The sequence below is a fragment of the Lytechinus pictus genome, chromosome 9 (assembly GCF_037042905.1).
Source record: "Lytechinus pictus isolate F3 Inbred chromosome 9, Lp3.0, whole genome shotgun sequence".
Classification (NCBI taxonomy): Eukaryota; Metazoa; Echinodermata; class Echinoidea; order Temnopleuroida; family Toxopneustidae; genus Lytechinus; species Lytechinus pictus.
In genome coordinates, this window is record NC_087253.1 from 5,853,576 (window position 1) to 5,925,664 (window position 72,089).

General features: G+C 35.5%; 1 protein-coding gene and 3 non-coding genes across 4 annotated transcripts; all 4 read left to right on the forward strand.

Moving 5' to 3' along the window:
• Positions 1-13,882: 13,882 nt before the first annotated feature.
• On the forward strand, positions 13,883-31,323 carry LOC129284026 (purine nucleoside phosphorylase-like). The gene is made up of 6 exons (XM_064104555.1): positions 13,883-14,606; positions 18,268-18,437; positions 21,559-21,662; positions 23,661-23,836; positions 28,166-28,356; positions 29,842-31,323. Exons 1-6 carry the CDS (start codon positions 14,581-14,583, stop codon positions 30,048-30,050), a joined length of 876 nt encoding a protein of 291 aa, XP_063960625.1. The 5' UTR covers positions 13,883-14,580; the 3' UTR covers positions 30,051-31,323.
• On the forward strand, positions 27,581-27,653 carry TRNAK-UUU (transfer RNA lysine (anticodon UUU)). The gene has a single exon. It is a non-coding gene; the product is annotated as a tRNA-Lys (tRNA).
• Positions 31,324-38,828: 7,505 nt separating the features above from the next.
• Positions 38,829-38,901, forward strand: TRNAM-CAU (transfer RNA methionine (anticodon CAU)). The gene has a single exon. It is a non-coding gene; the product is annotated as a tRNA-Met (tRNA).
• A 13,470-nt stretch (positions 38,902-52,371) lies between these two features.
• On the forward strand, positions 52,372-52,444 carry TRNAM-CAU (transfer RNA methionine (anticodon CAU)). The gene has a single exon. It is a non-coding gene; the product is annotated as a tRNA-Met (tRNA).
• Positions 52,445-72,089: the final 19,645 nt, after the last annotated feature.

Consider the following 72,089-nt stretch of genomic DNA (forward strand, 5'->3'; position numbering starts at 1 on the left):
ATGCAGTTGAGTTGTTACATTAAAGTTTTTAATCTAACAAAGGAACTGCAGTGCTCGAGTCTATTTACTCTGGACTAGGTCTAGTGAAGATCTATAGTAGATGTAGACCTAGTCTAGGCGTAGTAGATAAAAAAATCAAAGTCCAAGTCCAGAGCTTACCTATCAAGACAGCCAGTGATTCAATTAAGATTACTTTATAAATGCAAACAGAAGAAATGATGATTCAAAGTGCTTTGACCTGTGTCCTCACAAGCAATAATGGATCTACATCTACATGTACAAATATCAGATTTGCTGCATGCATGGACCTAGTAGGTCCATGCTGCATGTAACCCACCTGTGTTTGGTGTGTGGTGATTTTCATGAGTTCATCTAGCTATTACTATGTTCAAGTTCAGGGCCTATACTGACAGTATACTCACGATCGTACCTTTATTCACTCATAGAGTACGTTAGCTTTCTGTGATTAATTCAATATGTGTTAACGTACATATATGCTTTGACCTTATAACTATGACAACAACACTTGCTTGGACTGATGACGAATATGGCACAGGTCTAATAGTCACATTATGGATTATCTGCTGGTAATTGTACTTGCTCACTAATTTTGTTATCATAATTGCATGTGCTTTCAAAGGTCATGCAATTAAGGTAATGACTTCAGTGGCTACAAGTTTTAAGCATCAACTTTGGAAACGACTAGCTGAACAGAGTCCCTGAAACAGAGTTTATTCATTTAAAAGTGGTTTCTGATAAGTCATAGACTGTAATAAATAATTATCATTGTTTTTTGGGGTTGCCACGCGTTCAAGCTTAGCTTAAAGGGGCAACCCCTGCAACCTAATAATCATATTTGGTTTATTTGAAGATTTATGTCATTTGTATTTTCTGATGTTATGTTTTATTTATTGTAATTATTGTATTATGAATTTTTTGGACAAATGAATAAATGAAATGAAATAAATGAAATGAAAAATATAAATATGTATTAATATAACATGCAATTTGTTCAATGTTTTGCTTGTCAGTTATTTGTATATTATTATTGTGTTTTCTTTGTTAATGTGTTTATGAAAAAGTGTTGCAGAAACCAATAAATGAAATGAAATATCTCAGCTGATAATGTTTTAAAACAATTTATCAAGGAATGAATGTTAACACAATCAGAACCTAATGCAAGATCGAACTTAAGTAAAATATATGTTCATTCCCCTTTTGTAATAATTGTGCAATTTTGAAAGAATGAACAACTTTATATTGAAATCAATTTTATGTATAATTGTTTTTTTATTTTCTTAAATTTGTCGTTATGGTATTTTCCTTTTTTTCCACAAATGCATCATGTCATTGGGACTATTGTATTACATTTTCAATAAAATTTCCTTGTCATCACCTTATGTTGCAGGATGTACATTTTTATTTTCATATACCCATCTTTTTTAGGTTATATCAAAATGCATTTCCATATAGTGTCTGTTATTCAAATTTTAAATTCATTAATACAAAATATAGTTTATTTAAAATCGATTCAACAGCCTGAATGTCTAATTCACTGCATGTGATAATGTAAATGGGAAAATTGAAAAAATAAATTGTTCACCTTTATTCTTTTCACCAAGATGTGATTTTCCAATTGAAATTTATTTTCATTTTTATTGTCATTCTAAATAGGCTTATATATAGGATGTGCACGCGCAAATCAAAGTTATTTATGATTATAATCAGTTGAGCTTTAGTGGATGTGAAGGAGGGAGTGGCATAACACAATATTACAAACAAAGTATTGTTTGGATCCACCTTCTTGTGCATAGAGAAATGTATTTCTTACATGGAAATCACTTATGATATCTTATTGTTTTATCTTTCAGATAAATCCTATGAGGTTATGCAGTCTAGTTATTTTGTCTCTCATTTTCAATATTCGTCCTTGATTTTGTTAAAATCTATAAGCTTTCCATCTTAAATTTACATTACAAGCGTTTAATTAGTTGAGACTCTGTTTTTCTTTTTTTTTCTTTTTTCCATTACACAGTGTTACACCACACAATAGAAAGGAAGAGGGAAATCGGAGAACAGAAGAGAGAGAGACCCAGAGATGAGAGGGGCAAAGAGAGTGATAGATAAAGGGAGGGGTGTATTCACAACTAAAAGATTATTGACAGTTTCCACCATTTGCCAGAATTGTCAGATTAAATCAATCAGAGGAAATGGAAAGAACGTTTTTGTTATGAGACAACTATTGCCAATCAGCAAATTCATAATCAAGTGAAATCACGATTACTATAGGAAAATAAAAAAATGCCGAAAATACACTGTAAAAAATAATGAGTAAAATTTTACCATTATGATGGTAATTATGTGTCCAACCTATTTTGGAAAGTATTTTACCATGTTTACCCAATGCGGGAAGCATATTGTCCAGTGAAGTTAAAAAATAATCAGCAATTACTTTAGAATGGGCAAAAAAAATCATCACACTGGATAAATAAAAATGCCCCAAAGAAATGCCAGATGTTAGATGGACACATAATTACCCTCCCACATGGCTTACTTGTCACCAAATTTTTCTATAGAGTGTTAGAGTGTAAGAGTTTATTATATAGATAATAATTTCAGAATGAGCCAAGATGATTTCACTTAGAATAAAAACATAGGATATGAACAACTATGGATTACATTTCTTCAGATATTTACAAGATATTATGATAATGATGATCGGGCGCCACTGGTTGATCGCCCCTACTTTTTATTTATTTTTTATTTTTATTTATTTTATTTCCAGGCAAAAGACAATAAGAATATATACAAGAGGAATAAATTACCACCGACTAGTGCCTGAGGATGACTAAAAGAAAAACTAGTTTCTGTTATGAAGCTCTCCTCACTAGTCGGGGTTTACAAATATACAAAATAAAATCAGATAAAATGGCAATATATGTTTAGATGCATTACTTAATAAAACAAAGAACCTAATAATAAAGAGTGTTTGTTTCCATGTGCAATTATAATATCCAGTCAATATGAAGTGTTGATGTATTTAAATAAACAACTTAATGTTATTATCAGATAGTCAAGCCTATGGAGATGGAGTTGCATATATTGTGAGAACTTCAATGTTACATAAGCAGAGAATAAGCAATATAGTCGAACGTGACAACAATGATCATGCTACAAAGTAACACAACAGTAAAATATAGTATCAAAATAATTGTCATATGCATGTATACAATACAATACTCAGAGAGAGAGAAAGAGAGAGAAGTGGGGAGGGAGAGAGAAGAAGAACGAAAAGAAGAAGAGGAAGAGAAAGAAGAGGAGGGGAAGGAGGATGGGGAACAAAGAGTTTAGATAACTGGGGTAGAATGAAAAGAAAGAGAGGCAATAAAAGAGACGAAGCATGACGTACAAAAATGCAAATTCTACTACCATGAATACAGTTGATAACCTAACATACAGGAATAAACATTATGAACAGTACAAGAGCAAATAACTGCATAACAGTACGGTAATTAACAAAATGCATAACAAAGGGCACAATATTTAAGCTAAGAATATAAGGCTAAATACATGGCCATTTAGCCTGCACAGAGTGAGAAAAACAGAGAAAAGTAAGACGAATGAAGAAGGGGAAAGAGAGAGAAATTAGAGGTCTAAACGGAGACAAGACGAAAACAATACTCTGCATGTCTCATTAAAACGCATTTTCAATTGGAGGCATGGAGAATAAGTGTTCACGTAGAGCATTAAGGAAAGGAGTGACAGATATACCAAGGCAAAGATCTCTGATCTCTGAAGGGATAGATTCCCAGAATCTGGGGAAAGAAAAGAAACAAGAAAATTTCAGGGCATTACATCGTGCAAATTCATGGATGAAGAGTAACTTGTGAGAGTTCCGAGTTCTTGGCCTGGGTAAGATATGAGTAGGTATGTCGTAAGTTCTAAACAACGATTTTACAACAAAGGCGGTAGATAGGTAGACCAGTCTGTTATACAATGGTGGGAGTTCTAAGCTGTGTAATCTTTCATCATAATATAGTGAATTTGCCCGATCATAAGGAAAGCAGAAACGTGTGAATCGACGTTGAACTGCTTCAAGAGAGGATATGTGGTTTTTTTGATGGGGTAGCCAGACTGGTATACCGTATTCAATTATAGGCCGACAAAGTGAACAGAACAAACGTTTCAAAATGAAAGGATTTCGTGAATTCACGATCCTGCGGATGAATCCTGACAGTTTGGAACATTTGGATACAACAAGATTCACATGCTTTGACCAAGTCAAATCATGCGAAAAGACCAAGCCAAGGTATTTGTAAGAATCAACAACATCGAGAGCATGGTTACCAGCAAAGTATTGAACTGTAACAACCTTTCGAGATCTAGTGATGTGCATTATCTTACATTTCAACGCATTCAGTTCCATGGAATTATTATTGCACCAGAGGATTATGGAGTCAAGGTCAGATTGGAGAACTTCAGTGTCATTCTGGGTACATATTGTACGATACAGCACTGTGTCGTCAGCATATTGGGGCAAGCAAGTACCTGCAGATATTAAGTTGGGTAGGTCTGCAGTAAACAAATCAAAAAGAATTAAAATAGTTCAAACAAAGAAGAGAAATTAAGTAATTGTACCCCTTATTTTTCGATTGATAAAAAGTTTATATAACGCTTGGGTCCTTTGTCCCCTATTAAAAAAAAGAAAGTTTCAAGTTTCAAAATGTATTGATTAGAATCCACACATATTGGATCATTCTCAATATTACAAATAATACTTTTGATAGTGATGATTAGGGGGGGGGGGGGCAACAACTGCCTCAACTTTTTTTAGTTAAAAAAGAAGAGAGAGAAAGAAAGCAGGATATTCGCCACCCTGATGATGGTAATTATAACGATAACAATGATCATAACAAAAAATATTGATTTCAATGATAATAATTAATAGTGACAATATTGATCGTCATACTAAATAGTAATGAAAACAACAATAAAACAAAATAATAATTTACCAGTAACATTCCCCTTTTCATTATACAAAACATCAAGATAAATGTTTAATTTTGATGTGACATAAAAAAGGGTAAGGTTGGTTAAATTTTTGCATAAAAATATTCGGACTGTTGAAATTATTCGAGATCATGAAATTCGATCTGAGTACAATGTTCCCATTTCCATTATTGATTGACAGTCAGACTCAGTGCAGTGAAAATAGTGTAAGCTAGGAGTTGCCACCTGGGCCCGTCCCCCTAAATCACCACAGATCAATAGCCCATTTCGTCAGGGGACTATATTAAATTATGCTCTAACTTTTAATAAAACATATCATTTGAAAAGTCAAAATATATGCTTTTCCTTTATATTTTGAGATCACTGTTACTAATTTTGCTCCTTAATTGTTTATTTTCCACGTACGATACCGGTGGTGTGATTACAAAATTTCAATGCAGTGATTCAGAAGAAAAAAACTGCCCCCAGGCCGGGTGACCAGACGTCCCGTATTTCCCGGGATGGTCCCATATGTTGCTCCTCTGTCCGACAAACCGCTCCCGGGACGTCTTTTGTCCCGTATTTCAGTATATTGAACAAAATGTAGTTAATACATTTAAAAGTGACGAATGTTCATGAAATAACCAACAGATAATCGATTACTAAACTTTTGCAAGTTTTTTTTTAGTTTTTAAAATTTTTTAATATATTAAAAACACACCATATATAATTATTATTTTTGTCATATGGTTGTTTTTGTTTGCTGGAAGTCCTGAATTTTTTCCTCTTTCTTTCTTTTATATCCTTCTTCATTATTCTATCCTTCGCGCTGCTGACACTTTTGTTCCATCTATCTTTCTTTCATGATCCTTTCTCTCGCTGTGTGTTTATTTTTCTTTCGTTCCTTCTTTCTCTTATTTGCATTCTTTATCAAATTTCCTTTTTATCATTTCCTTCTTTCTTTCTTTAAACTGTTCTTTGCTTCCTTCTCCATTTCTCTCCTTTTTTCTTTTCGTTCTTTTTCTCCTTCCATTATTTTCTCTTTTTTTATTCTTTCCTCCCTCTCTTTTCTCTCTAATTCTTTCATTCTTTATTTTTTCCCCTTCTAATTCCTTTCCCTTATTCTTTCTTTCCCTTCCATCCTTCTTCCTTCCTTCCCTAGCTTGCCGATCCATTCCTGTTTTTCTTTTATTGTTTCTTTCTTTCAAAGAATGAAGGAAAAATTTCTCTTTCCTTCAATCTTTCTTTCCGCTCTTTTTTCTTACTTTCTTTTTTCTTTCTCTCCTTTATTTCGTCTTTCACACATTTGTTCATCTTCCCTTCCTTTCTTTTTCTTTCTTTCTATATTCATTTAAAAGAATGACGGAAACCCTTTTTTCTCTTTTATTCTCTTTTATTCTTTTTTATCCTTTTATTCTAACTTTTTTATTTTTTCCTTAGTTCATTTTCCCCTTCATTTTTTATTTCTTTATTCTCAATATCTTTTCTTTCTCTCCTTCATTCTTTCGTTCACCCTTCCTTCCCATTCTTTATATTTTTCACAAGTCTGTAACACTGTGTAGCCTTCTATGTTGATTTTTTGTCGATTGTCCCGTATTTCATTTTGTGAAATCTGGTCACCCTGCTGCCCCCTTCCCCCGAGTATTCCAGTCCATTATGTCTTCAGCATCACCTTGTTAATTTTTCGTGTTCCCATATTCCTTATTTTCCTCTTTATTTCCATTTTTCATTCATCGAGTAAATCAAGTCTCTATAATTCATCACATTAATTTTCAATAAAAAAGTGGAATTCATCTTGAATAATATTAATGATAATGCAAATGCCAGACAGATAGGCTAGTTTGTCGAAAATCAATTATGATAATAGTGATGATTGCCAAATCATTGCATGTGCGCGCAGAGGGAACTAATCAGCCCCCCATGGCTGACCTTTGACCGCGCGTATCCTGTTTTCAGTGCGCGTGTCGCCACTCTGTCTATTGATAACTCTGACAAGCGTCAAGGCCCTATATAAACAAGGTTGCGACACCGGAAGTTGCCGTCATTTGCTCATGGAGCTTTTGAATAGTTCCAAACTCACCGAAGTTTGTGTACAAAGTCAATGGGGGAGATTTTTCGACAGCAAATTTCAGGTAATTACAATTGTTATTAAGAAAAACAAATTGATAGTTTTTAACGAGAATTTTATGTGCTTCATTTCTATGTGATCGGTTTGCAATAATTTTGAATTTTAACATGCTTTTTTACTAATTTTTAATAGTTCCAAGGCGTAAACATGACAGTAAAGATACGGTATGGGACTGTCAACCGTAGCCGGCAGTGCGGCTGGCTCAGTAGGCCGATATACGCTGTGACTGGTTGTGTTTCCTGACGGGCTGACGGGTTGGTCGTCCGGACACATGAGTTTTTCCTTTCGATTTTGAAAAGTTTACAAGCAATGTCTTTGATTTTTTTAGCACGGAATGTAAGAAAATATTATAAAGAACAAATAATGATGGTGATAAGCATTATTCAAGCTATATTTTTTGCTTTATTTTCCTGAGAAGTGAGATAAAAATAAAAAAACAAGTGAAAAAAAAAAAAATTTATATGAATTTAATAGTTGTGATCATCTTCTATTTTGTTCTCTGTAATATATTTCCTAACATTTTGTACTAAAAATTGATGAAACTTCGCTTGTAAATTTTTCCAGACGACTTTCTAAAATTGATCGTCCGGACACACAAGTAACAACTGGGTATACAAGGCTTCATTTTTCAGTGTCCAGACACCCAACCCCTCATCGATGTCTCCATAGATCCAAAACAAATTTCCTGAAAATGAATCCCAAATTTTCTGAAATTCATAGACAATTCCTGGAATTTTTAATTTTGATTTTCAACGAAAATCTGGCAATAATAAATAATAATTAATACAGTGAGCTTAAATTTGGTCCAAAAAGTGACCAAAATCAAGAAATTTAACATTTTTTGTTCATCATGTCCTCTTGAAAAATAGGAACAAAATTAGGAAATAACGAGTGCAGAAAATTATGAGCTGCGATGATGGAGCCTACGCCTGGATCCGGAAGAAGATCTAATGTTAGATCTAAATCTTTATAAAATATTACATGAATATTTTAAAGTTGCTACGGTTAATTGTTGTTTAATTGTAATCATGGGCGGATCCAGTATTTTCCAAAACGGGAGGCACATTTTTCTGAGGAAAAATTTAACACGCTAAAAGAAAAGGGTCTTCACTTTCAAGGGGGGGGGGGGGGGGGCAGGGGCACACTTCTGCATTTCTACATTACAATTTTTAGTTTTGCTTCTCAAGGGGTCTGGGGGGGGGCACAAGCTGGCTTTGCCACCCCTCCCCCTTGCAATTTTTGGATTTCCTGAATTTCCTGGAATTTTTTTCATTTCTGGAACCTTTCCTGGAAAAAGTAAAAATTTCTCAAATTTCAGGAAGAGTGGAAGCACCCCATCCACTTGCACTCTTCAACCACCCTGTCTGTCTTGAGTCAATGCAACATACATGTACAATGCACACTCAAAAAGTCTTTAAAATATCACTTTTTTTTACATAAAAAAAACTCAGATCCATTCAGTTATTTGTTTTCATTCTAAACTTAGAATTTTTTTTTTATTCACCAGAGCGCTCAAAAACTTTTAATTTTGAGCATATTTTTGTGAGGCCTTCTGAGATTGATGCAGATCTTCATCTCCACAGACTCTCTTTTTAATCCCTTTTTGATTAGAAAAAAAATAATAATTTCAAGAATTCAATTTAGTTTTGTGCCAAGGCATTTTTTTATGATGATGAATTCACTGTATAGTCAAAATTGACTGTTCCAAAATATCAAGTATTCATCCAGTCTAGATCAAGAGAAAATCAACAATCTTGTTTACAATCTTGTTCACCACACAGGTTACTAACTGCAGACAAGGACAGGTTATCACAACCTTGTGATAAAAGTGGTGTTAGCTTAGGACTGCATTTTTTAAAAGTGGTGTTAGACCACATAGATGTTATCACAACCTTGTAATATTATATATACCACTAGTTGCATGTCCGGACAGGTTGGGTATCTAGACCGAAAATTTCTTCCACTAGGCCAAGTAATTTGAAATGGTTTGGAATTAAAATCAATTCTTTGTAGTTTTTCAAAGAAACTTTTAGAATTTAAAGGCCTAATGTACATGTAGACCTCTACTCTGTTGATATGTATGGTGTGATAAGTAATTACAAAAGCCAATGACAATACATGCTTAGTTGACTAGATAATCATTGATGCACGATCATGCACCAAACTTATCTAAGTTAGATCTAAATGTAGATTTTTTTTTTCAATTTGATTGTGGACAATAAAATAGGCCCTAATTGCTGCCGATTGATCTGTTTTGGATGAGAGGAACTACTGGATAAGCCTGTAAGCTGTGAAAGTATGATTGTTTGATTTCCATCATTATAGTAATAAGATGTGATTATATTACATACAATACATGTGGGGCTACATTGTGCAATCAATCTTTATTTCCTTTAAATCTTCTCCTTTAAATCTTGCATCATGTATCAGTCCGCCTGTCTTCTGACCGCATTTTGTGCAATGTTGGATGAGTTCGACTCTCATGAAGTTCCAAATTTAAATTCAGAACTTTCATTGGTGGCAACAGCATAAAATGAGGGTCAATCTCTCACTCTCTACCTCTTGTTTCTTTTATTTTATATTTAGTGTACATGTAATGATAATATAGTTGGATCATGCATTAATTTAGATAGCTGTAAAGAGGTTGTTTTATTAAGCAAATACATTTTAATGCCAATATGAACTTTATATGGCATTGGATGGGTGAGGATGTGCCATGGCCGCATTAGTCTGCAGGCACAGACCGAATGAAACTTGTTCTAAGTGTGGCTCCAAGGAAGATACATGGTGACCATGAAGGCATGAAACCTACTACACTATCTCAGATGTTGTTCTGCTACACTATTCTTCTTCGCCATGGAAAATTCCAGAAGTTACAACATCTGAGATGGTACAGAGATTGAAGCTTTTTGGTCTAGAAAATGGGCAAAATATTGGCAGTGCAGAAATGAAAGTACTAATTTTAAAAAAGGAAGCTACATGCAAACCAACTGGATTACTAAACTCATTTGTCCATGTACTGGCACCATGAAAGCATTTAGGGTTATCATAGACCTAGTGGTCAATGATGTTCGAATATGCCTCGTGAGAATTGAACTCACCCAGTACACAAAAAAAAAAGTTTATAGCCAAATTGGTACAAGGCTAGACAGGAATAACCGTCGTTTCTGGGGGTTTATTTAATAATTTCTTTAATTTTACTAAGTGAGAGAAGCCAACGCAGTTCAGCGAAACAACCAAATGCAGAGACTGATGCTTTTGGTCTAGTACTAGGCCTACTTGGGTATTTCGCTTGCCTTCGGAATAGTTTTACATCACAGTGGCAACTATAAGGAAAACCCTGGCCTGTATCATATATGAAAATAAAATAAGGCATGTTAATCTCGAGAGCACCAAGGTACATCATATGTAAGGCATGATTATAATGTAAGTGGTATAAAATCCAAAGAACACCATGGTATGTTTTTACAGGGCATAAAGGGTAGAAATATTAAGAACGCTATAAAAAAATCTGTAGCGATAGGAATATAAGGAGGAAACTTGCTCTAGCCTTTTGTAATTCTGGTGACAACTGACAAGACCACTTATCCAATGTAATACTATAGGTTATAATATAACCTAACCTTATGCTCAGTTAGTAACCCCTGTGCTGTGTGGTGATTGAAATGAATAAGTATTTATTTACTTTCTTTTATATGTAATGTGTACAGTCCTGGTTGTAAATTCATCTTATGCCTTAATGGCCCCAAAATTAATTGAATTCCTGAAATTAATTTTGTTCTAATTAAAAATAAAGTTTGTGGAAGTGAATATCTGCATTCTGCACAGCACTTATCTCACTTTCCACCAATTATTAATAGGCAATATATGTTTCATCTTCAAAATCTAAATAAATAAAAAATGATTCAAATCAAATTGCCAAAGTTGATTATCAAATGAACGTAATTCCTAAGGATACCGATAACCTTTCTTATAACATGTTTGCATACACTTTTTTGCCTGTACATTTTGTCATGTTTATATTAATATAACTCACTGCATGATGTAGTCGATATCTAGATCTATTTCTTGTAGTTGTTCTTACTCTTAGACTTGCCTATATTGGCCCTAGTATTAGATCTAGTACTTTTAGTAGTAATATTTTTTGCTGTTCTTTTTTTGTTAATAGGGCCAGGGCCACATGGAAGACCACCAAGTTGATGATATGTGCCGCCTGTTATCAGAAATTGAAAAAAAATAAATAAGGGCCCACTCAGTCAAAGTCAAAGACAAAGGGTCGACAAAGGCAAAGCACAAAGACAAAGTCTCAATTTCAAAGATGCTCAAAGTCAAATCAATTCATGTTTTTGAGCGCTCTGGTAAAAGAGATATCAAAATCAGCTAAATTTACAACGGCACAAATCTACAATAAGAATTTAGGATACGAAACTAGTAATTTATGGCACCACATACATCTCACCTCTCGGTCTCCTAACGACCCGTGGGGGACCAGCAGAACCTTACATCCAGCCCGACAGTTCCGGGGGAAATAAGTGCAGCGTCCCGCTCGCTACCAGCAGCAGTGAGCATTTACGGCTTGCGACGAACTCGGTTGCCATTTTTCAAATCAACGATATTACACGTATTTTGTTATAAGATCGTACAAATTTGATAAATTTAGGTGGTCGCTAATATATTGATATGAATGTGTAGCGTAAAAATAAATTTCTAACGTCAATTTCCAATATATTTATAAAAAATGATTCAAAATTTTGCACGCATTTCCAATGGTAGCAGTCGACAAAAAGGCCCGGTTGGAACTATTCGAGATCCTTCAAATTTGACCTTTGACCCCTGTTGTCGCAACCTTGTTTATATAGGGCCTTGACAAGCGTGTTGCTCTAAGGAAGGTCAACTCAATACGCGCATGCAGCTGAGGTACGCGCATATTTTATCATTTATGCCAACGAAATCATACGCCGATCCAATACAACAACAAATTAGTAGCGATCACGAAAACAATATGAAAGAATATGACTACAACGATATCAAAGATAACATTAAAAAATTATGTTGGAGAATATACATACATTTAAAAACATACGTTGATATTTAAAACTTTACAAATATAAGTTTTAGAAACTAAATCATTACCAAATCGGTGATTGTTGTTATCAGCGATTTCACCAGACGGCTGTATTAGGTGATTTGCGTCGAGACGATTTTGTGACCACTCGCAAAGCATTTCGGGATTGAATATGACCACCTTATTTTCTCTGAGCTCTTCGCTGAACCCATCATCACAGTGCAGCTGCAGCGCAGCGCGCAGCCAATGCAATGCATCCGATGCGTGGGTTGTTTTTTTCGCCGTCCATGCCATGGTCTCGGACTCGGAGTTGAAATTTAGACCCGGATTTCGGTGATACAGCGCCTTTATTTCAGATTTATAGACTTAAAAGTCAAATGACATTTAAAATTTGAAATCTAACCTTGAACAATCATCGTTGATAAACATCAGCCCTGAAGCAATTGCACTTCAAATCAGACTAGGCAAATTGGACGTCATTGTCTATGTTGCTAGAAGGTCTATGATGAGTCGCCTGAAGCCCCAGCGCATCATCAACGTCACTAGCTAGCTGCGCGACCGGCCCAGACTCGGCGCACCCAGGCCAGAAAAATGACCTCGATTATTACGGTGGTTGTCTATGCATTTATTAGTGGTGCAGCGAAATTCAGCAGAAGAAAATAAGAGATATGAGGTATCCTCGTCATAGACTTAATATTCCAGAATGAGGAAAAATGTCAAAATCATGATTATTTAAGCTAAATATTTTTTTTTTAAATTAAAGTAATAATTGTTCATTAAAAAATATTTGAAATTAACAAATAAAAAAAAATCAACTCGACAAATTTCCCAAAACCCCACCTTATTTTTTAGAGTGGTCACAAAATTCGAGCGGAGTTGACCTTCCTTAGAGCAACACGCTTGTGTGTTGCTGCCCTCTACGTTCGTTGGTGTAAACGTACATACCCTGTTTACACTTAATCGGCATTTGAATCGGCTCGCGGTTCAGAACCGCGAGCCGATGCAGCATCGGCTTTTTCATAGCGTGTAAACGCGAGTAACTTGAATCGGCTCGCGGTTCAGAACCGACAATTTGCACCACCACAGTAGTAGGTTCTGAACCGCGAGCCGATGCAGAATCGGCTTTTTTACTAGGTGTAAACAGAAAGCCGATTCTGCATCGGCAATTTGTGCGCATTTCATTTACTTTACCATTGTGACGTAATTGTTAGCGCACTGATCCAGCGTTGTCTTTATTATGAAGTATATTGTTGGTGTGCGTATCATTTCAGGTTTTTGCATCGGCTCGCGGTTCTGAACCGCGAGCCTTAACAACGTGTAAACTCAAACCAAAAGCCGATTCTGCATCGGCTTTTGGTTCTGAACCAAATGCCGATTAAGTGTAAACACGGTAGTAGTTAACTTTTCCCACCGGAAAAAATGGACTATATGTGAGGTCAGCAAGGAAAATTTAATGAGAACGTTGTCCCTATATTATTCGTTTTCTCCTTAATTGCGTACGCTTTCAATGTAACAATCCTAAGCAAAGGATGTGAATGTATGAATATACATATAAATATAGGCCTATGTATTATAAGACAGTATAATAGTGTCATAACATAACATTCACAAAATATATGTAGAAAATGTCTGCAAGTCTTAGACTACGTGACAAACTGTTGACAGTGATGTCAAAAGCGACTTGAACTTTAAACCCCTCCACCGTAATATGATGATAAGCCAAACTCCTAACCGTTGTATATATATTTGCCAACGACTGCATGGCCTGGGGTTCCGGAACGAAATTCGTTAACTAAAAGTATTATTGAAGCCTATAATTGGACTACAACCGTTTGCTATCATCATACGAGGTAGATAAACGCTGCGACAATTCTTCATTATAATTCAATCTGCAGAAATAGCTATAGGGCCATGCTAGGACCGTCCTGAAAACCACTATGAAAGTAATGGAGTGCATTTACCAGCAGCGTCATTGAACTGATAGAGGTGTATCGTTAGAGGTTGAACTACACCGTGTCAAAACTTCGAGATCGAAACGACGTAAAAATCATCAAATAACCGGTTAGGAATCCTAGGTTTCTTCAAGTGTAGAACTGACGGAATCTCGAGAAGCGAAGGTTATTCACAGTTGTTGCGGGTCAATGAACTCTGTATCCATATCGTCTGGCGTACACTGGATCCTTTTTTCACAAAAATATCTCCATAAGTTCTAGTATGTAAGCTGCTTTTTCTTAAAATCATATTTTGACAAGAGGCCGGACAACTTTGAAGGGAGGCTTGCATGGCCTATTTAGTTTAACTCATTCGTAATTCAAGCTGTTTTCGAGCAGTAGGTCTCTCTATACACAGAGGTGGTCATTACATCTGTTGATTGGAGTCTGATTTGGGACGAGTGAATATGACGAATAACAACGTGGAAAACATGTAAGTTCATTGCTCTATTTAATTTTGGTTTCATTTCGGATATACCTGAATGATAATGAAGGCATATGAAGTTACTGCTAACAATAGAGCTACCCTACCAGTGTGAGGGGGGGGGGGGGGGGGGGGGGCGCGGGATTGCCAATTTTGTCTACTGCTGGCTCGTCCACTCACATGCCATTCCGTCCATCAAAATTTCGTGTAACAACCATTTGGTCAAAAGATCACTTCGTCTAGTTACAATTTCGTCTCATAACCAGTTGGTTTAATACTCATTTCATTTTCATTCATTTACACAATTAACACTTAGTCCAACAAACTGGTTATTCGACGAACTGGCGAGTGGACGAATTGGTAGTTGGACCATGTGGATAGTGGACAAACTGATGGTAGGCCAAATGATAGTAGACGAGTTGGCATTAGACGAATTGGAAATAAACCCTAATGCGGAGATACTGGTAGTTGATAGGTCCATGCTCATATGACTGTACCCTACAACAAAATGAGAAAGATAGAGAGAACGTTGTGTGTGGAGGAGGGGGTGTAGGGGTGAGGGTGTGTGGGGTGTGTGTGACAGAGAGATTGAGAGAAAGGAGGAGAGGGACATACAGAAAAAAAAAACCGTATAGAGTGAGGGAGAGAGAAAAAAGAGAGATATGGAGAGAAAGAGAGGGAAAAGGTCAATTCATTTACAAAAGGTTTATTAAAATACTTTCATTGTTGCAAAAGCCGAATTGCAAATATTTACAATACAAACGCATCATCAATATGTAGCAAAGTATATCATGGATACATTTAAATCTCAAATGGAAAAATATGCAAAATACATGTAAATATACCAGTGTGTTGCCATGTACAATAATGAGAGGGAGAGAAAGGAAGAGAGGATGAGAAAGGGGTGGTGGTATAAATACATTAGCGGGAAATGCACGAAATCAAATTCGTGCAAGTTCTACTGTTTTGCCAATGCAACAACATCATTGAATTTTCCATTCTAATGAATTGGTTAATATGAGCTGTGCTTACTGCAAAACTCAGGTGTTGATTTAACACCAGCCGGAATCTTTATATGTCCACACCAGAGAAGTATTGAAACAACACCAGTTTAGAATCAAACCAATGCTGTTTTAATACTAATAGGTGTTGTATAAACACCTATCTGGTGCTAGACCAAAACAAAACTGGTGTAGTGTTACACTTCTCTGGTTTGGACCAGGGACCTGGGAAGCGGGGGTGCTGGGGGTGCTGCGTGTATTATTTTCCATAGACAGCACCCCCACGAAATCAGGTTCCCCCCTGTATTTGTTTAAATATGTTATAATGTACATACTTATCACATCCGACAATCGCAAATCATTTACATAGTCTTTCACATATTCCAATAACATCCCTCCTATAACGCGACTCAATCCGGGACTCAATCAAGTTCCATTTTCCATAAGGAAGCGCACCTCCTGGAAATCTAGTGGTAGGTATGATAAATGACAGAAATTTAATAAAAATGAACGACGTTTTGTAGACCCCCCCCCCCTTCAGAATTTTCCGACACATTACTTGAAATAGTGTTTAAATTCACCCTCTTTCAGATCGGAATATCAAATATTTTCTGCTCGCGCTTCGCGCTCGCATTATTGATTTGTGTAATAAAAAAATGTATTTAGAATGCCCAGATGCTAGGTCTAACTCTAAATACGCGCACTCATGTTTATTCAGATATGCAGCTTGATTTTGGGGGGATACTCCGGGCTGAAAATATTTATATCAAATACATTTTATCAAAATAAATAAATTTTATCAAAATCTGATAACGATTAGTTAAGTTATTTAATTCTAAAGTTTAGTAATATTTTATGAAAATGGTGATATGCATGTCGTCATGAATAATTAATAGGTGGGCTGATGCTGTCACATCCCCACTATTCTAGCTGTTGATTGATTGATTGACAACGAATTTATTCATTCCAAAATTTCAACAAAGTTACAAAGTAAAGCAAAATATAATATAACATTTTGAAATGAAATAGGAACCTTCTGGAAAGCAAAGCTTGTTATTGAAGGTTTCCTTTAATAAATAAGACTTAATTGATTCCTTGTGGAATCAAAATTGTTTCATTTTTTTCATACCAGAATGAATGATATGTCTCCCTGATAATGAAATAAGTTGCAACAAAGAATATTTAATGGACTAAATCAGTTGTCAATTCAACTGTTTTGGTTCTTGAAAAGAAAATATTGAATAAACCTAATTTTATATAATAAAATACAAAAGAACAAGTGGGGAATAATGCTAATCTTTAAAATGTAATAACTGTGATATTCCTTGTCTGATTTTGATCAAATCTTTATTCTTATGTTCGTCTGAGTTTTCTTTATCTGTTCAAACCATGTTACATTCAGTGTGGAGTTTCAGATCAGAATATAAAACAATTTCTGCACGCGCTTCGCGCTCACATTATTAATTTAAGAATTTATCCAATTACCCATAATTTTCTTGATTTACAAAACATGAATAGAATGTCCCGTTTTCAGGTCTGAAATCTCAACTTTGTTTCCGCTCGCGCTTTGCGCTCGCATCAATTGTATAGTTATATACCTATCCTGTTCATGATTAGAAAAGTGCATAAGATGTCTCGTTTTTAGGTTTGAAATCTCATTTTTATTTCTGCTCGCGCTTCGCGCTCGCATCAATTGTATAGTTTTATACCTATCCTCATCATGATCAGAAAAGTACTTAGAATCTCTCGTTTTTTGGTCTAAAATCTCAATTTTGTTTCCGCTCGCGCTTCGCGCTCGCATCAATTGTATATATACCTATCCTGTTCATAATTTAAAAAACGTGCTTAGAATGTCCAGTATTTAGGTCGGAATGTCAAATTTTTCAGCTCGCGCTTCGCGCTCGCATTATTTGATTGCTGATATATGTATCGTCTTCATGGGTAACTGCAAACAGTCCTTAGAACACGTCCATTTCGATCAGGCCAGAGCGTATATAAAAAATATCTGCTCGCGCTGATCGCGCTCACAATTATTATTACATAAATTGTTACATACGCATCTTGGACCACAAACATTGCTCAAAATGTTCAATTTTCAGGACAAAATACATGAAATTTCTACAAAAAAATAGCTCGCACTTCGCGCTCGAATTATCTTATTATATATTCATGTTCTTTTTTAAGAAGAAAGCTAAGAAGTGACTGTCAATTATATGTATATATATATATAGCATATATATATATATATATATATATATATATATATATATATATAACGATATTACACAAACACACATATATATATATATGTGTGTGTGTGGGTGTGTGTGTGTGGTTAATGTGTGTGTGTGTGTGTAATTATGGAAAACTCAATTGTGTCTGTCCCCCCCCCCCCCCACCTCTGAGGAGAGATTTCAGCACCCCCACTGAAAAAATCGTTCCCAGGTCCCTGGTGTGGACATATATAGCTTCCGGGCTGGTGTTAAATCATGGAGCTAGCTCTATGGTTAAATCAACACCGGTGTTTTTCCAGTGTATATTTATGATATTTCTTTAAAGTACACCGTGGGCAATATAGTACATTTTAATATATTCATCATCATGAATCATGAGTTTATAATCTTATCTATTATTCTCTCTTTAAAAAAAATTACTGATGATTTTGTCAGGTTTACTTACGAAGACTACGAGGGGATGGCCGAGTGTCTGTTGTCAAGGCAACCACACCGTCCGAGTATTGGTATCATATGCGGGTCTGGCTTGATTGATCTTGCCAACAAGCTGGAGGAACGCTACAACGTCCCATTTGAGAAGGTGCCAAAGTTTCCAGCCTGTACAGGTGAATATATAATAGTGATTAACCTATAAATGATGACGACGACGATAGTGATGACGATAATGATTAGGTTTCTCAGTAATATCTCTGTCACTCGTTATGCTAAACTGATATTATCCTGTCAAAACTTTACTAAACTTTTATTACTTGCTCTACTCACTACTACTAACCATGCTAACTGGCTACTACTACTACTGCTACTACTACTACCACCACCACTACTACTACCACCACCACCACCACTACTACTACCATAGGCGGATCCAGGGGGGCCCGGGCCCCCCTATTGGCGGAGCGTAAAAAATAAAAAAAAGGGGAAGGAAAAAAAAAGAAGGGAAAAGTGAGAAGAAAAAAAAGAAGGGGAAACATAAGCGGAGGAAGACGAGTGAATAAAATAAGATGAGGGGAACACTTGGAAAATGATTTTAACAATCTTTTATATCGGGATATAAAATTTTTGCTCGCGCTTCGCGCTCGCATTGCATTTTATGTGATTTACATATTTTGCTCAATATGGATCTTAAAATATCAAATTTTAAAGTCAATATACAAAACATGTTTCAGCTCGGAAATTGAACTTTCATTATTTGTTTGATTTACAAATTTATTTTTAAAAAGTGCTCTGTAAAAATTTCCGTTTTATGGTCTGAATATTAACATTTTCTGCTCGCGCTCGCAAAATTTGATTTGTTCGGTACCTATTATTTTCCTGTATTCCATAAAGTTATCAAAATATCCCTATTCAGGTCAGATTGTCAAAACGTATCAGCTAACGCTGCACGCTCGCATTTTGATTGGTGAGTTATGTATATCTTAATATTAATTCTAAAACAAACTACTTAAAATCCCCATTTCATGAAAGTTTATGAAAAATTTCCGCTCGCGATTTGCGCTCGCATTGATTGTTGAAAGATATTAACTCATGCATCTTATTCATAATTACAAAAGTGCTTTAAGTGCAGTTTTCAGGCCATGATATTAACAGATTTCGCGCCCTCATGCTTTGGAAGAGAATAGGAAAATAGTCATCATTTTCATATGATGACATAATGTCCTTAGATGACATAATGTCCTTATCCCAGTCCTATGTCAAAACTCAAAGTAATAATAATGAAACATATCAGCTCTTTTTTAACTGTGATCCATATCTACCTCGCAATTTCAGATCAGAATATCATGTATTTTTAGCTCGCGCTTTGCGCTCGCTTATTTGATTTTCATGATTAGAAAGGTATTTAGGATACCCAAATTCTAGGTCGAAAACTGAAACACACGGGCGCATGTTTATTCAGATACGCAGCTTGTTCTCTATTTAAATCATCCAGTTTCAGATCATGATATCAAAAATTGTCTGATCGTGCTTTGCGTTCGCATTATTAATGTAGGAAAATTTCCAATTACTCATCCTTTTCATGAATTACAAAACATGAATAGAGTGTCCAGAATTTTTCTGCTCGCGCTTCGCGCTCGCATCAATTGTTTAGTTATATACTGATCTAATTTCCATTCTTCAGGTAGAAATGTCAACATTTTCAGCATTTTTTATCAGATCAAAACGTATATTAAAAATGTATTAAAAAAATTTCTGCTCGCGCTTTGCGCTCGCATTATTAATGTAGGAAGATTTCCAATTACTCATCCTTTTCATGATTTACAAAATATGAATAGACTGTCCCATTTTTAGGCTTAAATCTCATTTTTTTCGCTCGCGCTTCGCACTCATTTCAATTATTTCAATTATATACTTATAATTTTCCATTCTTCAGGAAAAAATTCGATTTTTTCAGCTCGCGCTTCGCGCTCGCATTATTTGATAGTTGAGTATGTAACGTCTTCAAAGCCAACAAGCTGCCGTTAACAGATCCCTTTTTATCAGATCAAAACGTATATTAAAAATTCCTGCTCGCGCTTCGCGCTCGCAGTAATTATTTAGTTGGATACACATCTCGTTTAGGATCATAAACATTGCCCAAAATGTTTAAATTTGAAGACAAAATACATAAAATAAACAAAAAGCTCGCGCTTCGCGCTCGCACTTTTTTAATAAGGCTTATGATATTATATATATATATATATATATTATAAAGCTTAAAAGTAACTATTAGGACGACCCCTTCAAAGAAACAAACAAAAATCAACTTCGAGCGGCCGATCGGGGAAAATGTGGCTGAAAAAAAATTCCGGCCCCCCCCCCATTGGCGAAGGCTGGATCCGCCCCTGACTACTACCACCACCACCACCACCACCACCACTACTACTACCACTACTAGTACTACTACTACTTTTACTACTGCTACTAGTGCTGCTGCTTCTGCTACTACTACTTCTCCTAAATACCTCTACTAAGTACTAACTACACTATAGAACATACTTCTTCTTATTCTACTTCTATTACAGTAGTGGCAGCAGTAGTGGTGATGGTTGTGGCGTAGTAGTAGTAGAAGTAGTACTGGCAGTAGAGAAAACAGAAGAAGAATGCGAAGAAGAAGAAGGAAAAAGAACATAAGAAAAAAAAGAAGAATAAGAAAAAATAGAAAGATGAAGAAGAAGAAGAGGACGAAGAAAAAACAGAATAAAAAAAGAAGTAATATCAGAAAAGGATGAAAGAGAATACGAAGAAATGAAATGAAAAGAAGTGGATTTAGAAAGAAGAGGAGGGATAGACATGAACTAACTTAAAGTGATTGATAAAAAATCTGAGCTAGAAGGTCACACTTGTCACCTGTGTCTGTGATATGTTACAAAAATGAAGCCCAGAAAAAATTGCGTTCAAAAATAATTATTTAGTGCTTCAAAAATTGAAATATAAAGTGACCGAAAACACCATCTTAATTTCATCCCATACACTTATGTGTACTATTTAGGCGTCTATAAGACGCCTATTTACAAAATCGGGGTTTGCCTTGTAGTTTTAGCTTTTCATTCTCAATAATGGTTGTTTTCAGGGTTTATTAGTTCTAATATATGCACTTGTACACATGTTTCATCTTGGTTTGAGAATTTTTTTAATCGGCTGCTCACAAAGTTAAACAATACCTTTAAAGTGTATGGTATGAATAAAATAAAATGTAAAATGGACATTGATCACTTGATACTCTTTCTCTCTCCTTTCTCACCTTCAAAGTCGAAGAGCAAAAGGGTGAGTTTTGCTTTGGAACTCTAAAAGGAAAGACAGTGGTGATGATGCGAGGACCATTCCATTTATACGAGGGGTGTCCAGCATGGAAGGTGAGAGGGGAATTCAGTTCCTAATGTTGTCTTTCTTCGACGCATGATTGATAAAATGTTTAAACCCAATTCAAAATACCGGCTACAAACTATCGTATACCGCGTCACTTAAAAATAAAGCAATACGATTAATTATTCTGGAATTAGTTTCTCGACAATGCATTTGGTATATGATCTAGTTTTTTTAGATAATATTTCTCATGCAAAAAAGGGCGAGTTGACTCATTCAGCTCATAAAATCGTACTTAATTCTCGAATTTCAAACGTGTTAAATATTTATTTCCATTCAGTACTTCAGTACAATCATTCATGCACTTGATCATTCATTCATTCATCAATTCATTCATCCATCCATCAATTCGTTCGTTCATTAATTTATTTATTTCATTCATTCATTCCTATATCCATAATGAGGTGAGTACGTCCCTCATTCCCCCATCCACCATATTCTCACTCACTCACTCATCCATCCACCTACTCACTCATTCACTCTCTCACTCTCTCACTCATTTACTCACCACTCACTGATGCTCACTCAATATCTCACTTCCTCATCCACTCTCACACTATATCCGGATGACTCATCCATTCAAAACCCTACTAAATTCCACACTCACCCACCCACCTATCAACTCACCCTCTTACCCATCACGCCCTAACGAATCAATCGATCACTCACCAACTGCATCGCCCACTCATTCACTCACCGACTCAATCAATCACCCATCTACCCACCCAATTTCGCACTCAATTACTTTCTCATCCACTCATACTCACCCAATCACTCAGTTACTCATCAGCTAACCCGCCACCACAGTACCCACTCACCCAATCACATCCTCACCAACTCACTCTTTCACCCACACCCTCTCTCACGAATTCACTCATGCAATCAATCAATCACTCACCCACTTTCCCCTATCTTCAACCTATATTTTTTTGTTTTGAATACATGTTACCCACCCACTCACCCCCACCCACTCACATCAGCTAAACCGCCACCACATTCACCTAATCAATCAATCAATCAATCAATCCATCCATCAATCAATCAATCAGTCAGTCAATCAATCAATGAATCAGTCAATCAATCAATCAGTCAGTCAATCAATAAATCAGTCAATCAATCAATCAATCAGTCAGTCAATCAAATCAACCAATCAATCAATCAATCAATCAATCAATCAATCAATCAATCAATCAATCAATCAATCAGTCAATCAATCAGTCAATCAATCAGTCAGTCAATCAATCAATCAATCAATCAGTCAATCAGTCAGTCAATCAACCAATCAACCAATCAATCAATCGACCATCAATCAATCAATCAATCAATCAATCAATCAATCAATCAATCAATCAATCAATCAATCAATCAATCAATCCATCAATCAATTAATCAATTAGTCAATCAACCATCAATCAAACAATCAATCAATCAATTAAACAATCAATCAATCACATACTTACCAACTCACTCTATCACCCACACCCTCACTCACGAATTCACTTATGCAATAACTCACTCACCCACTATCCCCTATCTTCAACCTACATGTAACCCACCCTCTCACATCAGCTAAACCGGTTCCACATTCACATACCCACTTAATCAATCAATCAATCACATACTTACCAACTCACTCTATCACCCACACCCTCACTCACGAATTCACTCATGCAATAACTCACTCACCCACTATCCCCTATCTTCAACCTACATGTAACCCACCCTCTCACCCCCACCCACTCACATCAGCTAAACCGGTTCCACATTCACATACCCACTTAATCAATCAATCAATCAACCATCAATCAATCAATCACATACTCACCAACTCACTCTATCACCCACACCCTCACTCACGAATTCACTCATACAATCAATGCACCCACTCACTCTCACACGCTCCCCTGTTCTCCACCTACCCACTCACTCACCCCCACCCACTCACACACTCTGTCTTAATCTTTGTCTATCCATTCTCTCCTCACTAGGTTGCATCCCCTATCCGTGTCATGAAGGTGATGGGAGTTGATACGGTGATCGTGACGAGTGCGAGCGGTGCTCTCAACCCCGTGTTCAACCTCGGCGACATCATGGTCAACATCGACCACGTCGGCATCCCATCCCTCGCAGGGACAAACCCACTCGATGGCAAAAACGATGAAAGGTTGGTTAGGTTCTTCTTGTTCTTTTCTTTGTGCCTGTTTCATAAAGAGCCACAGGTATTTAACTCTACCAATTTGGCAAATAATATGGTAACATTCCTCAGCAGCCAATCCGAATGAAGGTTTTCACAGTAGTTACTGACAATGATGGTAAAATTAGTATAGTATATCTACGCGAAATGTCCCCTTGTGTTTTTGTTGTTTATCTTCTTCTTCCTGTTGTTGTTTGTCGTTTTCCTCCTTCTTTTTCCTTCGTCTTCTTCATCATCATCGTCACTATCTTCTTCCTCTTCTTCATGTTCTTTTTCGACTTTCTCCTCCTTCTTTTTTTTCCATTCTTCTTCATCATCATCATCATCTTCTTCTTATTCGTCTTTCTTCATCTACGTTTTTTCTCTACCTTCTACTTTTTCTTTTTCTTCTTCCTAAGATGGTGAAGATGGTGATAGTGATTATGATTATGCTAGGCCGAATCCGAAGGCATGATTGACTTACACTGTATTACACTTTTAATGTCATTGCTCGTGGCTTTTCAGACATTTCAACACTATCCGGATTAAATCCCACTTGTATTTCATTGATATCGAGATAAACGATTAATAGTCTGTTTCTACTATTCCTCCATGAATTAAATACCATTAATAATTAACATTATCATTAACATAATAAACAGGATGTGCAAATAACGGAAGATTTTCACCGTAACCATGTATTGCGTTTTTTGGTTGTTTATTCTCAGCCCGGTTAGCTCAGTCGGGCTTAGGAATATTTTTTATAATTTATTTATTCATTTATTTATTTATCTTTTATTCATTTTTCTATTTTTGATTTTTTATATACACACTTGAAATGTTGGGCAACATACTTTCCACTGTGTTGGGTAATGTAAGTTGGTAAAGATATTTTTCTGGGCAATCGATTTTAAGATCTTTGCAGAAAATGAAAGTACAAGTCCTACCCTATTTATAACTAAATTTATTTTACTTTCTGAAATATGAGAGGATTTTCACGGCGATGCCATACAAGTTTTTAATAAAATGCGCAAATCCCATTGGAAACGTGTACTGTAACAGAGCGATACGATGTTTTGACTGACCGCGATTTCAATGCGCGCGGTCAACCAAACCGTCGTATCGGCACTTGGCACTGCATTGACTTTGCACGTGAAAAGCAATACGACATTTTGACTGATCGCACGCATTGAAATCGCAGTCAGTCAAAACGTCGTATCGCTTTTACCCTATGGCGTTTTTGTACAGGGAAAATCAATGTCGCTCAAACTGAAATTACAAGCATGCAGCTCTTTTGCAATATTTTCTCGGATCCTTACTTTTGTGTAAAAATGAAGATACCAATGTCAAGCAATTTTCTTGATCTTTCCAACCATGTATTTTTCAAGCAATGTTGTATAGCTGGGGAACTAAAGTGTGAAAATTATAGTAACGTTTGAAGTCGATTTTCTCTGATTTGGGTTTGCACCGTCGTATGTGTGATACGACGGTTCGGATGACCTCCTACGATTTATTACCCGATTGAAAATCAAGCGTCCGATTACTCCCTAGCCTTTGTGTAAGGGGACCCAGGTTTTAAATTTGTAACCGGTATGATGCGAAAACGAAATCACAGTGCGTTTTAAACATGGTAAAATAAAGGTTTATCTGAATCTAGATGGCTACAAATTTTTTGAATGTTACAATTTTCATTTACCGGATTTAAAAAGAGCAAGTCCTTGTGGGTGCTTTAGCTATTCGTCTGTAACGAAAGACTGCACAAACGGCTGGTAACCATTTCTTGGAAACTAGATCAACCACCGGTGTAGACATGGTGTGTACCATTTACCGTAATAAATGGTCACCAGTCGCTCGTGAACTCGCTCGTAACTCACGAACAGCTTTATCGTGTTTACCGAACGCGCATCTGGCTCCGTAGCACAAGGGTTAGAGGTCAGTCGTACATTGCACTCAATGCAATCAATCGTAAAGATATCATCCTGCGATGATTGCTATCAAGCTTTGTGTTACGAGCCCATGATCTTTATATTGATACCTTGCATGTGCAACTAACACCATGCGTGGCTGAATGTATTTTTTGTGGGAAACAAGAGATAGGCCAATTGATTCTGTTTCCCCCCAAGTTTTGGTAACATGGGTGAAGTGAATTGAAACTTACACACTGCAAAACCTCCGGTGTTGATTTAACACCAGCCCGGAATCTATGTATGTCCACACCAGAAAAGTATTGAACACCAGTTTGGAATCAAACCGATGCTGTTTTAATACTATAATTGGTGTTGTATAAACACCTTTCTGGTGTTAGACCAAAACGATACTGGTGTTGTTTAACACTTCTCTGGTGTGGACATATATATATTCCGGGCTGGTGTTAAATCAACACCGGAGTTTTTGCAGTGCACCATGACGCGTTTCATACATAGGCCTACTGGCGTATTTTCATAACCACTATGCAGACACTTTATACAAAGCACCAATACGTTGGAAATGCAAGTCAAATCACAAAGGACAGCTGAGAGTTATTTTTTTTTCCATTTGGTCGTAAGTTCGACCAGGGCAGCAGATCGTCCGAAGATTCGGACCAGGCGAAAATTGCAAATTATGTCGTTTACCCAGAATTCCATACGAAACTGCTTTTTATGATCAGCGATTTTTGACAAAGGTTGATTAGGTGTGTTATAGGGCTTTTGAGGAAAAAAATAGATTATCTGCGTCATATAAAGCGTCTGCGAACTGATTGCGAAAACAACGCTAATAATACATGTAGGTTTGAACGCCCCTTTAGAAAAGAAAAACTGCGATCTTAAAAGCTTTTTGAATTTTTTTGTTTAATAAGCAAGTGCATATGTTGATGACACTTTCATTGGATCGAAGATCGAGTCATCGGATTAATTTCAAATTAAAATAAATAACAAAAAATGCTTTTTACTTTAAAAACATCATGGCGTAGCCCGGTTAGAGCATCAGACTTTTAATCTGAGGGCAAAGGGTTCAGGTCCCATACAAATAAAATAATATTCACGATGCTCCAAACACTGACACCTTCAAGAAGCGACTCAATACACACCTTTTCAAGACTCAGCACCTATAGTTGTGTTTTCAATTTCGTTTTCTTGTCAATTTGTACTTTATTTATGAATTATATGATTCTATTTGAATATTTCTTGTTTGTACTCAGCGCTTTTAAACATTTGTCTAAAGCGCTCTATAAGTATTAATAAAAAAATAATAATAATAGTGATATCTTATTGAGCGCGCACACCGTCCAGAGACGCTCATGGGGCTAGTGCATGCAGTTCCTATTATTATTGTTATTATTGTTGTTAGTGTTATTATTGTTATTATTATCATCACATACCTCCCTTTAATAGTCGCATCGTTCATCAAGTAAATTTATATTAGTAGTAAACCAAAGGCTATGGTTATAAATGAGAAGAAACGGGTGATTAGATGAATGAAAAAAAATGACAAAAAAATCTTAGTTCGCTGGGTTATGTAATATGAGTCAGATGCGTTGCTATGTCGGTTCATAACACAGACGTAAACTCGCACATCATTTCATGTTCATGATGAAATAGCTACCAAGCTTCATATTATTTCCAGTCGTGTCTTTTTCACGGAGCATAAAGCATTATTGAAATGATTTTTTATTCAAAATGAGTATGACATGTGACTGGAATGAATAATTTCTTCCTGAACAGTGAACAATCTTGTAATCAGAATGTTTTCCACGAAGCCCGGTTAGCTCAGTCGGTAGAGCATCAGACTTTTAATCTGATGGTCAAGGGTTCAAGTCCCTTATCGGGCTCACATTTCCTTTTCCCACTTCTATTCTCGATATATATATTTTTTTACTAAAAAGCAAATTGTTGGACAAGAACACTATAAGAAAATACAATTTCAATAAGAAGTTATTTGAAAATAGTTGAATCTACATGTGAATGCTACCTTAAATGCAGGTTGATGTTTTCTTTATAATTTTCCTCTTTTTGCCACTTAAAAGTGTCTTCTCGTACAAGGACATCACATTTAAGAAGCCGCTCTTCCTTCACCTACCATTTGCTTGTCATTGGCCCGAATTCACAAAGGTGGTTGTGGAAACCCACGGTTGAGTCCATGGTTTATGCAGATTTCCTGTATAAAATACGCTTAATTTAGTGCGTATCGGGTGCGTGTATAAAAAATGTCCAACGCTGATGCGCGCTTTTGTTACAGTGCGCCAAATTGACGCCTGTTGCCGTAGTAATCCACGCTATTTTATTAACGAGTCCACTGTTTTCATTCATGACTCCACTCTTCTTGTTTCCTTATCGTTTATAGGTTCGGTTCGCGGTTCGTCGATATGAACAAGGTCTACGATGAGAAGCTGCGCATGTCGGCTCTGAGGGTCGCCGAAGAGCTCCGCCTTGCCCCCTTCACCAAGCAGGGCGTTTACCTGATGGTCGGGGGCCCCTCCTACCCGACTCCTGCTGAGGCTCGTTTTCTTCGCTCTCTCGGAGGAGATGCCGTAGGTTAGTAAACAAAAAAAAGGGGGATGGAAAGGAAAAATGCCCGGAAAACGGGGTGGGGCTACTGAAAATGAAAAAAAAAAATATGCAGGAAAAGAGAAAGAAACTGGTAAAAAAGAGGAGAGAGAATGTACAAGGGTACGAACAAAAGAGTATGATGGTAGGCCCCAAGTCTGCGCACCTAACAATTTGAGTTAAGATTTAACATGAATTTCTTCTTATTTCACAAAATCTTTCAGTTAATAATGTTCCTTATATTATTAAGAGTAAGTGTACCAAATTTCTCATTAAAAAATGAAAGAAAATATAGGATTTTTTTGAAAAAACCTCGGGCTGTAATTTTCAGATTGAAAAAAAAATGATACTCCATGTCTGCGCACTCATTCACTTTGCACACGATTCGGGGATTTTGATGAGAAAGGCTGCATTTTGAGGCCGTCATATGAAATGCCCTGAATTCATTATTTTCCCACCATTTTGAGTCGGAATGTTTTATGAATACCTGTCTATGTATTGCATGTGTAAAGTTTGTGCTCGTTGCGTATCTTCTTTTACTAGAATCGCGCAGATACGCGTGTGCGCAGACAAGGGGGACTGCGCAGACTTGGGGGAACTTGCCATACGTATACTAAAAAGGGACTTCAGTACTTCAGGCTCGGATCCAGAACCAAATTTAAATTTTGCTTCTCAAGGGGGGGGGGGCGGCCCCCCCCCCCTTTGAGAAGCCAATTTTAAATTTGTAATGTAAAAATGCCATTAAAACAGAGGTGTACCCCTTTTTTTTTAAATTGAAGACTTTTTTTTTTTTTTTGGCTTGTCAAATTTTTTCGGTTACGAAATATCCTTAATTTGTGGTGGAAATCCTTTTTTGGGGGGCTTGTCAAAAGTTTCCTCCGAAAAATTTAGCCCCCCCCCCCTTTTTGGAAAATCCTGGATTCGCCCCTGGTAGGCTTGGTCATCTTACTAGATAATCCTGACCAAAAAAATTACGCAAACAAACCCTCACACAATAAAGGCAAATATATGTTTTTTCCCCGTATCCTATCAAAATAACAATTCGCTGATTACAGAGGGGCACAGTTCTAACATGAATCGTGAGAATATAAACAATGTACTAAAAACAATTATTTTACAATTGATTTTGAGTATCGTCCTAAGCGAAAGCTATCATTACTTTTACATTCCTTCTTCGAGTTCATTCAAAATATCACCATTCTTTTTAGGTTATAAACAAACCATTTTTACCAAGACGAACACGCATTATTCACGTTTTTTTTATTGGATCATTATAAGCTTGATAAGAGAATTTTGATATTTTTTTCTTTCGCGAGGAAGAATGGTTAATTACCAGAATATTAAAAAGTGGAGATATGCCATTTAATCTGTCTATACATAGTTACATACGTATTAGTGCTGCTCTGGTTGTTGTCATGATACTGTATAAACATGGTAAACCGTGATATAATGACCTTTTATTCCAACATTCAGGAATGAGCATAGTACCGGAAGTGGTGGCTGCAAGGCATTGTGGGATGCGAGCACTGGGGTTATCCTTGATCACGGATCTGCTGACCATGGATTACGGGGCTGCCGGCGTCGTCGCCCACGACGAGGACGTGTTGGAGACGGCGAAATGGCGGGCGATGGCCATGAATGATTTGGTGGTCGGCGTGGTAGAGAGACTGGATTGCGAATGACTAGATCATCGATTGCAGACTCTCACCAAAGCGAAAAGGATCGCGGTCGATCTCGTCCGTGTGCTCATTGTCCGCCTCGTTGTCAGACGTACTGAAACTTTCGTCAAACAATGGATGGTTGATCAAGGAATCGCTTAATGCAAGGACTTGTATGTTTTTTTTGGACCGTAATATATAATATTTTATCCGACAGTTACCCTAGAGGCTGTGCTTGTGAGCCAATCAAAAAGCAAGGAGGCCCAACAACTTGTCGGACAAAAATGTTAATGAAAAGTGGGGCGGGCCTGCCCCGTCGCAGAAGGAGCGAACTACCCCCGGGCAGTCATTTTCTTTTCTCTTGTTTTTAGCAAAATGTACAACATATTTTGAAGTATCAAAGGCATCTTTCAGTAAGCAAATATCACACCTTTCTAAAAAATACATTATAACTGCATACATGAATGCCTATTAAAAAATACAAGAAATTTGAAAAAAATTATATTTTAAACTATTAGATTTGATTTGACTTTATTTTACATATTTCACAAGTACACACAAAATTATGAAACAATATCAGAAAACTTATGAGAATACAAATCAGACAAGGCATAACAATTAATTCAAATTAAAGAAAATAGCGATTTGGAATTGAAGACAATTTAAAAGAGTGAAATATGAGGGAACCTGCATAAAAAGCAAGGCTTGTTAAGTCTGCAGGATCCAGAAAAAAAAAATCGGTCTTAATGAGGAGAGGACAGGTAAGTAAATTGATTATAACAAAGAATGCCAAAATGTGACGATTGTGTAAGGAATACAAAAAAAATAAAAAATGAAAATAAAAAAGAGTCCGCCACTCTATGACTATTATTTATTACTCATTACTCGGCCAGAGCGTATTAAAAAAGTACATGAATATAAAAGTTTACAAAAGGAAATTATAAGAATTGATAAGCATCGCTTTCAATTTACGTTTTAATATATTAAGTGAGGCACTATGTACCATATCATCGGGAAGATCGTTCCAAAACCTGGGCCCTTCGAAAGCAATTGTCCTTTGAGCAAGGAGAGTGCGAGTACGCGGAATGTGATAGGAGTCACTTAGCCGGGTGGGATATGTGTGGATTCGATTGTTCCTTTGAAATATAGAAACAAATGTATCAGGCAATTCACCTCTTGAAAGCTGAAACATAAATATACCAACTTGAAATGCATATATATCAGAAATTTTGAGTACTTTATTTTGGAAAAATAATGGGTTTGTATGGGAATAAAAACCAACTTGATTAACCACCCTAATTGCTCGTTTTTGTATCGTAAATATTTTATCAATTAAGGTTGTATTGCAATTACCCCAGGCCAATATTCCAATATTCCATAATTCATATGGAATAAAACAAGTGTAGAATATAATGTTTTTAATATGTGATCGGGAAAAAAATATTTTAGTTTATTCAAAATAAACTATGGCCTCGAAACGGACGAGTTGCCGTATTCTTCTGGAATTCCGAGCAGATGAGCTTTTGCCAAGGTATGTTGCTACCTTGGGTCAGGGTTACCATGGTAACATTTAATACATCATCAATAAAGCCTACATCCATCACAGAAAAGTGGAAATCACGTGGTGGGCGGACTTGCCCCGGGGGCGGATTAGCCCCGCTCTTCCCTATGTTCGCTATACAAATCCTATAGTATTATTATTATTATCTCTTGTCCACAACATGATGTTATGTTGGTATATTAAACAGCAACCGGACTTCTTCCAGAAATTTAGGGTTATTGTTCTATATTCTATCAAATGGGGCCTTTTTTCATTCACTTTTCTTTCCAATTCAAGTCCTTCCGTAGGATATGAGCTGTTCCTAGCAAGCTTGCCTTCTGTATCGTTTCAAAGGACACCTCGACTCCTAGAACAGCCAGAAAGCTTCTGTGTCTTGTCACAGTTCCTAAGGCTCCGATGACTATTGGTACCACCTTCGTCTTCACCTTCCATATCCTTCTCAGCTCCCATGCCAGATTGTTATACTTCTGTATCTTTTCCTCCTCTTTACGCCAAGCTCTGCAGTCTCCTGGAATCGAAATATCTACGATAAGACATTCCTTATCCTTCTTCTTTAAGAGAACGATGTCTGGTCGCCTAACTTAAATAATTATTGAATAATAATAATAATAATTATTATTATTCTGATATGTCGGTTTAACCCCAGACCACACTTCCATGGCATGCTGGGTTTCAAATTGGCCAAGGAATCACGCCATCTGTTGGCTCAACTGCTTAAAGGACAAGTCCACCCCAACAAAAAGTTTATTTGAAAAAAGGAGAAAAATCCAACAAGCAAAACACTGAAAATTTCATCAAAATCGGATGTAAAATAAGAAAGTTATGACATTTTAAAGTTTCGCTTAATTTCACAAAACAGTTATATGCACATCCTGGTCAGTATGCAAATGAGGAGACTGATGACATCACCCACTCACTATTTCTTTTGTATTTTATTATATGAAATATGAAATATTCTAATATTCTCCTCCTTGTCAAGTCAAACAAAGTTTTATTTCTCCCTGAACATGTGGAATTACCATTATTTTAACAGTTTATGGTTAATTTAAGTTGGTCCTTATTGTCAAATTTGTAAAAATTGAAATATTGTATTATTCAAACAATAAGAAACAAAAGAAATAGTGAGTGATGGACATCATTGACTCTCTCATTTGCATATCGCTGAATTGTGCATTTAACTCTTTTGTCAAAAATAAGCGAAACTTTAAAATGTCATAACTTTCTTATTTCACATCCGATTTCGATGAAATTTGCAGCGTTATGTTTGTTTGATTTTTCTCTATCGATTCAAATCAACAATTTTCTGGGGTGGACTTGACCTTTAATGAGTATAGCGAATTCTTGTACAGACTGGGGCCGATGGCACGAAAGGGTTTTTGCAAGGACAGTCTTTCGTGTCGCCCATTTTTTATGATGCGCCACGTGAAACGCGTTTCAAATAAATTATCTGGAAACATATTTCATTTGTCCGTTAAAATAAACGAAATATTTGTTTATAAAATGATGTATATCTCATGAAATTATATAAAATTTGATTTAAAAGCAAGCTTACGAATTTTATTTGTTTATCATAAATTTCAGAAACACCCCGCTTATAGCGCATCATAAAAGATGGGCGACACGAAAGACGGTCCTTGGAAAGACCCTTGAATCGTGCAATCGGCCCCAGAACTAGACCAGGCTCCGGTTTCACAAATGTTATGACAACTGCACAATTTATATGACAAATTTTCTTTCAGCCAATTAGATTGAATGATTTCAGTAGCTTTGAACTGTTATATAGCAAACTTGTTATAGTAAAAAGTTTTATCAAACGGGCACCAGCAGGTGTTGACGTGCACGGACTGTAAGTAATAGGTCCATTAACATTTTGTTAATATTTGTTCTATTATTATGAATATGAGTCCATTAACATTAATAGGTCCATGAACAGTTGTTTATGTATGTTCTATTATGATATACTTTAATGAAATGAGTACCATTCATTTTCTGTTGTTTTATTTTTGTATTATTATTTTTTCCTTTTTATTCGTTATATTTCCATTTGGTTTATCTTCTGAGACACCATACGTTTATGTACAGAATACAGAGTGCCATCATTGGATCTGATCGGAATGTATGTTTGATCATTTTCAATCGTAAGAATGAAAAAGAACGATACATATCCTTCCTTGCCATGTATATTCCGAAATTTTCGAAAGTACTACGGAGACACTCTCTACAACACACCAATTTCTTTGAAAATGCAAGTCAAAATCACAATGGAGAGCTAGCTGAGACCGGGAGAGCATCGGAATCTCTTGACTCTGGTCAACGACTTATTTAGCAAGTTTTCGTCTGGTGCAAATCTTCGGATGATCTGCTATTGCAGTCTATCAACTTAAAGCCTCTTGGCTCTCCATTGTGATTTTAATTTCATGTTCAAAGGAATCGATGCGTTGGAGAGAGTGTCTCTGTAGTAAATTCGAAAGCTTCCTATTGTTTCATTTATATAATTTTTGTAAAGGAACTTTTTTTTTTTTTTTGGGGGGGGGGGGGTTTAGTTCTGAATAATGTGAGTAGTGTGACCGTATTTCGGTATGAAAAAAACATATAATTGATCTCAATGATCTCCAAATGAAATGTACCAGATGATAAGATCTCAAATCATTATCAAGAAACACTAGTTCACTTCATTACGTACATATAGGTCATAATTTGTGCAATGTGCAATTCTTTGTTGTAATTTGGACAATAGTCTAGATGTTTTACATTGAAATAAAACTATTTGAATGATAAAGATGTGTGGAGCGTTGTGGCCCAATGGATAAGTCTTCAGACTTTGAAACAGAGGGTCACGGTGGGTTCGAATCCCAGCCATGGCGTAATATCCTTCAGCAAGAACTTTATCCACATTGTGCTGCACTCAACCCAGGTGAGGTGAATGGGTTAATTAATTCGTTGAATGCATGAGCGCTGAATGGCAGCTCGAGCTAAAGCCGGGGTAATAATAATAATAATAACAACGCGCCTCGGAATAGAATATTTCTAGATAGATGGCGCTATATAAATGGCTATTATTATTATTATCAAAAGAGTTCCCAATTTTATTCTGATATAATCACAATTTCAGGAAAACACGCAGCCTCATATTCCTTGATACTGTTATGTTTATATTTTATATTTATTTCGTGTTAATGTGATGAATTTGTAAACTTTTTTTTACATACAATTGTAAATACCACATAAACATGATTACAATATAGATTTTCATCCCAGATGTCGCCCATCTCTTATTCTTTGTCACTAACCTAGAACATAATGAAGATCAATTCTGAACATTGCAATTTCAGAGATAGTTCAAACCTATTAAAAGATAAATGAAATATTTACACAAGTCATGTGCAAAAATATTGGCATCAAAAGATAATTATATAAGCCTATATGTTTATTGAACTTTGAATTTGAATGTCTTGTGAAAGAAATGGATATATGAAAGGGGAAAAGGCTTAAAGAAATAAAGGAATATAGTCCAGTCAATATAGGGTTTGACCCACCACTACTTGCAACACGGACATTCCACTGCAATGCTTTCCAGGAAGGTCCCCTAAACCACATACTAAAAGTCCCAAGAAATCCAAACAGTGGACATTTATGAAATTTTTATATTATGCAAATTAGCCATTAAAAAGTTAGAAAAATAAGGAAAATAGCCCAAAGATTACAAATTGAGTATCCAAAACAATTTAATTTGAGCGAAAATTCATGATGAATAACTGTATTCAATGTTTTTGTCAAAAGTGCAAACAAATCTACCTCATTTGCATAATATGCAAATAAGCATCCTTATATCTGTATATGGAAAAATGTTAAGGTATTGTGATTTTTCTCTCATTAACTGCTTGAAAATTTCATTGATGTTGAAATTTACATGCTTCTATCAGTAAGGACGTTGAATATATTTGTATTCATCTTGGTATCTGTAGTGTAATTTGCATATTATGCAAATAAAGTATTCAACATGTTATAAATATTCAAGAAAACACACTGGTGATACATCCCTCAAAAATTGCAAGTAGATTATCTATTGAAATTGGAATATGGCAATACCTTACAAGAAGGTTTCCTAAACACCATATTAAAAGTCCTTAAATATTCAAGCATATTTTAGGAAAATCACAAAATTTGCATTTTATGCAAATTTGCCATATTAAATTACAAATAAGGAAAATAATCCAAATATTGGAAATCTAGTGGAGAAAACAATATGAATTGAACTGAAGCCCATGATAAGTTTTACAAATTTATTTAAAAAAAATAAAAACTCGTAAATAAATCTACCTCTTTTGCATATATATGAGCATCCTTATATGGAAAACAAATCCAGAAATTTTGATTTTTTTCTCACAAAAACATTTATGAAAACATTTCAGTCTAGATCAATATGATGTGATCACTACATTGATAATCAGCTTAATATCTGAAGTGTAATTTACATATTATGCAAAGAAGCATCCAATATGTTATAAATATTCAAAGCAACACATACGTGATACTTTCCTCTGAAATCTCATGTAGATTATGTGTATTAACCATGATTACCTTCCCTACAATTTTTGCTTGGTTGATATTGACTTTTTTTCATGAGTAATTACCCCACTCATATTTTACAATGATGGGTCCATTCTACATGAATCCCACTGCTTGAATGCTTCATTATTTCCATCCAAGTCTTGCTCTCTTCTTTACTTTGTAGAGACTTTACGTTTCTTCTGAGTATAGTCCACGCTAGCAAGCTCCTGGATTGCCAAGTGATCATAAATAAATATCACTGTATCACTGTATCACAAGATGTCACACCCAGTACAAATAAAAGCCAATTAGCTTCGAATATTTGGACATTGTAGCACACCACTTGTCTTGGTGGTGAATATGAGTACTTGCTTGGATCACAAGATCTCTGGGCATGGTTAATAAGAGTAACAATGGGCATTTGCCTATACGAGCGACATGAAAGCCATTCATAAATTCATGATGAAGGCTTAAAGTGCATTATAGACACCTTTCTCAGATGCAGGAATCGTGATTAGACATTCTTGCTGAATCTAGTTGCTGCTTCAGGATGAAGCATCCATTTTCTGTTTTTTCCTCTTTGCTAAATCTCCTAAAGATGGCAACCATCTCCAAATATTATAGCTATAGTTTCTAAGCAAATCGTATGCAAATAATATTAATTTCCTGATATTTATGGCAAACAGAAATTCCTCAGTGAGACAATGAACAAACCGGATGGAGGACTAAGCCAGATTATTGCCTTTCCAACAAGAGGACACATCATAATGGAACACCCTTAACATCACCATCAAATACCATCCAACATTGATTAGACAGTGTGTACCACTTGCAGGATTTATTTGTCACAATGTCTTACTCATGGGTATACTGTGAGGGTATACAGAGGAATAAACCTTTTAGTAATTATGGTACGACTGAGGATGTTCTCCTAGAGGAATGCTGACTTTAATAGTGTCATGCAGATGTACTTTGGACAAATATACAACTATCTGTACTGAAATCCGACAAGCCGAGCATAGGAGACTGGATGCCAATCAACAGATCAAGAGGACTTTAACAAGAACACAGCGTTACCCATGTCTTCTTCCGACACAAGTTGCCTCAATGAGACAATGGACATAAGTTGTGTCGAAAGATGTCAAGAGTTTCAGAGAAAGGCTAGGAAGGCTTGCGCATATTAGAGCTCCAAAAGCATCAGTAAGGTAAAGCTCAGAATTGCTACAATGCATTAAAGAGGACCATAAGCATGATAAGAGGGTTTGTAGACAAGCCTATAATACATAATTTGTTGACCGGATTGACAATGATCCAGGCTGTATCAATTAGCATGTTGGGAACCCTTAAAATCAATTGCTATGACTACATTGGAATAGCATTATTAAAGGAAGGCACATATTTTTTTAGTCTTCAGTAATATTCACCACTGATCATGATGATGATGACGCTGATCTACAAGTCCTGGGACCCAGTCCTGACCCAGGTATGACCAGATAACATATTGTTTAGTCAAGCAGGTGTAGCCAGCCTACTGAAGAAATTGTTAAAGAAAACAACCTGCATGAAGCTACTAGGCCAGACGGAATCTCTGCTACACTTCCTAATGAGACTACGTCTACTCATCAGATCTTACCTGCCATAAGTTTGCTTTTCCTGGCCTCCCTTTATACGGTGAAATTCCAAGAAAGTCTAAGTCGTTCCCATCCATATAAGAAAGGGCTGTCAGCTCTAACAAACTACACACCAATTCAAATACTGTGATTTGTTCTTGCCAATCCCATCATCTTGTCAGACTAACAACGCGGCTTAGGAAGCGAAGAACATAATTATTTCCAGTATTTTTCCTTGAATATAAATCATATTAGGGTAGATTTGAATGCTTAGTGATAGCAGCATATTAATTTGAAAAAACTGAAATTTTTTCACTGCATAAATGTGATAAAATTAAAAATTTCTTGACATTTTCCATATAAGGATACTTATTTGCATAATATGCAAATGAGGCAGATTTGCTAGCTTTTTTTAAATAAAGACATTGAACTTATTCATTCATCATGAACTTTTGTTCAAATTACTTGCTGTGGACATTTAATTTGCAATCTTTGGATTATTTTCTATTTTTTTAAATGGCTAATTTGCATAATATGTAAATTAATTTTCAGGCATTGGGATGAATTCTCATGCTTAGTGATATAGTAGCATATTAATGTCAACATTAAGGAAATGTTTTCAAGCAGTCTATATGAGAAAAATCACAATATCTTGACATTTTTTTCCATATAAGGATGCTTACTTGCATAATATGTAAATGAGGTATAGAATTTTTTGCATTTTTGATTAAAAACATTGAATTCAGTTATTCATCATAAATTTCCATTCAAATTAATTTTTTTTGGACATTTAATTTGTAATCTTTGGATTATTTCCCTTCTTTTTCTAAATTTTCATGGCTAATTTGCATTATATGCAAATTTCATAAATTTTCACAGCTTGGATTTATTGGGACTTTTAGTATGTTGTTTAGGGGACCTTCCTCAAAAGATTTTCAGTAGAATATCCCGTGTTGCAATTAGTGGTGGGTTACCCCCCTATTCTGGCTAGATTGACTGGACTAATCGTGAGCGGTGAGCGTAAGAGAGAGAGAGAGCGAGAGAGAAGACGGCTGCAATTTTACCTCTTGAAATTCAGCGGCCTCGTTAGCGCAGTAGGCAGCGCGTCAGTCTCATAATCTGAAGGTCGTGAGTTCGATCCTCACACGGGGCAGGCTGCTTCCTTTTTTTTTTATTATTATTTCTTGAAATTAAGAGCCTATTTGTCCTCGACTATTTTTTAAAATAATGTAGTTTATAAAAAAAATTGCGTTGTTTTAAAGGATGCAAAGAAGGAACAAATTATAGTCGGGAAACATGCAATCAAAGGTATAGCAAAGAGTATGACGCTTACCTCTGAAAAAACCAGAAAAGAACAACATGTCGCCTTTATTCTTCCAGCAGCTCGGATTTTTGAGGATGTGTTATAGCACGATCTAGCTACGGAATTCGCACGTGCTTATTAAGATCTCGTGAAACAGCCCAATCGCACCCTGGCAGTCAGGAGCAGCGCTACGGGGGCGTCACAGGGACGACCCCTATCATTTTTTTCCAGTAGTGAAAAGAAAAAAAGAAGGGAATGGAATCAGGAAAAAAAAGGGGGAAACGAGGGTTGGTTCTTTTAATTCATAAATCTTGTGAACTGACGTCTTAATCATATAGGTCGTCCCCCCATCAAATTATTCTGACGACGCCCCTACATGCGTTATTCTGTCAGCAAATGACAAAAAGGTACACCACAGGAATCCTCGCAGTCAAAATTAGGTATTGGCAGTCAATGGAGAGTCATGCACGATCAAGGACTAGCGCCCTTTACGTCAGATTTTTGTCGGGGGGGGGGTGGGTAGACGTCCTAGGGGGTACTTGTCCTAAGGGGGTGGATGTCCAGGGGGTAGATGTCCTGATACGGTTTTGTTCTGTCCTTGTGAATTTGCTCGTAATTTATTAGGTTGAAAATGAAAACATATCAAATAAAATTTCAATATATTTTACACGTGAACTGCATAACTCAATTAAAGTTATGGATGCCATTCTTTGCCTAATGATTACAAGGAGATTCGTCGAGTGGTTGTTCGTTCTTGCATTACAATTGGATTTTTTTTTTTTAAGGTAACTTAATATTGTTTCATTAATGTTATTGTGCCAGGGGCTCTTTCAGCATAATGTTGTTCCCCCCAAAAGGCCCTGAAACGCAAAATAAATAGGAAAAAACAAACATACGCATGGTTTACATAAGAAATCCAAGTAGTAGTAGTAGTAGTAGTATTTATTTCCGTATTGAAAGCACAATTATATACAATAAAATACGGTGGATAGCCCACATTCAGCGTGATTGGCACAGTCACGCTGGTCTTCCGTGGGGTCCATAACACGCAAATCAACATTCTTAATGCTAATTGTTCACTTTTCTATTATGTATCATTATTACACAACTTATGAGATATATATATATATTTTTTTTTTCTGCTCAAAACTTAATCTTCTATATTTTTTAAAAATTATTGTTTATATTGTGAATCGTTTTCTCTGTAATTTACATATGTTGCCCTGCATGTAATTTATAAGTTCATGACCTGGGCTAATTTCCTTTTTATTGTGTATTCACCTATGTTCCTTTGTTTGATTTTGAATATTGAATAAAGTGATGAAGGAAAAAAATGAATACAGTAAATGAATATCGAACCAAGAAAAATCATATTGAAAGTAGGCCTATGGTTTTAAAAGATCACGATGAAAAATGTTTACATGTAAAACAATTTTAAATATCTATTAAAATCATAAACGGAAATGAAAAAAAAAAATCGTGAGTCTCTGATTATTTAGCTTTGTTTTGAATTAGATGTGTAGAATGGAATAGTTGGTTCCAGATCGACGATTCATGGGAAAAGAAGTGTTTTCCCCCATTTGAGTTTATTTTTGTTCAGAAATTGCTTGAGACTATAGCGGTTTGTTATAGCGTGGTGAATTAAATTGAATGAATTTGAAACTCATTTGCATCTGCCAATATTCTGTACTTTAACAAAAACAAAACAATGTTAAACATACGAACATATTTAGAACCTGATGAACATTAGAAAGAGAGAGAAAGAGGGGGGGGGGTGGTTAAAGCAAGATGTAGCAAAATATCAATTTCAAGCGATTTTAAATTGAGTATAGCTATTCATGTAAACTATTCAACTTTAATTACAAACGACATTTACTTTACACTCAGCAACCCCTTTCTCTTGACAAATAATCTTACCCTCAGTGTTTCTTTCCTTCTTCTTTCCTATCCTGTCGTATGCCATATGTATTTTTATGATTATGTATGTATTATGTTTCATGTATTACTATGGACGCTTATGAATGTTATTTTGGGCCATCCAAACAACCCTGATGAGCTTTCATTTGGTCCACCACTATTTTAAAATGTATTTGTATATTGCTTTGTATATATTTTAATTTTGTGGCAATAAATGAAATGAAAAATGAAATGAAACATAAATAGCCAAACATCTATACAGTCTTACATATAAATATAAGACCGACATTTGGATAATATTAACATCTATATCGATTATTATAAATTTCATTATTCATGTTATTAGTATTATTATTGCTATTTTTTTTTCATTATTATTCTTCTTGTTATTAATTGTTGTTACTGTTGTTGGTGTTTTCGTGAATAAACCTCAACCTCCTTAGGAAGTAGGACCGAACGTGTTTCATTGAATCGCGATTACAATCATAAAATGAAATTTTCTATGTGTTACATATAATTGGGAAGAGTAGAAATGAGATATTATGATACGCACGGCAGGTTTAAAAATCAGTTAGTAGTTGAAGTGGCTTCTCTGTACACAACAGTCATTGGTATTATCATTTTGCACAGTTAATTAAATTAAGTTAATTGTTTGTGTGCAAAGACAAGCCTATACTTCCATGAAAATAGTACTGAAAAGGGAAGCGGAGATTACAATTTTTGTATCCCCACAAAAGTTTTTTGGACAATAATGATAGACAGTCATGCGCAATGACATGAATGATGAGCGCAAAGGGCCTCTCCCGAAAATTTAACATTCTAAAAACTTTTTAAAACTCACAAGGAACTTGGAAAGGAACGAGGTTTGAAGGAGAAGTTCACCTTGACGAAAAAAAAGAATGCTGCAATATACAATAACAAAAATAAAGAAATATTGATGAAGATTTGATGGAAATCCATTAAAGATTAAGAAAGTTATTTAAATCTAAACTTTTTTAATTTGTGACGTCATATACGAGCAGCTGCCCCATTTGTTATGTAATGTAAAATTTACAAATTTTAAGTTTTGTATGGTCCACGATGACCTAAAATTTTTCTTTTTCGGGGATTGGATGTGAAATAATCTGTCTATTGATAATTATAGTCCTACTTAAAGTACAATAAGACTCACTTTAATTTCTATAGGAAAATGATATTTTATTGATTTGTTTTTTAATTCACGATACAGAACATCGGAAGTTGCGATGACGTCACAAATCAAAAACCTAAAATTTGTAATACGGGTCACCGATCTGATGGATTTGCCTCAAAACCTGACCAATACTGTTGGAATGGAATTTTTGTCAGGGTGAACTTCCCTTTTAAAATCTCTGACGGGAGTTTCCTGATCATTAGTAAATAATATATATGAACAGAATAGCCATGATCTTTGGGGAAAAATTGGTTGATGCTTGAAGCTGTTCTCCCCTACTTTGAATAAACAATTATTTCACCGTATTTCCCTATTTTATTTGATTTATTTATTTTCACATTCCAATAACAAAAGTATGTACAAGTGTAATCATTTTTTTTCTTAACATAACATAACAATAAGCAAATGACATAATTAATAACATATGCATATATACAATCTAACAATCTAATTGAAATATATTTATACCTGATAAATTTCTTTTTTTTTATTATAAAAACAAATAGCAGAAAAATTGTATATATACATATATCGACATAATACATTTTGAAATGTGGGAGACCTTCATCTTAAGCTTAGAGCTTGAAATTGATAAAGGCCTGAAAGGAAAGGGGAAGGAAAATCAGACAAACAGTGCAATAAAAGAGACTTATCTTTTATTGCAAAAAATAGGAACATTGCATGTGAACCACAATAAATGGTGGGGATGAATGATAAATTTGGAATAAAAACATGATAAAAAAGATTGAAAAAAAGAGAAAATGATTCGTGCCTGGCACGCGGCACATCATTCAACCTAATTCGATTTTTGTCATATTTTCATTTATTATTATAATTATTTCATTTAATTTCCTTATTTTATTCTATTACATTTTTGGGGGGAGGGGACAATTTGACAACAAAATTAATTGAGTTTTATTTGGAGGAACCCCCATTTAATTCACTTCATATATTTATACAAATTTAGAGGAACAGCTATAGGGCAAAACACTATCCAAAATGTTTTGGAAAGCTTAACTTTTGCTTGAAACACGAGGCCAGTTCTTCATGTTCTTATAATCGGACACTTATCTTTAAAACATTGCAGGCCCATATTTTAAAGCTAAATGAAAGTAGTTGCAGTAAAACACTAATTTCGTGAGAAAGCCTGTATAAAACCAAGGTTAAGTATGACTATATCATCGTGGATCTAGATCTGGTACAGTTACATAAACTGAACTTTGCGAAATCATAAAATCTCAGCTGAAATACGATCACACTGAAGATCGCCAACGCAGATAGGCACACGTGGGACAGTGTATTATTATTGCTGGAATAAAGACCCGACGGAAGTGACCGAATCCGCGCTTATTTCTCAGCAATTACACAATTTCTTCGAGAATCCTTTGGCACATATTTTTTATTCATACAAACAGACACTTGGGTGGTCATTATATTAGATTCTGTAAAAAGTCATTTTGAGATCGTTACCAGAACTGGAATTTACCTTTAATTCGAGCATTCTGATATTTCATTCACTTCGCTTCACTTGATGCTGGAGACAGTTATCCCTAATTTGAATTTTTTTTTTTGCATTGCATTTCCCGATTTCATTTGAATCCCAATAAGGTTATGGGAACGGATGATGAATTAGGAACATAAACAAGATAAACTGATTGAAAAAAAGAAGAAGAAAATCGTTCGTGCCAGGCGTGAGGCACATTCATGAGTCAACCCGATCCGGGTTTTTCTCATTTATGTATTTTGTCTATTATTCTTCTTATTCAATTTTATTTTATATAGTTATCGTTATTGTTTCGCTTTTTTTTCGCGGGGGGGGGGGGGGGCTATTTGAGAACAAAATTAACTGAATTTATATGGGAAAGACCTCATTTAATTTACTTGATACAAAAATACAAGAACGGGGCAAAACTTTAACCAACATTAATAAGAAAGCTTGAATTTTACTTAAAAGCATGATGCCCATTTTTCATGTTCTTACACAGCAAAAACTGTGGTGTTAACCGGTGTACATAGAGGACCACACCAGCTGTTTTACTCCGGTGTTAAATTGACAGTGTTAGTTTAACACCCATAGGTGTTATTACAACACCTTTGTATGTTACATTTACACTCTTTGGTGTCATGTTCAATCTCTAGGGTGTAATTTTAACACCTCAGGGTATGGTCCTCTATTAACACCAACTGGTGTCAGTTTTAACACCACAGTTTTTACAGTGTATAATCGGACATTCATAATTTAAAATCTTGCAAGTCCATATTTCAATTCAAGCATTTTGGTATTTTATTCATTTACGCACTTCGTTTGTTCATATAATTTATGACTTTAGCATATCCATAACAATGAATGTGCATGAACGTGAAAATACTAGCCAAGTTAATTTGCATTACCATCATTGTTATATGGTTAAGGTTTAAGAATGAACGTAAACATGGTAAAAGTAACACCGAAGCCTCCTTTGGCAAGGTGTCAATCCACACTTTGCCCCTCTCCACACAGGTATTAAATGGGTACCCGGTAGAATGTGAAAACCTAATGTAGTACACTGTAAAAACTGCGGTGTTAAAACTGACACCAGTTGGTGTTAATAGAGGACCACACCGTGAGGTGTTAAAACTACACCCTAGAGATTAAACATAACACCAAAGCGTGTAAATGTAACAACCAAAGGTGTTGTAATGACACCTATAGGTGTAAAACTAACACCACAAATTCAACACCGGTGTAAAATAACTGGTGTGGTCATCTATGTACACCGGTTAACACCACAGTTTTTGCTGTGTATGCCTAGTCTGGGAACTACCTCCCAGGGAGTGAAGGGAGTGCATACATTGTGTGCAGGCTTGCAAGGATCCATTATTCAGCCGGATAATGGGTGCGTCGTGGTCTAGTGGTTCTGACTCTCGCCTTTGAAACAGAGGGTCGTGTGTTCGAATCGTAGCCATGGCGTATTTTCCTTCAGCAAGAAATTTATCCACACTGTGCTGCACTCGACCCAGGTGAGGTGAATGGGTACCCGGCAGGAGTAATTCCTTGCATGCACTGAGCGCCGGTGATGGTAGCTCGAGCTAAAGCCGGGGTAATAATAGCAGCGCTTTGTATCCTCTGGCAAAAAGCGCTTTATAAATCCAACTATTATTATTATTATTATTATAAAATCATCTACAATGTAAACATGGTAAAGCGCTTTGAATCACGGAGTATTTTTTTTTGAGCAGGTATTTCGGCATTTATTAATAATAATAAATCATAATTACAAATTTATAACAATGATATAACATCAAACATACATAATGATCAAATTACAAAGGTGACAATTGTATAGATATAGACATAATTCATGTAAACAATAACAAATGAATTTAAATGCAGAGGCCAGCTATCGTAAGCTGAAAACTTGAAATAATAGCAGCTTGAAATAATAGTATTAAGCGCTATATAAATGTAACTATTATTATCATTATTATTATTGTTAGTATTATTAATATTATTATTGTTATTATTATCATTGTTATTGTTATCATTAATATTATTATGATGATGATGATGACTATTATTATTATTATTATGATCATCAGTATTATTATCATTAGTAGTAGTAGTAGTAATAGTAGTAGTGTTATTATTATCATGATGATTTTTGTTATTATTACTATAGGAAACAATTTTTTCCCTAAAAGATGCATCCAGCAATTTAAATGATTTTGTAAACCGTTATTCATTCGTAAAGAGCGAATCCTATCGCATTTGATGTGCTAAGATATCTTTCTCACCACATATTGTATCGATTTTTTTTCTTAAAAACTGCAAATTTGTTCTTGGCAACCTGAAAAGTACAAGAAACATTTTAGATATCGGGGGGGGGGGGGGGGGGTAGGCAAAGGGGCAATCGCCCATATGATTTTGCAAGTAGTGATAATGAATGAGGGATGGGGGTAAAAAAAAATAGGGGGAAAAGGGGAAAAGAAGAATATAAAAAGCAAAAGTCTTGGCCATGTGTAGCTGTAGGATATCTATAAAGTCAAATTGAGGAAAAAATATGACGTCATCTAGAGGTCGTCCCCCTCTCCTCTATTGAACTATCCGGACGATGCCCCTGCCGGATATACTTAGCAGTAGAGTATGATCATTATGGTATTTTAAGAAGAGACTGATTTTAATACATTCATTTATCGCGGAAAGTATTTTGAAACGAAATTTGATTTTAAGAAAGACACATTTATTGAATGATATTTCTGTACAAAGAGTGTAGGTCATTTGTTATTGTTAAGTGTTTACTTCACAACTTGCTAATAATGCGTCTTGTCTCAATGCAGTGACATCTTGTAAAATATTAATATTTATCTTTGAATTCCAAACTACCGATAAAATCGGGGAATGGCATGGATACAGCTAAATCTCTTCTTGTTTACAAGATCTCAGCGTGGGAAAACAAACCAAGATAATAATTAGGGAGTGGAAGAAAAAAAGCGACATGCTTTCAGCATTCTTTGTGTGTGTTTTTAAATGAAATCTAAGACACATCTATTTCATTAAGAAAAAACAAATAATATCGATTTGATTTCATGGCCGCATTCCATTCCACCAGATATGGTCATTAATTTGCGATCATCTATAATTTAGATATCAAGGAAACATATATTCATTCTGAATTACAAACAAATTGTATTAGTACAATAGTGATATATTATTGAATTTAAATTGAATGGTAAAGAGAGGGGAAGAGAGAGGGAGAGAGAGAGAGAGGGGGGCAATAAGAATATATTTTTCCTTTACATCTTACATGTCTTACACTCTTGAAATTGTTGTGTGGACAGTATTGCCCAACATTTTGAAGAGTGCATGTAGACGTAAATCCCAAGACTCAAACCTCCATCAAATATCTCAAAGACTATATTGAAAAAAAAAATGAATGTCACAGCAGAATGATTTTGAGGTCATGACTATTTTACAAATTCTCACAGAGAGATACAATCTCGGTAAAAATGCAGGAAAACACCGAATTTAAGGTAATGTTTACTAAAAAGCTTCGGCGTGGGAAAATGAAAAGGTACTATACGTGTCAAACTCAAGTTTGATCAAAGGAGATTTTTTTGTTTGTTTGTTACCTTCATGATCTGATCTAAAGACATGATCGTCTTCACACAACAACATTCTATGGTCTGACACGGCCGGGCATGATCTCCCGGTTGTGAGCAACTGATCTAACACACAAACAGGGGCGGATTCAACATTCGCCAGTGGGGGGGGGGGGGGGGGGGGAGAAAAGAAAAAAAATCACCCACATTTTTCCCGATCGGCCGCTCAAAGTTTATTTTTGTTTGTTTTTTGTTATTCTTATAAAGTAACATAAATATATTACAATCTCATGAGCCCTATCTAAATAGTGCGAGAGCGAAGCGCGAGCTAAGATTTTTGAAATTTCATGTAGTTTGTCGTGAAAATTTAACATTCTGGGCAATGTTTGTGATCCTCAGCAAGATGATGCATATTTCAACAAGCAAATAATGCGAGCGCGAGTTGAAATCTGTTGATATTTGACCCAAACAATGGACATTCTAAGCACTTTTGATAATCGTGAACAGGATAGGTATATAACTAAACAATGCGAGCGCGAAGCGCGAGCGGAAAAAATTGAGATTTAGACCTAAAAACGGGACACTTTATTCATGTTTTACATATCATGAAAAGGATGGGTTATTTGGTATTGATCTTCCCACATTCGCGAGCAGAAAATTTTGGATATTTCTGATCTGACACTGCATAATTTAAGCACGTTATAAATAAAGCACCAACTGTGTATCTCAATAAACATGCACTCGAGTGTTTTAGACTTAGACCTTGAATCTGGACATTTTAAAAACATTTTTTTATCATGCGAGCGCGAAGTGCGAGTTGAAAATGTTTGATATTCTGATATTTCTTTCTGATAAAAAGGAACAATTAAATTATGAATTCATGAAAATGTTATAGTTTTATTCATGGATCTTATAGGCTTAATGAGAGCGCGAAATATGTTGACATTAATGCCCCAAATTTGACATTTTAAGAACTTTTTTAATTATGAATAGGTTGCGTGGTTTAAAATATTTTGAACAATTAATGCGAGCGCAAATCGCGAGCCGAAATTTTTGATAAACTTTTAAGAAATTAGGATTTTAAGTAGTTTGATATATAAATTATACAATTTACTCACCAATCAAAACGCAAGCGCAGCGCTAGCTGGTTTTGTCAATAAAACCTGAATAGGTCTATTTGTGAACTTTATGGAATACATAACATGCATAAAGAGAATAGATACTTGGCAAATGCGCAGCGCGAGCTTAAAATGTTTAATCTCAGACAATAAAACGGACATTTTAAAGAGCACTTTTTGAAAATCAATTTGTAAATTAAAAAGGAATGAAAGCTCGATGTCCGAGTTGAAATATGTTTTTGTATATTGACTTCAAAACTTGATATTTTAAACTCCATACTAGCCAAGTTGAGCAGGATATGTACAGTGTGTCCTATCGAGCATGCTATACGAGCGCAAAGCGCGAACGGAAATTTTATAAAGTGGCATGAAAGATATTTCTCGATTTTTCAAGTCATCCCCTTATATTATTTTATTTACTCGTCTTCCTCCTTTTTGTTGTTCCTCTGCCTTGTTTTTTTTTCTTCTCTATTTTCCCTATTTTTCTTTTGTTTATGCTGTGGAAATGTTAGGGCATCTGCAACCCCCTAGGCCGGTGTATTTAGCCAACCATGACGATGGTTTCATTTTTGATTTGTGGGAAAATAAGGCAAGTACACAATAATTTGATGATCAGGACCCAGTAACACAAAGGTTAGTGATTAATCGCTTATTTGAAAGAATGATTCTGATTGGTTCCCAATCAGACTGCAGAGCAAAATGCGTATGCAAGGATGATATTGATAGGTCATTTCATTTAGCGATATATCGCTAACCTTATTGTGTTACGGTGCCCTGGTCACGTACGTTATATGAACAATTTGAATCAAACGCAGTTGCTAAAACCAAACGCAACTTCAAATTCGACCAATCAAATGGAAAGTCCATCCTGACCAAAAGTTTGTTGGAAAAATAGCACAAAAATAATAAAAAGTACTACTGGTGAAGGCTTGCGGAAAATCCATCGAATATTAATAAATCTATTATAAAAAAATGTTAAGTGTCGTCAAATAGGAGCAGCAGTCCTATTATGTTATGTAATAATTATGTAATGCAAAATTTTATCTTTTAATTGTTGGTGATGACTTATTATTTTGTTTAGTAGTGGATGTGAAAAGATTTGTCTATTGATATACTGAAGGAACAATAAGACAAACAATTTTATCAGAAAATTGCATTTCACTTGCCTTTTTTAATCATATACGATATGTAGGAAACCGCTCGCATATAATTATGACGTCACAAATCAAATACTTATATTTTCATAACATTATAACTTTATAACTAAATATTCTTATAACTTGTTATTCTTTGGTGGATTTCAAATTCAAATTCAAATTCAATTCAAATTTATTTATTTCACTTCCATCAATTGTACATACATGAATTGTATACCATATATAAACATAAATATTTGTATACGTTGCAAAAAAAAGAAAATAATGATACATATGTTGTAAAGAAAAAAAAATTAGACAATTTGGGCAACACATTGTAGGTTTTAAATAAGTATACTATTTTTTAATAGAAATTAAATTAAGATGAAAATGGAGGGACCCACTAAAAAGCAATGCTTGTACAATGTGGGCCCCTCAAAAAATAGATAACACAACAAATAACAAAATAGCAAAGTATAAATACAGATAATCAAATGATAATCAATCCTCGAACCTTCGTCAATATTTTTATTTTTTTCAAGAAACTTTTTTGTCAGGGTGAACTTTCCATTTTAAAAGTGGCTTTTTCTTTCTGCAACGAGCTCCGATGGTGTTGACAGAATTGATTAAAAAATGTATAGATAGAGAATGTACTGGATATTGTTTATAATGTTAGGACTATTTAGTTTCAGTTCGCGTTTGGAGACTAAATGGGGCGTACAACCCTGAGTTATCATTTTTTTTTCATCATGAGCAAGCAAAAGAATAATGAATTATAAATGAATATCTATTTCAAACGCAATCATTTGGCTCCATCAATTTCACGGTTGTATTAATTCCGTCATCATTTTAACCGCTAAATCTTTTTAAAGCGTTTAAGGGCGTACGTGACGGTATAGTATTCTTTCGCCTTGGATCTGATATATCTTTCTGTATAATTCTTAAAGGGAAATATCAACGCACTTAAGCACTGATTTCGTGTCATATGCATATATTGATATTTTCGTCTTGAAATTTATGAATGAATGACAAATTAATTAATAAAATATACGTATTCACGAATGTATACATTGATTACCTTGATGAAGCATTAATTTTGTCATGTGATATATTCATTTTTCCCAGTATAGATTGCTTGGAAGATTAGTCTACCAAGCAATTAACCTATTCATCTCGTACTTATTTCTGTATTTGCTCATTTCACTATTCACTCACTTCATTTAATTCATTCATTCATCCATCTATCGATTCATTATATGAAGAGCTCACTTGCAAAAGGGGTTAGGTCTATTTTTCATCAAATTTGATTTTTTGGTCTCAATGTATAGATTTTTAGTAGCTCTATAAGATGATACCAAAGAAAAGTTGAAATTCCTATTTAAACGTGATAAAAAATGGCAAAGAAAAATCACCTTTTTTTAAAAAAGGGGTTAGGTCCATTTTAGTTTAGTTGCAAAAGGAATTAGGTCCACACCGAATTTTTTTGGAAAAGAATATTTAAAAAAATATGAATAAAGGTAGATTTCTTTTATACCCAATTTTATGTTGTCATGGTAGGGAATCTTGAAAATTTAGTTTCGCATAAGAATATGCAATATAGGAGAATTAAAAAAAAAAGATTTTCTTGGAGTGGACCTAACCCCTTTTGCAAACAAACTCTTCTGAAGAGCTCATTTGTTAGGTCCATTGTTCTTAAATTTTATTGTTTTCTGTCTCAAAACCTCTAAATTTTTAGTCGCTTTGATGAAAACAAAGAAAATTTGAAATTTACATGAAAACATGAAAAAAGTGGCAAAGAAAAATCACTTTTTTAATAAAAATAGATTGGATTCATTTCACTTGCAAAAGGGCTTAGGTCCACAGTGATAATTTTTAAAAGAATTTATAGAAAAAAAATGAAGACAGGTAGATTTCTTTTATACCCAATTTTATGTCCACATGATAGGGTAGTACATCATAACAATTTAGTTTCTCATAAGAATATTGCAGTAAGTGAGAATAAAAAACATGGTTTTTCTCAGAATGGTCCAAAGTGGACCTAAGCCCTTTTGCAACTAAACTCTTCATTTTTAAAAATTCGTTTATCAATTAATTACTTAGAATTAAAATTGATTCATTCATCCATCCATCCATCTACCATTTACCTACCACTCTATCTCCACCTAGAAAAAGCGATTGGAGACGTGTAATTTTGCCTACGTATTTTGCACAGCAACATATATTATTATTATCATTATTATTTAATATATATATATATATATATATATATATATATATATATATATATAAGTTTATCCATTATCTAATCGATCAATCAATAAATTATTCGTTAATTCATTTATACATTCATTCTTTCTTTCTCTCTTTCATAAATTCATACACTAATTTATACTTTATTTATACAATTCCGTTACATTAATATTCCCTTTTTCCATTTTTATTAATACCTTAGAAAGATTAGGGGAGATAGGAAGAGAAAGACACTAAGATTGAGGGCGGGAGGGGGGGGGGGGGGTGTAGAGAATAGATAAAAGTAAATGCGATCAATCTGTTTACATTTGTTCAAATGTGTTCAATTTTTCTTGGTATCTTTCAAATGATGTTTTGTTTAGTTTAATTTATTTTCGTTTTAATTTTTACATTAATTAATTTGTACAGATTAGTTTAGAATGCCTAAGGCATTCTTTTGTTCTGTTATGCAACGTTTTGGGGATGGTGGTGTTAGCAATAACGGTGTGCATTGAAATAAGTTTCATTCGTTATAAATACATCTGAATTATACCCCCTGAAATATATTCAGAACAAGTAAAGACAAGTTCAAAGGTTAATCGGTGTAAATAGTTTGATATGCTACTTTTGTTCTCTTCGTTTTTCAGCGGCCTCGTTAGCGCAGTAGGCAGCGCGTCAGTCTCATAATCTGAAGGTCGTGAGTTCGATCCTCACACGGGGCAGGCTGCTTCAATTTTTTTTCTCATCTTATTTTCTAATTTTAATCAAGGATATAAACATCCATGGAAGGAGGCAATTGGCCCTTGGTTTCAGAGATGGTCGGATGTGTTATTTTTAACGTAAAGGTTTTGAATTATTTTTCTGATTTCAAATTTTAAACTTTCCGAAAAATTGGCATTGTGATACTCTTTTATGGCTTATTTGGCAGCTCGGAACCTGAATCCATAAAGCGCCATACAAAACAACTCACTTTGAAATTCATATATTTGTATAAGCTTGGTATTTTCTTATGGTTAGTTTATCCGAGCAAGAAGTAAGGCTCGTAGTAAATTTTTAACTAATGCTTTTCAATCTTGCTTCAATTTCGGATCATTAAAACCGTCGGAATAATGACCTCGTGTCGTTGCATGAACGAACTTTCAGAATAAGAAGCTTTATATATTTCGGATTTGTAAACGTTTGTATAATAAAAGGGGAAGATTTTTTAAGAGGGAGTGCTGTTTTGAAGAAAAAAAAAGTTTCGAGCCTGCGAAACGAACCTTTTGTAAGACGAAGCATAGCGAGAGTGTAAACACCCCTGCCAAATTACTGTGTTCCAGACCATTTCCAAAATAAATTGATGGTACCTTTTTAGCGTATAGATTCTTTACGCTCTTTGGGGAAAAGGAAAGGTAAAAATATCCTTGGTCTTTTTTTATATATTCTACACAGGATCATTTTACATGTTTAAGGTTCCTTACACAATCTATGGGCTTTTATTGACGGTGTGAATAACCCTATTCAATATTCATAAGGTCCTTCACACCATCGAGAACCCCGTAGGTTGTACAAAGAACCTTAATTTGTTACTTGCAGAACGAACATCGGTTTGAAATTTGCCAAGATTATACTGTCTGTGGCACAATACCTCCTCAAAATACCCTCTTCTTTTGGTCAAAGCAGGGTTTTTATTGAGTTTATCAAGGGCCATTGATTTGGCTAACAATCATATCCGGGTATTTCGCCAGAGCTGTCACTAGAAGTTTATTATCAAATGAGTCAATATGCTTTGTGGATTCTGCCTGCATGCCTGCATGGGGGAATTGGCAATGTTATTTATACAGTTGATAACCGAATGAACACACCTCTTGCTGGTGACATGATTGGGAGTGTTTCGGCATAACCGAGATATTACAATAGTTAAAGTGATGGTTTCATGTTTACATTCACTAAATGCTTAATTATTGATTTATTATGTTATGTTACTAAAGTTTTGTCACACGTATACAAATACTTTGTTTCAAAAGCGCCATCTACGACCACGAATTGAATGACGACTGATGGATGATCCTGTCTATGTTGCCGTCTATTGCCATCTCGTCCACTCATCACATTGTCTACCTTCATTTGGTCTAATGTAGAACCATCAATCAACATTTCGTCTAACAATTACAGAGTCCAATAATAATTTCGTCTAATCACCAGTCCGTCTATGACCATTTCATCTCATAACCAGTCATGCCAGTTGGCCTAGCTCCCATTTTCTTTTCATTTATTTGCCCAATTAGACCTAATGGTATATGAACTAAATGGCCATTGAATCAACTGCTATTTAGACGAAATAGTGAGTGGGTGAAATGGCAATTTTAATAGACCGTGTGAATACTGGACGAACTGATGATAGACCAACTGAAAATAAACCGCTCGACATACCATTCGATGGTAAAATATGAAATATAAATCTCACTATTTTCTCTTTATACTGTTAGTAGACCCTCTCGTCCTTTTTCTTCCCATTTCGTTTTTCACCACTTGAAAAAAAAAATCGCAGGGGTACCTCACTGCCCCCCGTGTCACAGCCCCTCATAATAGCAGTTGTTAATTGTGTAATATTTATTTTCCTCTTAAGCATTGCGCCAAATTTGATATGAGCTCCCCTTTTTTTTTGTCGAAATTCCCTTCTCTCTTTCTAAGCGTTTAGAGACATGTTTTGTGATAAGCGCTATACAAAATTATTATTGTTATAATGACCTTACAAAATAGTCCGGGTTATAATTGAGCAAGGTGCCACAAGAAAAAGGAGAAATTTTCATATAGTGCTTCTACACCAGTTTTTTACGCTGAATATGAATATATGAGGTAACCAGGCTGTATCCTGAAAATTAACCCGTGAGGGCGCTTTTTTCAAAATGGCCGCCAAATTTTCAGAACATGTTAATTTTCGTACATAGATTTTGACATAAATATTCCATTGCCACAAAATTAGTGTCATATGAAAGACAAATAAATTTTATACAATTTGGTTCTATTTATAGGGGATAAGTAGGTCATTTGGCTGAGATTTTAAGTAGAAAACAGAATTTTTTGTCATTTTTTCCCAAAAATTGAAAATTTTGCAAATACATGATTTTACATAATTCTGAGAAAAATGAATGAATTACCTTGAAATGTTCCAGAAAACTTTATTGATATACTATTATCATGTGGATGAAATTCCAACTCTGTATCATTCTTCTTAGCAAATTTATAAAGTATCAAACTTGAATACTTCAATTTCAGAAATGTCGCTTTTTGTATGCATTTCCATAGACTAATACGTATAACATATACATGTATAATATGTATAATGTATAGTTTAATAAAATTTAAATGCAATTATCTCCGCTTTTTAACCACTTGGAGAGTTAAGAGTAGGCTTTTCTCTATCAGCTACATAAAACAAAATGTTGGCACATCAAGGCCTGACCCTCTCATGGGGTGGGGGTATCGAAGTCACCCCCCCCCTTGCCCTTGGCTATATCATGTTGTTGTATATTGCCTATTTGTTGGAAAAATCACTGTTTTTTGGAGCACCCATTGAAGCGAAAACAGGCATTTCTGCTATACAGTACAGTCACTTTGATTGCTTTGAAACCACTTGGAGAGGAAAGAGTATATAGGCTTTGTTCTACCAGCTACATCCAAAGTGGCACATCGAAGCCTACCCCTCTGGGGGGGGGGGGGGGTTGCTTAATATTGCCAATTTATTTGAAAATTCAAAATTTTGGACCCAACATTGAGGCCAAAAATCGTTTGTGCTTTGTTGTACACCCCATTTTATTGATTTGAAACCACTTAGAGAGGAAAGAGTTTGTTCTACCAGCTACATATAAATAAGCACTGGCACATTGAACCCTAGCCCTCTCATGGGCTGTCTAAGTCACCCCCCCCCTCTATATCATGTATATTGCCGATTTATTGGATATTTCACCATTTTGGATCACCCATTCAGGCAAAAGCGCGTTCCTACTATATAGTACAGCCAATTTTATTTTCTTGCAATGACTTGGAGAGGAAAGATTAGGCTTTACTCTATCAGCTACATATCAAGAAGTGTTGGCAAATCAAAGCCTATCCCCTTCAGAATGTTCAGGGGGCTGTAGAATTTACCCCACCAATTTTCGGTAATTGACTATCTATTGGACAGTCACAATTTGCATCACCCATTGAGGCAAAGGGCGTTTCTACTATATAGTAAAGCAAATTTCTTTTCTAGCTATGACTTGGAGAGAAAAGAGTAGGCTTTGCTCTATCAGCTACATATAAAGAAGTGTTGGCAAATCAAAGCCTATCTCCTTCAGGCGGCTGTAGAAGTTACCCCACTAATTTTCGGTATTTGGCTATTTGTTGAAAAGTCACCATTTTGGAGCCCCCATTGAAGCAAAAAGGCGTCTCTGATATATAGTTCTGCCACTTTTATTGCCTTGAAACCACTTAGAGAGGAAAGACTAGGCTTTGCTCTATCAGCTACATAATTTTGTGCTGGCAAATAAAAGCCTACCCCCTTCTGGGGGCTGTCGAAATCACCCCCTCACCCCTTTGCGTTATTGCCTATTTATTGGAAATTCACCATTTTTGAGCCCCCATTGAGGTAAAAAGGCATCTCTGATATAAAGTTCTGCCACTTGTACTGCCTTGAAACCAATTAAGGAGGAAAGAATATGCTTTGCTCTACAAATAAGTGCTGGCACATTGAAGCTTACCTATCTTGGCGGCTGTCAAATCACCCCACCCCTTTTGCACTATTGCCTAATTATTTGAAAATTCACAATTTTTGAACCCCCATTGAGGCGATATGCACTTCTGCTGTATAAAACACCCAATTTCATTTTCTTGAAACCACTTGGAGAGGAAAGAGTAGGTTCCCATCTTTCAGCTATATATAACGAATTGCTGCCATATTGAAGCCTGACCCACTTCAGGGGACTATATAGATGTTACCCCACCTTTTTTACGATTTTTTGCCAATTCATTGGAAAACTCGCAATTTTGGAGCCCCATTGAGGCAAAAAAGTGTTTCTGGTATATAGTAGAGCCACTGCTTTATATGTAGCTGTTAGAGGAAAGCCTACTCTTTCCTCTCCAAGTAGTTTCAAGGCGGTAATAGTGGTAGAACTATATATCAGAACCGCCTTTTTGCCTCAATGGAGGCTCCAAAATGGTGAATTTTCCAATAAATAAGCAATAATGCAAAAGGGATGGGTGATTTCGACAGCCTCCTGCTGTTTGCCTGCATTTCTTTATATGTGGCTGATAAAGCAAAACCTATTTTTTTCCTCCCTAAGTGGTTTCAAGGCATTAAAAGTGGCAGAACTATATATCAGAAACGCCTTTTTTCCTCAATGGAGGCTCCAAAATGGTGAATTTCAAGGGGGGGGGTAATTTCGACAGTCCCCTAAAGGGAGTATGCTTTTATTTGCCAGCACATCTTTTTATGTAGCTGACAAAGCAAAACCTATTCTTTACTCTCTAAGTGGTTTCAAGGCAGTAATAGTGGCAGAACTATATCAGAAACGCCTTTTTGCCTAAATGGGGGCTCCAAAATGGTGAATTTTTCAATAAATATGCTATAATGCAAAAGGGATGGGATGATTTCAACAGCATCCCAGAAGGGGTAGGCTTTTCATTGCCAGCACTTGTTTATATGCAGCTGATAGAGCAAAGCCTACTCTTTCCTCTCCAAGTCATTGCAAGAAAATGAAATTGGCTATATAGTAGAAACGCACTTTTGCCTCAATGGGTGATTCAAAATGGTGTAATTTCCAATAAACAGGCAACATACATGATATAGAGGGGGAGGGGTTGACTTAGACAGCCCCTGAGAGGGATATTTTTCGATGTGCCAGCGCTTCTTAATAATTTGTAGCTGATAGAGCAAAGCCTACGCTTTTCTCTCAAAGTAATTGCAAGAAAATAAAATTGGCTGTATGATATAGAAACGCCCTTATGCCTCAATGGGTGATCCAAAATGGTGAAATTTCCAATAAATAGGCAATATACATTATATAGAGGAGGGGGTGACCTAGACAGCCCCTGAGAGGGCTTGGGTTCGATGTGCTAGCGCTTATTTATGTAGCTGGTAGAACAAACTCTACTCTCTCAAATTAATAAAATACTATAAAGCACAAACGCTTTTTTGCCTCAATGTTGGGTCCAAAATGGTGAATTTCCAAATACATTGGCAATAAGCAAAAGGGGGAGGGGTGACTTCCCCAGCGCCCCCCCCCCCCCGAGAGGGGTTGGCTTCGATGTACGTGCCACTTCTTTTGATATAGCTGGTAGAACAAACATGACAAAGCTTACTCTTTTCCTCTCCAAGTGGTTTCAAAGTAATTAAAGTGGCTGTACTGTATAGCAGAAATGCCTTTTGCCTCAATGGGTGCTTCAAAAAATAGTGATTTTCCAATAAATAGGCAATATACAACAACATGATATAGCCAAAGGGGGTGGGGGGGGGGGGGGCTTCGACACCCCCACCCCATGAGAGTGTTAGGCCTCGATGTGCCAACATTTTGTTTTATGTAGCTGATAGAGAAAAGCCTACTCTTAACTCTCCAAGTGGTTAAAAAGCGGAGATAATTTCATTTAAATTTTATTAAACTATACATTATACATGTACATGTTATACGTATTAGTCTATGGAAGTGCATACAAAAAGCGACATTTCTGAAATTGAAGTATTCAAGTTTGATACCTTATAAATTTGCTAAAAAGAATGATACAGAGTTGAAATCTCATCCACATGATAATAGTATATCAATAAAGTTTTCTGGAACATTTCAAGGTAATTCATTCATTTTTCTCAGAATTATGTAAAATCATGTATTTGCAAAATTTTCAATTTTGGGGAAAAAATGACAAAAAATGCAGTTTTCTACTTAAAATCTCAGCCAAATGACCTACTTATCCCCTATAAATAGTACCAAATTGTATAAAATTTATTTGTCTTTCATATGACACTAATTTTGTGGCAATGGAATATTTATGTCAAAATCTATGTACGAAAATTCAAATGTTCTGAAAATTTGGCGGCCATTTTGAAAAAAGCGCCCTCACGGGATAATTTTCAGGATACAGCCTGGTTACCTCATATATTCATATTCAGCGTAAAAAACTGGTCTAGAAGCACTATATGAAAATTTCTCCTTTTTCTTGTGGCACCTTGCTCAATTATAACCCGGAACTTCCCGATATAGTCTATTAATGAACTCTGTCGGAACGAAAGGAGGGGGGGGGGGTGATGGGGGTTTGTACAACAACGAACACAATGTCGCACAGTGTATTTACAGTATGTTCACGTAGTCCTGTGCAGATAAGTTTAAAGGGGAATCCAACCCAAATAAAAACTTGTTTTTATAAGGAAAAGAAAAATCAGACAAGTTGATAGGTGAAAGTTTGAACAATATTGGACAAACAACAAGAAAGTTATGAATTTTTAAAAGTTGTAAATATTGGTAATCACTATACCCATGGAGACTTCAAATCGGCCGCATATGGGATGTCATAGTGATGTAAGGCAAGGACTACTCTTCCATGTACTCCAATACATATTATGGCTAAAATGTCATTTCCCCCAAAAGTCTTATTTCAAATTATATTTTTCTTTCATGAGGACATAAAACAATATACTACCTGGGTCATATTTAGATTACTGCCCCAGGGGATTGGGTTCTTAGGAGAAAACCACAAATCCCTGATAATAAAGTACTTGACCTATGGGAAAGTTGTCCTTGCCCCTTGTCATAATTTACTTACCCAGTTGCCAATTTGAAATCTACATAGTATTAGTGATCTCAATTTTAAAGCAGCCATTACTTTCTTATTGCTTGTCCGATTTCTGTCAAACTTTCACCATTTTGTTTAATTTATTTTTCTCCTTCCCAACACAACATTTTATGGCCAAGGCTGGATTCCCCTTTAAGGTTTATTTAATTGAGCCAATAGCCAAGCATGAAGAATCCCAAATAAAAAAATAGTAATATTTTCCTTTTTTACAAATTATCAAACAATGAGTTTTATTGATGATTTGTTTTTCTTATTTATTTTTTAAATATGATTCACACTGTTTAAGTGTTCAAATTCAAAGCAAATGCAAACTAGCTTACTAACCTAACTTTACTACTCCAGTCTTGCCAGGATACACTGCAAAAACTCCGGTGTTGATTTAACACCAGCCCGGAATCTATATATGTCTACACCAGAGAAGTATTGAAACAACACCAGTTTGAAATCAAACCGATGCTGTTTTGATACTACATGTAATTGGTGTTGTACAAACACCTATCTGGTGTTAGACCCAAACGAAACTGGTGTTGTTTAACACTTTTCTGGTGTGGACATATATATAGATTCCGGGCTGGTGTTAAATCAACACCGGAGTTTTTGCAGTGTGCTCACCCATAATGCATCATTCTCAGCAGAAGGGGCTCACTCGAATGATAACACATCAATTTGCACACTCAATACATTCATATAAATAATTTATGTTATCAATCAGCTAAACAATTACTTTCTCTTTTTTCAAAACATCTCAATTTCTCTATACAAATACAATTAAAGGTGAACATATTATTCCCTATATCAATAAATCTCTAAAGGTACTTATAACCACGGGTCGTTCTAGTAGGATCCATGTTATAAACATAGGTCCATGTTATAACGTATAGGCCTACATTCAATGATAAACCATACAGTGTCGATAAGTTCGCCCCCCCTCTTGACAATGCGGAGATAATTTCAAATTGTGGACGTTGTAACTTGACCGTTCACATAATTACAGCGTTCAAATTCAAATTCAAATTCAAATTTATTTATTTCACTTTCATCAAACAAAAACAAATTGTATACCATATATAAACATGAATATTTGTATCCGTTGCAAAAAAAATTAATGATACATACGTTGTGAAAAAACACTTAGACAATTTGGGCAACACATTGTAGGTTTTAAATATGTATACTATTTTTCAATAGAAATTAAATTAAGATGGAAATGGGGGGACCCACTAAAAAGCAATGCTTGTACAATGTGGGCCCCTCAAAAAATAGATAACACAACAAATAACAAAATAACAAAATATAAATACAGATAATCAAATGAGAAAAAAATAAATACATGAAAGGGAAATACTCACAAAATAAATACAAAGTTATCAAAAATATATAGTTTGATAAAGGACAAAACAACCCGTCCAAAAAATATCCACCCTTCCCCACCCCACCCCCCCCCCCCAGAAAAAGATCAAACGCTTAGCCAATGATGATATTGTATTATTTATGTAACTTATTACTCAAAGGAGGTACTCCGGGCTAATAAAAAAAAATTATTCAAAATTTAAACAGATTAAAATTCACCGAGCAAAATGCTAAAAAAATTCATCAAAACCTAATAACAAAAAACGAAGTTATTGAATTTGAAAATATTTTGTGAAAACAGTTAAATGCGAGTCATCATGAATATTCCTAAGATCGGTTGATCATGTAACAACCGCACTTTCCTTTTCTTGAAGAAAAGATTTGAACAAACATGATTTCATGTAATAAAATGCAAAAGAACAAGTGGATATATGACATCATCAGTTAACTCATTCGATATTCAAGAATACATGCCTGGAACACGTAGAACTGTTTCACCGAAATAATGCAAACCTGTAAAGCGCTATAACTGTCCGCTTTTCAGTGTTTTGTTTGTCTGATATTTCTTCGTCTGTTCAAATAATTATTATTTTCAGCCTTGACGACCCCTTATTAAGTTCAAGTTCAATTTTGAAAACCAAATGCATATCGATAATTGATACATAAATAACAAGAGTATACTAGTTTGGTCCCATGTGTGGCGATTAAAAAAAAAACAGTCTGATGAACTGTTCCAGTCTATCAATCTTTCCGCACAGTTATCGATTTTTACTTCAAAGGTGACGTAACAATGGGTGAGAAGGGAAAACGCGTGGAGGAAACCCCCTTACATTAGGCAATACTTATCCCTATTCAGCGACATTGAGTTATTGTGTTCTGTTTATCGATCGGTTTTAGACTGTCTGTGTGCGAATCTAGAACACGCTCAGGTGGTGAGTCGGGAAGATGGGGGTGTTTCCCTAAATTTCCTCAGAGGATTTGCCCCCCTCTCCCAGCTTGAAAGCTTAAAATGTGTTCGTTTATTTTTTTTTGTTCCGTTCACTCTAAGAAAAAAATATTGGGTAAATGTCTTACCACCACAGGGGTAATCATGTGTCCAACCAATTTTGGGCAGTATTTTACCCAATGCGGGAATATTGTCCAGCAAGGATAAAAAATAAGCAGCAGTTACTTTAGAATGGGCAAAATTTTCAACACACTGGATACAAAAATGATCAAAAGAAATGCTCAATGTTGGACTCATAATTACCCTCGCGGAGCACTTTAACCCAATATGTTTTAGACTGTACAATTTGTATACATTTTGTATTTACCCACCCGACTAAAAGAAAAAAAGGTAAATGTGATGGAAATAAACTATTAACTTGATTTTGTTTATTTTTCTAAGGACATTGCTATGAGGCATGCCCTTGAATCACGGCCCTGACATATGACATGTCATAGATTATTATTTTTTCTACATCCGATTTTTGAAGAAATTTTCACGTGTTTTTCATTCATTAAGAAATTAATATTTAAAGGCCTATAACATATTTGCAAAAATACCGGACAGAATATCAAGCCAAGTCTCAATTTTGTTACTGAAATTGGAGCCCTTTTACAAATAACTTCTAAAGCACCTCCCACTTTTCATTTTTTTTAAAGGTAACGTTGAAAAGAGGTCATTAACATTTTGTCGGGAGAGGGGGCATCTAGCTGCCCCTGCCCCATTCAAGTTCGGTTGTTAATAATTCCCATTTCTTTCTCTTCTTGGGTCCTCTTTGATATCGAAGTGCCTTCTTTTTTTGTTAAGAACAATACCCCTTTTTCTGAATATGACTACAGCGTTTTCAATGTGTATATTTCATTTTACATTGAACAAATTTAGCGGAGCCTCTGCCCGCGGACCCCAAACTTATACTTCACAAGTCAAGGGCGGATCCAGGGGGGAGGCACATTTTCCCCGAGGAAAATTTGACAAGTAAAAACAAAAGAAGAAAAAAAGCCTCAAGGGGGGGGGGGGGCGCACATTTCTGTTTTAACGACATTTTTACAAATTTTAATTGTGCCTCTCGAGGGGGGGGGGGGTGGGGCACGGGCCGGCTTTGCCCCCTCCCCTCCTGGATCCACCAGTGTTCACAAGTCATGAGCGCATGCAGAACCATGATATTTTCATAAACAGTAATTATCGAAGATCTCTCACAATTTTAGTGAACAAACAAGACTCACATCAAGGGAAATACAATTACAACCTACAACTTATACAAACTAGCTGGGCATGCCATGCCATATGAGTAGGCCTTTTTGTCGTGTGACAATGCTAATAATCATTATGCGCACATTGGTAAATATGAAGGAGAACTGCAAATATTGATTCCTACCCCACAAACCACATACTTTGCCCATATTATATGTTTTGGTGCTGGTTATCATATTATTTTTCAATGTTCTTATAAAGTTTTATCGGCATTAAGAATCATTTATGCTGTACACGTCCAGACTTGCACTGTTCTCGGAGTCCACATCACGGGGAAGTAATTGGGTTAGTCTGTCATCTATAAAATTGATAAAAATCACAATCTATGCATCTTTTCAGCTCTGACGTCGATATGATAATCTTTCATTGTTTTATGAACATGATGATACAGGGGCAGGGAGATAAATGCCTTGTTCAAGGGCATAAATGCTAATGACAGGCATGAACCTTCGGTGTCTTTAACATGTTTAAAGGAGAATGAAACCTTTGGAACAAGATAGCTTGTGTGAAAACAGAAAAATAAAAGAAACGGATCAACGAAAGTTTGAGAAAAATCGGACAAATAATTAGAAAGTTATGAGCATTTGAATATTGCGATCACTAATGCTATGGAGATCCTCAAATTGGCAATGCAACAAAGATGTGTGATGTCACATGTGAACAACTTTCCCTTTGATGGACTATAAAATACCCTCAAAATGTTTCTTTCTGCTTTTTCTTGTGGTGATACAAACTCTTTATCCATGATGTATTCCTTAAAAATCTGTATTACATGCCCTCCTATAGAAAGAACACATGATCCACTGATAGATGTAATAAAAGAGGCAATTTAAGTGAAATATATACTCAAGTAATGGGGAGAGTTGTTAACAAGTGACATCACACATCTTTGTTGCATTGCCAATTTGAGGATCTCCATAGCATATCTTGCTCCAAAGGTTTCATTCTCCTTTGACATGTTTAAGCATACGCCTTATAGACACCTGACTAAGAATATTGAAAAGAGGGAAACCCGTTCATCCTATGCTACCATCAATGTCTATAAGCATTTGTGTTTAATCAATATGATCAATGGATGTTTAAAGCAAACAAAATAGAGAGAACGAGAATAATTACCATGCCGGGATTCGGCCCCGTTGGACTCTCAGGTCTTAATTCCTGCGCCCTTTATCATGTTTATAGCAAAGAAAGCAAGACCTGATATTCTTTTTAGATCCTGTTATATATGAAATATAATTTCATCCGAGGGAGTGAGTCGACCGAACTGAAGAAAAAAAACTGTGATTTTTTTTTTCAATCCTGACAGGTTTCATTTTTGCCACCTTGTGCAAAACATGCAATATGGATATCCGATTTGTCTTAATTTCATTTTTTTGCTATTTTCGTTTGGTTATGTCCCTCAAATTATCACCTTTAGACGTTAACATAACTTTCAAATCAATCTATTCTTATTACCCTTAAGAATACTGCAAACTCAGGATCCCGATCTACATCATTTTGGTGTCTATTCCTCATAGACATGGTATATTTTGTCCTTGGCGCTGGAAAGCAGAACGCAAACATGACAAAAGCACAGTACGATATTCCGAAGCTGATGTTCCTGAGCAAATAAATATGTAATCACAACGCGAAAAAACAACATTATCCAAATACTAAAAATATGTGGCAAATAGAGGGGGTGTTTCACACCGCGTCTTGTCGCTGCTGTGTATTGACAACAGTCATATTAGCCAATCAGATGGTTGCATTTCAGAAGCTTATAACAGTTGGCGGTGAAAATCACTGAGTACCTTTCTTCTATGGAAGGCTCCCCTGATTCCCCCGAATGATGAAAAGACTGACTAAAGTAAGAAAGGACCAAGGGCATGCTAGCTACAATTCGGGAAGTGTTACATTCAATGTATATAACACATGATCTTTCACAAATTTCACGCACAACATATTATCAAAGCGGAGGACATGCTGGGACGACTGGAAAGCGGGGAAAAAAGAAAGGAATACCAATATATTGATAGATAGATAAATATATCGATGGATGGATAAAGCCCCTTTCACGTTTGGTGGTGCGACTGCTTACAACCGTTGCGATTGTGTGTAACATAATTATATTGCGACCAAATGATCGCAAACGATCGCAAGAGTGATTGTGAAAGCCCCTTAAATAAAAATATTGATTGATACGAAGAGACATAATTGGATAGACAAAACAGGGGAAAATGGGGGGGGGGGGGTTGAAATGAAAGAAAGTGGGATAGGGGGGGGGGGCGCTGAGTGCTGAGAAGGGAAACATTATCAAACAAGAAGAAGAAGAAGAAAAACGGTGAAAACGCAGATTAATTGACACAAAATTCCAAAGGCAAGTAGGAGCTAGCGAAACAGAAAGAGGGATAGGAAGAAAACTAGTGAGAGAGTGAGGTGGAAGGGAAGGAGAAATGGTGGGATGGAAAGAGGGAAGGAGGCGGGGAACTGATAGGCAAAGGGGAGGTGAAGAGGGGGGGGGGGCTCATTCTGAGAAAGACCCCCCCCCCAACAAAAAAAGTCAGGATAGTTTATATGGAGAGAAAATGGTGCATATTCATACACTCCTTATGTTTATTTGGCATTTATTCAAAAAATTTTTTTTATTTATTTAGCCCATGGCAAGGATATCATACTAACTTATTTGGTATATTGAAGTCAATAAAAAATTAAAAATAAAACTGAAACTGAAATAACAACATTCCCAGAGCATGCCTTTGAAAACATCCAATATCGAAACATTCTCGGCATATCGCAGATGTGTTGAGCGTTCAAACCACAACGAAAAAAAAAATGGAAATGTAAATAATAAAAGCAAACAAAATGAATGTCTATCCCTGCGTGGGATTAGATAAACATACTCATCCCTGGTTTAATCAGATGAAAGAAAGAGAACAAAAGCCCCCGTCTATAAGAGTTACGATTGACCCAATTATTCTCAACTGTATGGAAATCCACCCATGCCATATTTTTTTCTACAGGGAATTTTCTTTATTAGTACACTAGATAGAGAATGACACAGAATCATCAACTTGAAGACAACGATGAATGAATGAATATACATCATATCAAGACAATATTTTGAACAAACTTACATATTTGATGTCGACGTTGCTGGCCGTCCATAGTTGCTATTATTGATCGGATCAATCGTAAATCTTTGTAAGACGGGGCCCAGAACACGGCAAAGGAAATCCAGGGTCCCGTCTTACAAAGAGTTACGATTTATCCAATCAATCGTAAACTCTATATGGAGATCCATCGGTGTCATAATTTTTTTCTACAGTAAATTTGCAGTGTCCTTTGTTAACAAAAAGAAGCATACATAATTTTCAAAAGAACGATGAATGTATGAATGCACATCATATATCTAGAACATATTTTGAATGGACATGCATTTTAGGTGTTTGACGTTGCTGGCTTTCCATAGTTTGATTGATCGCCGGGATCAATCGCAACTCTTTGTACGACAGGCCCCAGGTATGACAAAAAGATCTTGTTCCCTTTCTCGGCTTCAAGTCACGTTTCAAGTCTGACTAAAATTTAAGTGAAAGGGGAAGTTCACGGCCCTGACGAAAAGTTTGCGGTAAAAATCTAAGGAAAAAATGAAAAAACAAGTAACAAAAAATCTAATAAATTTGTAAATCTTTAATGGATTTTCCTCATACCTTTTTATCATTTATTTTCTGGCATTTTTATTATAAAATTTTTGTCAGGGTGAACTTCCCCTTAAAAGAGAATGTACAACTTTGTAATTTGTGTGAGTCATATTGTAAAAGGCGTTTCAAAATGCGATACTGTTATAAGTGAAGTGAGCGTTTATTCATGTTTCATTAACTGGGAAAAAATCATCCTAAGAATTGAACAACATGATTTTCCAGTCTTGATATAGTAATCTCCTTTCGTCATCCGAAATAAAAACACTGAACATTTTATTTATCTTACACCTTTGAATTTTTTTCTCCCAAACTTCCTTCGAAAAGATTTATCTTGATATTTTCGTCCCATTTTATGAAAGGTGTTTTATTCCATTAAGAAAACAATTTTTGATGATTTTATTGAAAATTTAATCCATCGGGGCTTTCGTAAAATACGTATTTTATGAGTATATCCTTTTATCAGATACAGTGAATGAACTCACACCTTGCCTATAATAGTAGTCTATTATTTGTACAGATTTGACAATAAAAAACCGTTTTGACTGATCCCTATTTATGTTAAAACAATCATAATTATACATGTTCGGGGAATGATAAAACTTTGTTTCACGGACAATGAAGAGAAAATTAGAATATTCAATATAATTAAATACAAAAGAAAAAGAGAGTGAGTGACGTCATCAGTCTCCACATTTGCATACAGACCGGGATGTGTATATTAATTTTTTTTGAACTATTTTTTATTTTACATCCAAATTTGATGAAATTCTCAGTGTTATATGCCTGTTATGCATGTTATTGTTATGGCGGATTTATCCTTTAAATATAATCTTTGTAAATGTTAGCATATGCCTTGATTAGGGGCCTTTTCACACGTGAATCTTGAATCATCATTGTAATGGTGATTGATATTGTAATCGTGAGTGTTATTAGCGTTCGTGATTCTAATCGTGTTCTAGTTTGGTTTCACACGAGCTAAATATTCGTCATTAGCTATAATTTTCACTGGATTCATCATTCATTTTTACCGTGTGAAAGGGCGGTAGATTTTTACAATAAAGGTCAAGTCCACCCCAGGAAAATGCTGACTTGAATAAAAAGATAAAAATTAAACTAGCATAGTGCTGAAAATTTCATCAAATTCGGATGTAAAATAAGAAAGTTATGACATTTTAAAATTTTGCTTATTTTTCACAAAACAGTGATATGCACAACTAGGTGGGTCAGTCGATGATGTCCATCACTCACTCTTTCTTTTGTTTTTTATTGTTTGAATTCTACAATATTTCATTTTCTATAAATTTGACAATAAGGACCAACTTAACTGAACCATATATTATTAAACAATTCTAATTCCACATGTTCAGGGAGGAATTAATCATTGTATCACTTGACAGTGAGGAGAAAATGAGAATATGTCATATTTTATATAAAACAATACAAAAGAAATAGTGAGTGGATGACGTCATAGCCTCCTCATCTGCATACCGGCCATGATGTGCATACAACTGTTTTGGGAAATTAAGCGAAATTTTAAAATGTCATAACTTTCTTATTTTACATCCGATTGATTGATGAAATTTTCAGTGTTATGCTTGTTGGATTTTTCTCTTTTTATTCAAATCAACTTTTTGTTGGGGTGGACTTGTCCTTTAAGGGACGGTCACACCCTGTTGATCGAACTAAATCATTTTTTTTTTCAAACAAGTGCACACCAAGGGCCGATTGCATGAAAGGGTCTTTCCAAGGACCGTCTTTCGTGTCGCCCATCTTTTATGATGCGCTATAAGCGGGGTGTTTCTGAAATTTATGATAAACAAATAAAATTCGTAAGCTTGCTTTTAAATCAAATTTTATACGATTTCATGCGATATCACATCATTTTATAAACAAATATTTTGTTTATTTTAATGAACAAATAAATTATATTTCCAGATAATTTATTTGAAATGCGTTTCACATGGCGTATCATAAAAGGTTACCAATAATGCCTATAGCATTTCCATTTATTTGAAAGCAGGATAAAAGAGCATTGCACATTAAATGCCTTGCTCACAGGCATAGGTGCCGCGGCCGGGGATCGAACCCCGGACTATTTATGTATAGCCATGCAGGCGCCTTAGACCACTCGGCCACGGCACCTCCACGACGTTAAGACGTTATGACGTTATGACGTTATTTCCGATGGCACACCATCGTTCGGTGTGGGTCGGTTTCGTTGATGTGACTGTAGCTCCGAAAAATAAGAAAAATAAGAAAAATTGAAATTAAGAAAGTAAAATTCGTTGGCTTCCCACAAGAAAGGACACAGGGGCAATTTCTGCAGCCATTTTCAATCTGCTGATATTTTGAGTTTTACTCGTGATTTGGAAATGATTTTTGCATAATTAGATAGCCTACGATGTACTCTTTCGTTTAAAAAAAAAAAACAACAGTAATTATTCTTGCAGTAAGCCAACGAATTATGATAGAGTGATTGTTACGCGGCAGAGAGAGAGAGAGAGGGGGGGGGGGGAGGCATGTTTATAATTTTTCTATCGTGGTAAAGTTCACAAGAGAGAACGGGGGGGGGGTCCAATCAAGGAGGGGAGGGGGATTTGAGGAGAGACAGTGAGAAAGACAGAGAGGGGGAGAGAGAGGCAGACGGGGGGCATATTTATCCTTTTTTTTCATGGTCATTTTGATGAGGGGATTTTCCCGACGGTTACCACTCAGGAAAATAATAAGTTCCTTTTATTATAGAACAAGGGAGAAGCGATTTGGGTCAAATCGTATACACCCTGCATTGTGAGGGAGTCCGTCTCAAGGACGGCCCTTTCTATGAAAAAAAAAACAAACAAAAACAAATCGGATTACGTAATCACGTCAATGGCTTTACATTTCAATTCTTGAAAAAAAGGTGGGTTGGATAAAAAGAAAATAAAACATGTAAGCCAATACAGCTGACAATTTTATGGAATCCGGTTGTAAAAAGGTAATTAGAAAGGTTTTGGAATTTCGCTTGTTGTTGAAAAAACAGTTAAGCACAACAAGGTGAACTGCAAATGAGGAAAGGGGTCTGAATAATGCAGAATAAATTCCCTGACAATGTCAAGTAGCGTAATTAGCCCCAATATTTGAAGGGGCAGAGCATGGAGGAAAACAAGAATCTTCAAATTTCGTGAAATTCAATAATTTTGCAAGATTTTACACAATTTTTTTAAAGGCACTATTATGCTGCCATCAAATTATTGAAACAAGTTTTCTCGAGGAGCAAACCACTATTGATAAGACAAAGTAAGAAATAATTAAATGAATGTACAATGATTGCACCTTAATTACAATATCTTTTAACGCGAAGTTACTATAGCCTACAGAGCAACTGAAATTTAACGAAAACCCCACTTGTAGATAACAGTTTCAACCAAGGTCTGTGGCTCCAGAGACTAGAGCGTAGTGGGCACGCTGACCATTCAGGGAATTCCCCGTCGTGACCCTCGCAGGACCCCTGGCCAAAATGAAATGAAATATGAAAAGAAAAAAAATAGCCACCCCAAAAATATTTCCATTAGAACAAAGAAAGGTATTTGTACCACACCCTTCATTCATCGTGATAGCAAACCGAGGACGACCCTTTCTTATTTACCCCCATAACACATTGATCGAATTACGTAATACCTCCTGAAACTTTTGTGCATCCCGTAAGTACAGGGAGTGGCAATTTTCCCATCCGCCCTTTCACACGGTAAACAAAAATCGTAATTTGAATGACGATTCCAGTAAAAATAAGACTAATGACGAATTTCTAGCACGTGTGAAACCAAACTAGAATCACGAACGCTAATCACAATCACGAATTCAAATTCTACCCCGGAGGTGTTAAGGGGCTATTCACACGTCAATCTTGAATCATCATTGTAATGATGATTACTATTGTAATCGTGACTTTGATTATCGTTCGTGATTCTAAGCATGTTCTAGTTTGGTTTCACACGTGCTAAATATTTGTCATTAGCCTTATTTTTTTTCATTGGAATCATCATTCAAATTACGATTTTTTTTTACCGTGTGAAAGGGCGGTAAGTTTCACTCAAATCACTGTTTTCGAATGAGCGTGTGAAAGGTCCGATGATTCTAAAGACGAATTGCAAATTTGCATTTATCAATACAATGATGATTCAAGATTCACGTATGAAAAGACCCTATATCTCGTATGTCTAATGTATCCTTTTCCCCCTTTCTGTTCCGAACGAATAAAGTGCATTACATACAGATAAACAACAAAACTATTATGCCTAGCAATATCATTGGCGTAATAATAACAATAATGAAAAATTCGAAAGGGTGGGGGACAAACAGGGATTAGGCCTATACAGTGCGTATCAAAAAAGGGACAGTTTTGAATAGTTTATAGAAAATTGCTTCAAATTAAGATGTCTATATTTTGAAGTTAAAGGAGAATGAAACCCTTGAAACCAGCTGAATCCATATAAAAGAGAAAAATCAAAGAAACATATTGTTGAAAGTTTGAGGAAGATTGAATGAATATTAAGAAAGTTATGAGCATTTGAATGTCGAGATCACTAATGCCATGTAGATCCTCCCATTGGCAATGTGACCAAGATCTGTGATGTCACACACGTACAACTCCCTCATTACTTTAGTACTTATTTCACTTATATTCTCACTTTTATAGAGTCTATCACAAGGTGAGGTGTTCTCTTTATGAGAGGACAAGTACAGAGGTTTCACAGCAACACTATATCATTGATGAATCGTTTGTCATATGATTAGAATGAGCAAAAAGAGATGTTTTGGGGTATATTTTCAGTGTCCAAAGGGGGAGAGTTGTTCATCTGTGACATCATAGATCATGGTTGCATTGCCAATGGGAGGATCTCCATAGCATTAGCGATCTCGACATTCAAATGCTCATAACTCTTCTATTGCTAGTCCAATTTTACTCAAACTTTTGTTGATCTTATTCTTTGATTTTTCTGCTTTCACAAAAGCTAACTTGCTCCAAGAGTTTCATTCTCCTTTAATAGATGCTCTGAAATCTTATCTTTGAAATGCAATTAAAAAAAAATTGTTCATGCTTGAGCGAACACGGGACGTTTTTGTCGGGGGTTCAAAAAGAAGCTTGCGCCAGAATGGCAGAATATGAGTAATATGATGATCAGACTTCTTGCTAGTCAGCAGACTTCCTCTTTACCTTTTCAATTTATTATCTGTGCCATAATTTTCGAATTATGGTGTCAAATTTATTTATTTAATTGAATTATTTTGCTTTTTCATTTAAACTTCTTTTACCTTTGAATT

Excerpts from the sequence above, each read along its gene's own strand:
- LOC129284026 (XM_064104555.1), top strand. The coding sequence starts at position 14,581 with ATGACGAATAACAACGTGGAAAACAT. Across the intron at positions 14,607-18,267 it reads AATAACAACGTGGAAAACAT|GTTTACTTACGAAGACTACG; the intron begins GTAAGTTCATTG and ends TGATTTTGTCAG. Across the intron at positions 18,438-21,558 it reads AAAGTTTCCAGCCTGTACAG|TCGAAGAGCAAAAGGGTGAG; the intron begins GTGAATATATAA and ends TCACCTTCAAAG.